This window comes from Dasypus novemcinctus, chromosome 5, assembly GCF_030445035.2.
Source record: "Dasypus novemcinctus isolate mDasNov1 chromosome 5, mDasNov1.1.hap2, whole genome shotgun sequence".
NCBI classification, from domain to species: Eukaryota; Metazoa; Chordata; class Mammalia; order Cingulata; family Dasypodidae; genus Dasypus; species Dasypus novemcinctus.
Window position 1 is genome coordinate 103458619 of NC_080677.1, and position 72089 is coordinate 103530707.

A 72089-nucleotide genomic window follows, 5' to 3' on the forward strand; every position below is an offset into this window, starting at 1 on the left:
GATTTCCTTCCTTCTGCTTGAGTTGGGTTTATTTTGCTCTTCTTAGTCTACTTTCTTAAAATGAGAGGTTAGATATATGATTTGAGACTTTTCCTCTTTTATAATGTTTGCATATGGTACTATAAATTTCTCCTTAGAATGTTTTAACTGTTTCACACAAATTTTTGTTTGTTTTATTTTCATTAGCATTAGGTTCAATGTATATTTTAAATTTCCATCAAAACTTTCTCTTTGACCCATGATTTTTAGTAGTGTTTAATTTTGAACTGTTCAGTGATTTTTCTGTTATCTTTCTTTTATTGATTTCTATTTTGATTCTGTTGAAGTCAGGAAAAACTGCTCTGTAAGATTTCAAATCTTTAAAAATTGTTGTGGTTTGTTTTATGGCCCAAGACACAGTATATATCCTGAGCTATACAACATTTGAAAGGAATGTGTACCCTGCTGTTTTGGGTGGAGGCTCATGTAAATGTCAGTTAGATCTGGTTATTTGATGAGGTGGAGCTATTCTATATTCTTGCTGATTTTCTGTCTATTTGTTCTATCAATTGTTAAGAGAGAGGTATTGAGTTTTCCAGCTGTAACTGAGGATTTGTATATTTATTTATTCTTTCAGTTTTGTTAATTTTTACCTCACATATTTTGCAGCTTTGATTTTTGCTGCATATATAGTTAGGAATGCTGTGTCTTCTTTTTTTTTAAATTGTCTTTTATTTTTTAAAGATACATAGATCACAAAAAAAATGTTACATTAAAAAATATAAGAGGTTCTCATATACCCCATCCCTACCCCCTTACTCCCCCCACATCATCAACAACCTCTTTCATCATTGTGGCACATTCATTGCATTTGGTGAATACATTTTGGAGCACTGCTGCACCACATGGATTATAGTTTACATTGCAGTTTACACTCTCCCCCAGTCCATTCAGTAGGTTATGGCAGGATGTATAACACCCAGCGTCTGTCCCTGCAATATCATTTAACTTCAAGTTCCGAAAATGCCACCACATCGCATCTTTTCTTCCCTCTCCCTCCCTCAGCATATGTCTTCTTGAATGATATAGTCACTCCTGCTTTCTTTGAATAAATGTTTGCATGATATATATTTTGCTATCCTTTTACTTTCAACCCATCTATTTCATTATATTTGAAATGAGTTTACTGGAGGCATTTAATAAAATCCATTCTGCTATTCTCTGTCTTAAATTAAGGCTAGGTCTTCTATTTCACTTTTTGTTTTCTATTTCTTCTCACTTTTTTTCTTCTGTGTTCTCCTTCCCTGACTTTCTCTGGGTTAGCTCAACACTTTATAGAATTCCATTTTTATTTATTTATGGTATTTTGAGTGTATATCTTTGTGTAGCTTCTTTTAGGTTCTTGAGGCATTTCATTAAATACACATAACTGACCACACGTGATTAGTGTTGTTATTTTACCAGTTTAAGTGAAATATAGAAACCTTGCCTCATTTACATACCTCTGTCATTTATAATAAAATTGTCTTAAATCATTCCCTTACAGTATCATATACTGTTAAAATTATTGTGTTAGCCATCAAACATAATGTAGAAAATATAAGAGGAAAAAAGCTATTATATTTACCCATATTTTTGCTTACAGTGTTCTTTCTTTGGTCCTGATATTTTCAGGTTTCTGCATTTATTGTTTCCTTTCCTGTTAGCTTCCTTTAGTCATTCTATTAGGAGAAGTCTGCTGGTAACAATTTCTCTTAGATTTCCTTCATCTGAGAATGTCTTATTTCCCCTTTGTTCCTGAAAGATATTTTCACTAGATATAGGTTTCTTAGCTGACACTTCTTTTCTTTTAGCACCTGAAAAATAATGTGTCACTTCTTACCCCCATAACTTCTTTTTTTTACTATTGTTATTCTTAAATTTTTAATCTTTGTATTCTCAGTGTTATTAGAGTTCCCAGTATTTAAAAATATGTGATCAAATAAGTGAAAAAAAACCTTTTATTTGTTTTTCTAAGTCATATCTCCCAATGATTAGCTGGTGTTCTTTGTTGAACATACACATTTAGATACAATACTAGATTCTGACAGAAAACAGGGCCACAATCAGTATGATTTCAGAAAACGATGGCTAAAATGAGATGCAGGTAAAGGGAGGTATACGTCAATAAAGTGAAAGGAGAGAATCTACTGGATAATCTCATCTGGAGATTGAGCTTCAATATTTTGCATTGAAGGGATAATTTTCCAAATGAGAGAGTTCATTCAAGATGCGGGCCCTCCAATTTCTTTTGAAGATGAGTATGGTCATCATCTTCTCATCATTCAACTTAAAGTCAAAGACCTGAAAGTTCTCAGCACTACATTGATGAGTCACAAACTTGGGTATCTCAACCACATTCCTTAGGATATGGAATTGGGTCAGAAACCGGGCTGTGTTTGCTTTTTTTTTTTTTCGCTTGGCAAAAATATCTTAATCTTGGGATCATCCAGTAGTGAAAGGTTCTCTGGCTTGGCCTAAGGTCTATCTGGAGAAATCAGAGGGTCATAGGCAGTGATTATGATGCTCTGAGAGGGGCAGTACTGGATCAGTTTCTCCTGCATGAAGTATGGGAAAAACTTAACCTGGCTAGACACTGGAATATGTTTTAGTCCAGGTGTGTTCAAGAGCCTTTCAATCTGGAAGTGGTCAAATTTAGAGATCCCAATGACTTTCTCCAGCCTGTCATCCTCCAGCTCCTCCAGGCCTCCCAGCCATCCAAGAAAGTCTTTTTACAGGAGAGAATATTGCCTTTGTTACCTTTAGGGAACTAGTCCTTCCCATGCTGTAATTCCTGTGGAAAATGAATAAGATAGATGTCCAGATAGTCCAGTTTCAGATCCCTGAGTGTCTTCTGGCTAGGTTCCTTCACAAAGAGTCTCCCAAAGAAGGCGGATCATAACTTGCTAATGATTAAAAGGTCTTCCTGCTTAACAATCTTCTCTTGGATCTTCTCTTGGATGGCTTCGCCAAACTCATTCTCATTCTTTTAGACATAAGCAAAATGAGGAGGTATCCTATGTCAATCACTACCTTCACAGTCTCTTTGATGCTGCCTGGGGAGTCTTCCACTTGTTGAGTCCCACAGTGGGCATCTTGGCTTTTGGTATTGGCCATGATTGGTGCTGAAACAGTTCTGAGCGAACAGAGAGATGCCTTGTGGGGTTGCTTCCCCATCACCCATGGCTTCTGATGATAAATCTGCTGCCATTTGAATTGTTTTCCTCTTCTAGGTAAGGTGTCATTTATCTCTTGCTGCTTTAGTTTTCAGGAGCTTAAATATAATGTGTCTTAGCGTGGATTTCTTTGAGTTTATCCTTTGTGGAGTTCATTAAATTGTTTGAAACTACAGGTTTATGTTCCTTGCCAAATTTGGGAAGTTTCTGGCCTTAATATTTTCAGGTACTTTTTAAGTGCCCTCTGCTTTCTCTTTTTCTTCAAGTACTTCTTCCAGGAGTCCAGTGATATGAATGTTAGATCTTTTGTTACAATCCTACAATTCCCTGATGCTTTGTTTGTTACTATGTTTAAAGCCTCTTCTTTTTCTGTTGTTCAAATTGGGTAATATCTATTGTTATTTCTTCCAGTTCATTTCTTCTGTCTCCACCCTCCACCATTCTGCTATTGAGTCAATCCCCTGAGTTATTTATTTTGCTTAGTATTCAATTCTAAAATTTTCTCTTGGATTATTTTTTATATTTTTCTCTTTGTTTGATGAGGCTTTCTATTTATTTCATTTGTTCCAAGCATGTTTGTAATTGTGGAAGATAAGGAAGGATTAGGCTAGCAAGTACTTTGTGTATCAGGAAGTTTGAACTAAATTAATAAGCAATAGAATCCATGGCAGAATTTGGAAAAAAAGAATTGAAGTGATCAAATAATATTTTATACATTTTTCTTGGCTTCATTATTTAATCTTGAGGATTAATTAGAAGGGGGTCTGTTGGGAGGTCAGGAGGCCAATTAGAGAGCTATTACAACAAGCAGTTTATGGGGCCTTAGATTAGTAGTGGTAGAAATGGAAAAGAAATAATGGTTCAAGTTGTGTTTTATCACTAATAGCACAAACAAACATATACTAAGCACCTATTATAAGCATGGAAATGAGAGAGATAAAGGACATAAAAAGATGTAGAAAATGTAGGGTCCTTTTTCTTTCAAGGAGTTTCACTCTAGCAGAGAAAATATGCATATTAATATAATGGACAGCTCTTGGTAGGTCGACAGATTGAAATGTGAGGTAACAGAGAAAGTGATGCCATGGTAAAAAAAATGGAAAATTACAGGAAAAGCGCAACTTTTAAGAGAGGTGAAGCTTTGGGTATTGTGATGGTTAGGCTAATGTGTCAACACGGCCAGGAAATTGTGCCCAGTTGTTTGTTCAAGCAAGCACTGGGCTAACTGTAATACAAGGGCATTTATGAACTTTAGTCACCATTGACTTTACTGCAGTGGTAAATCATAGAGAGCTGATTACAATTATATCAGTCAAGGAGATTCCATCAGCAATGAGTGATGCTTTATCCAATCAGTTGAATGCCTAAAAATATCCAGCATTAAGTGAGAATTTTCCATCTTGTCTTTGGACAGCCAACTTCTCCCAGTACTCATTGAGAACCTTCATTGGACTTTCATCAGAGCCCCTGATTGCAGCCTGCCTGAGGAACCTGGACTTGTGTATCCCCACAGTCATGTGAGATACTCTTATAAAATCTCATACTATTGACAGATATCTCTTGTTGATTCTGTTTCCCTAGAGAATCCTGACTAATACAGACATTATCAGTTTATTGTGATGTAATATATTCAATTGGAAATGCAGCTAAAAGCAGCTGAATGATAACCATAGAATTTAAGTTATAAGAAATGATTAGGATTGAAATATAGCTTGAATGAAAAATTATTTCTTTGAAGGCAATTTTGAGGAAATACTTGGTCTTAGAATTGTAAAATTAAATATACCAACACCATGATTTACTGGAACTTTGAATAGAACTCACCATGGGGTGAAAAGGGTATGGACTTTGGAGTGAGAATCAGCTGAGGTTAAACTCCAAACATGTCACATATTGGTGTTTGATCTTAGCGCTTCAATTTAATCTATAAAATGTCACACTTACATTAAATAATGCATGTTATTGTGTGGTTTTATATTTAGGACATATGTATAAAAATGCCTGACACATAGAAAGAGCTTACAAATATTGATTCTTATTCTCTTTGTTGACCTTAAGTTTGTTTTTGAAGTAAATGCCCTATCCAGAATTCATATTATGTGTTTAGATTCATTTTATTTGATGCAGTTACCAGATTTTTTGGCCATTGATTATAGTTTCAAATATAAAGACAAGGGTGAAAAATTCTTTTACTGTTTTTGGCTTATGTGTGCATAATGCTCATTATGTGACAATCCCAAAGCATACAATTTAACACTCTCAGTATCAGATACTGTGTTTAAAAATTACTTGAAAGTAATCTACATAGTATGCAGATAAGTACTACAATTTTGTTCAAAAATTATATCATTGGCATATGAAAGATAGTGACATTTTGTCAAGTCTGATTTTATTTGATAACTCAAAAATTTTTTTGCACAAAAGGGAGCAGAGAAATGGACTGATAGCTTGAGGAGGAAGTGAGATCAAGGAAAGTTTTCATAATGTGTAAGATATTTGCATCAATTCTATTCACTCTAATTTTTTACTTCTCATTCTCCTTTCAGACTAGGTTTACATCCTGTGGTAGATTCCGCTGATCTCACAAAATATCCATTTTCCTCAATACATTCCCCTACTTCTTTTGCCTTTTAATTGGATTTTGGCCATTGTGGTAGAAGTGGAATAAACAATTTCCAAGCCAAGCCCTTAAAAATATCCCATGAAATCTCCCATTGTCTTCCCTTGCTGTAACAAACTTGCAGACTATTTGTATGAAATGGCATTATACAAAATGAATGAGCTCAACCAAACTTTCTCTGGACATTGAAGTTTAATAAATAAAACGTTATTGGGTTTAGCCACTGTTAATTAAGGGTTTATTTGTTACCAAGGAATGTCCTAACTGTTCTTCACTAATATACATGCTCACTAACCTACTGTACAACTCTTGTCAAAATTGGCACTGCTTCCATTTTGTCTCTGTCTTCATCTTCTTGACTTTTCCATATTCATCAAAGTTTTGGCTGGAATACATCAAGTTCTCAGTTGTCGGCTCTCCTCTGGGAAAAAAAAATAAGTGCTTTCCTCCTTTGTGTCCTCTCTTATTTTAAGGTTTTGATATCAAAAGTTTGCTGTCCTTCGAAAAATCAGGGAATCTTATCTTCGAGCTCCTTACTCAGCAGAGAACATTCATCATTACACCCCACCAGAGATGCTCTGTAAATACAGAAGAACCTTGCATTCTCCTTAGGAGACTAATTACTGAATTGTACATGAAAGAATATTGAAGCACTTCAAACAAATGTTCTCTATTTACCTAGGAATCTGTGTGCCCCACATTTAAAACTTCTCTTTTTAAATTACTCCTATGTAAATTCTATCCCTTATTTACTAAAAAAGAACAATGTTTAGAAATTAAAACAACAACAACTATATCTGAAGGCTTTGTCCTTTTTCATAAAAACAGTTCTTTATCATTTTGTCATTTCTTTTCAGGGGGCTTTTTACTTTGAAAATAAAAAACAGTGTGAGATGAAAAGCTTAACACAAATTTGGAAATGGAAGTACAATATTTTCTGGGATGAGTGACTTTATTGCTTTAGTACATAATAATTTTTAGAAGAATTTATATATTCTGCTTACTCCTCTGGACAGGGAGAGAGCAATGCTGTGACTCATGCATATTTTTCCTAATCTCCATCTCTAACAAATGGCTTTGTTTGTTTGTTTGATGACCTTTGCTGAGAGCCTTTGATAATAAGGTTGAGAATTAAGACATCAGCAGGCAGTGGAGCACAGATGGGCTTCTGCCGATACTTCAGAAAAATAATATCTTCATCCTCCAGCTATTTCTCCATAAATCCAGGCCACCTTTCTGCTTCACAGATAACTTACTTTTTAATGTCATTGCTACTTTTTGCCATGATTAAAAATTGTCCCATTATTTCTGTCCTCTGAGTAACTGTATAAATAAAAAAGCATAATGTGGAAGTAACTGAAATCTCATAAGAAGGGCAATACATTTCCCGGCTGAAACATGCCGACTTTCTTGAGGGTCACTTTAAATTTCTATTGAGCTCGTTTACATTGTACAGCCACAGGTCTGAAAATGAATTAGCTGCTGCATTGAATCACCTCAGGAAATTAAGTTTCTGTGTTTGTGTTATCTCTGGGACTTGAGCAATAGGTTTCATTTTAGTTATAAGAAAACTATACTACCAGAAATAAGTTCTCCTAACCACTTTTTCTCAGAGGTGTATCAGGTGATCAAAAATAACTAACAAACCAGGCAAGAAGATAAAACTAATTCAGTTGCTCAGAGTCTTGGAAAATCTTGGAAAATTGGTCAGTGGGACTGAAGCAAATGTTTGAACCCTGTTCCCTCTCAATTCTGTGTAAATATGGATATGTGTATTTGTGTGTGTGCATACAGTTAGGAAAGCTGTATAAATACTTTTACCATCCAGTCTTGTCCCCCAAACTGACAGATCTAAAAGATCTGAGTTAGTGGCATGAGTTTAGTGACAATTATATGATGAACATGTTAATATTCATTATCTCCTGTAGGACCTAAAATAACCCTGCAGATTAGATAGCATTATCTTATTTTGCCTTGAGGATATTAAGGTAAGGAAGTTAAGTAACTTTTTTTAAGATCACAAATATTCAGTTATTAATGGAACTGGAAATCAAAATTGAGTCTATATGACCTCAGGGGCCAAGGGTTTCATTCTATTGCTCTGTTGTGCATGGATAGAAAATCTGGAATAGCTATTAGAGGGAGAAGAGGGAAGATTACAGAATTAAAGGCAACCTTGGTATACTTCTCAGTTATAAAGCCACTGATACTGTATTTATATATTCAAGGCAAATGAGGGGGGTTTTAGAATCTTAGAAACTGGGTATATGCTCCATTGGGATATAAAATTTATATACTGTAATTCATTCCTTAGGTTTTGGTGGAACTTGTTAACACAGGAGAAGTAGTAACACAGGAGAATAAAATAACATTTATTTCCTGAAGAATCTGGTACATGGTTTTGAACACTGTAGATACTCAATAGTTCAAATGACTTTTTTAGCACCATCTCTTAATACACATGCATACATACCTGTCCATAATATTTTGATAACATAATTAACTATGTACTTATATATATGTAAGCATATTTATATCTTTTAAATAATAAAAATAAAATGTTGTGACCTTTTTCTCCACTGACCTATTCTTTGATTTCATAAACTATGTTATACCTCTATGCCTTCACACCTGCCTGTATATTGTGACCCTCATCACACTTTTCATTATTTGTTTAACATCTGTTCTCTCTATGTGAAGTCATTTCCATCCATGTAAAACCATGACTAACTATATCACCATCATATCACTATTCCCTAACAAAATGAGTGGTATATAGTAAGAACTGAAGAAGTGTTTAATGAATTTTATTGAAATTAAAATTCAAGATCTCCCTTGTAAAATGCAACTGTCCCTGTGTTGTAGACATTGAGAGATGTTCAATTATTGTGTATAGAAAGGTCAAGACACAGTAATAATTTTGGGAAGGAAAAAATGAATTTATTTATGACTGGCTGGGCTTGGGAACTTCTTTATCCAAAACCTGAGCCCCAAATAAAATTTCTGGGTTCCTTTTATACAGAGGATATAAGAGTAGGAAGTCAAATGGTGCTTATATGCTAAAGGACTTTTTGTTAATTTCTTTAAGTGTTTTAGCTGACAATTAGATAGGTTGTTTCCTTCAGGTTAGCTTGAATTAACAAATACCCCCCCATCCCCCCATATTCCGGGTAAGCTTTTAACATGAACCCCACACATTCCAGGTAAGCTTTTAACACATTTGTTTGCATCCTCCCTGAATATTTAAAGTTTATACAGCCTACATTGCTTAATTGTTTTCCTGGGTCTGGAGTAGACAGGCAGAGCTGCAGCTTCCACTGTCAGATATGCATTACTTAAGTTATCTATGAAGAGATGCAAAGCCCCCACCCATAGCCTACAACACCTGATAGTGACACATTAAGTTATGTTCAACTAAAACTGATTTAGGAAATATCTTTGAAGACAATGTTGAACAAGACATTGATGCATAATGGTATAAAGATGATTCAGGCAGACTTGGCCCAGTGGTTAGGGCATCCGTCTACCACATGGGTTGTCCAATAGTTCAAACCCCGGGCCTCCTTGACCCATGTGGAGCTGGCCCATGCCCAGTGCTGATGCACGCAAGGAGTGCCGTGCCACGCAGGGGTGTCCCCCATGTAGGGGAGCCCCACGCGCAAGGAGTGCGCCCAACGTGCAAGGAGTGCGCCCCGTAAGGAGAGTCGTTCAGCGTGAAAGAAAGTGCAGCCTGCCCAGGAATGGCGCCGCACACACGGAGAGCTGACACAACAAGATGATGCAACAAAAAGAAACACAGATTCCCGTGCTGCTGACAACAGAAGCGGACAAAGAAGAAGACACTGCAAATAGACACAGAGAACAGACAACCGGAGTGGGGAGGTGGAGGAAGGGGACATAAATAAATAAATAAAATAAATCTTTTTTTAAAAAAAGTAATTTGCTACAACCAGCAAGATGGCAGCAGAGTAAGGAGCTCCTACAGTCAGCTCATACTACAGGGCAGTTAGTAATCACCCAGAGCTATCTAAAGTACTTATGTGGGGACTCCAGGAGACCAGAAGAGCATCCTGCAACATCCTTGAAAAAATGGAAGGAGGAGACTGCCTATCTGCAGAGATGATTCGTAAGTAGAGGACTCCACTGTGTGGAGGACTGGTGGCACAAACCAGCTCAGGAGCTATTCCCTGGAATTGGAAACTCCATTACCCAAAAAAGTGGCAGGAAGAGATGGCTGGGCACCAACTTCAACTACTGATTAGTAAATTCGGTGGGCTAAAGTATAATCTTAAGAACAGTTAAAGTTTTAACCTGTCCAAGTGAGAAAGAGACTGGTAGCAGCTATTTTAACTCTGTGCCTGGCAAGAGGGGAAGTGGAACTTACTCAAAATCACATTGCTGGTAGGTACTGGTTTCATTCCATTCAGATTAGATTGCAATTCTAGACCTCAGTCTCACCTTCAGCAGGGAAGAAGAAGGACCTGTGCCAGCCTATCTAGGAAAATAGAGACCACACCACAGAGGCTGGTGATCATCCTACTCTGGCAGTGCAAGCCACCTCAGGAGCTATTCTTTGGTTTGTGTTAAGCTCTATTTCCCAAAAACAGGGGAGGAAGATATGGTTTACCTCCCATTTCAGCTACTGTTTAATCAATTAAGCTGGCTAAAGTATAATCCTACCTACGAAAAGCTAAAGTTTGAATCTGTCCAAGTTGAAAAGAGGCCGGTAGCCACCATTTGACTTCACCTCCAGCATGAGGGAAAGCCGAACTGACTGAAAATCACAGTGACAGTAGGGACAGGCTTCTTTCCCCCTGGAGCAGACTAGCCCTAGCCTAGGCTTCAGCTCCACCTCTTGCAGGGAAGAAGCTGGTGGGACCTGCACCAGCCTCTCCAGGCCACTGCAGGTACATTTGGCTGGCATACACTGAATACTTAGAAGTCTACCAGGGCAGCTGCAGTCATTTTGGACCTGTATGACATAGATTGTTGCCCACACCTGCAGCTCCTTCCCTGCCCTAGGCAGGGGAGGAATGACCGTAAAGCCTCTTCAGTCTCTCTGGGCAACTACAGACTAGGCCTGCATGACTTGGATTATTACACATGGCTGTGGCTCCGTCCCTACCCCTGGCAAAGGAGAAAGGTGGGAGAAGCTTCATCAGTCCCTAGAACAATGTGGTTGGCTTAGCCTCCACAGATTATAGCACCAACTATATCCTTGGTTCCTATTTATGCAACCAACAAGGGAGAAAGGGCAAGAAAGCCCTAAACTAAAGAGAGAAACTACACCCAGAATAAATACATCTAGTAAGTCAGATGTCAAGGTACCAAAAAAAAAATTTAATTCATACCAAGAAATAGGAAGATATAGCCCAGGTAAAGGAACAAGATAAGCCTCCAGATGACATAAAGGAGTTGAGACAAATAATTATAGATGTTCAATGAGATGGCTAAAGAGATTAAGGATATTAAGGAGACATTGGAAGAGCACAAAGAAGAATTTGAAAGCACACATAGAAAAATAGCAGCTATTATGGGAATGAAAGACACAATAAATGAAATTAAAAATACACTGGAGTCATATATTAGCATATTTGAGGAAGCAGAAGAAAGGATTGGCGAGCTTGAAGAAATGGCTTGAAGAACAGATGAAGAAAAGAATGGAAAAAATTGAACAAGATCTCAGGGAACAAAACGACAACAAGAGACATTGAAAACATACATGTTAAGGGTGTCCCAGAAGGAGAAGAGAAGGGAAAATGGGCAGAAGGAATATTTGAAAAAATAATGGTAGAAATTTTCCCAACACTGTTGAAAGATATAGATATCCATGTCCAAGAAGCACAATGTACTCCCATTCACATAAATCTGAATAGACCAACTCTGAGACACATACTAATCAGAATGCCAATGCCAAAGACAAAGAGAGAATTCTGAGATCAGCAAGAGAAAATCAATGTATAACATGTAAGGAATACCCAATAAGATTAAATGCTGTTTTCTCATCAGAAAGCATGGAGGGAAGATGATAGTGATATGATATATTTAATATACTGCAAGAGAAAAACTTCCAGCCAAGAATCTTATATCTGGCAAGATTGTCTTTCAAAAATGAGAGCCAGTTTAGAATAGTCACAGATAAATAGAAACTGAGAGAGTTTTTAACCAAGAGACCAGTTTTGCAGGAAATACTAATGGGTGTACTACAGTCTGAAAAGAAAAGACAGAAGAGAAAGGCTTGGCAGAGAGTCTAGAAAAGAAGATACTATCAGTAGAAATAACTAAAAGTGGCAAAAAAAGTGGCAAAAGTAAAATATGACAGATAAAACTCAAAGGTCAAAATGGGTGAAATAAGAACTGCCTTTACAGTAATAACATTGAATGTTAATGGATTAAACTCCCCAATCAAAAGACACAGACTGGCAGAATGGATAAGAAAATATGAGCCACATATATGTTTTCTTCAAGAGACTCACCTTAGACCCAAGGATATCAATAGATTGAAAATGAAAGGCTGGAAAAAGATATTCCTTGTATACAGTAAGAAAAAAAATCCATATTAGCTATAATTGTATCAGATGAAATAGACTTTAAAAGACACTAGTAATGTGCAATCTGAGAAAGAAGTCAGGAAATAAAATTCCATTTACAATAGCAACTATATGAATCAAATATTTAGGAATAAACTTAACCAATGATGTAAAGCACTTGCATTTAGAAAACTACAATGTATTTTTAAAAGACATTTAAAAAAAGACCTAAATAATTGGAAGAACATTCCATACTCACAGATTGGAAGACTGAACATGAGTGAGATGTCAATTCTACCCAAGCTGATATACAGATTCAAGGCAATCATGGTAAAAATTCCACCAGCATATTTTAAATAAATGGAAAACATGATTATCAAATTTATTTGGAAGGATAAGGGGTCCTGAATAGCCAAAAACATCATAAAAAGGAAAAGCAAAGTTGGAGGACTCTCACTTCCAGACTTTAAATCATATTACTTAGCTACAGTGGTAAAAACAGCATGGTACTGGCATAAAAACAGACACATAGAACAAGGGAACTGAACTAATGGTTCAGTAAAAAGACCCTTACATATATGGTCAAGTGAGTTTTGACAAGCCTGTCAAACCCATCCAGGTAGAGCAGAACAGTCCATTCAAAAAATGGTGCTAGGAGAACTGGATATCCATGGCTAACAGAAAGAAAGAGGATCACTATCTCACACCTTATACAAAATTTAACTCAAAGTGAATTTAAAAAAGACCTAAATATAAAAAGCAAAAACCATAACACTTCTAGAAGAAAATGTCAGAAAACATCTTTAAGACCTGGTGGTAGGTGGTAGATTCTTAAAGGAGATAAGGGGAGGGCTGAGATGGACTACTGATGTTCAATATATGTGGAAGTTTTAATTAACTTTACTGTGAAAGTGTTGAAATGTGTAGAATTGATGGCAGCATATTATAGTGATTAACGTAAATGGAAATGTGACTGGAAAGGGTAATCTAGGTATATAAATGTCAGTTGAAAGAGAGCTAGAGAACTGGATAACACAATAAACCCAGAGATGGATGGGAATTGTGGTTGATAGTACAGATGCAAGAGTGTCCTTTGTTAGCTAGAGCAGATATACATGACTATTGTAGGGTAGTGGGGATGTGGAGAAGCACAGGAAAAATGTAACTGGAGTGACCTGTGGACCATGGTTAACAGCAATACTGTAATAGTCTTGCACCTATGCCAAAGATGTACTGTGTTGATAATGGAGGAATATGGAAATAACATCCCAGTGTATGCTATGGACAATGGTTAGTTGTAATAGTCTGATGATATTATCTCATAATCTTAACAAATATTCCACCATGGTGTGGTGTGTTGAAAGAGGTGTGTTGTATGGGAATGCTGCAATGTGCATAATTGTTTTTTAAAATCACAATTTCTGTAATAAAATATATTAAATAGAAACAATAATAGGGTGGGTTGAGGAAAAATACATCAAATGTATGATACGGACTATAGTTAATAGTAACACTTTGATGATATTCTTTCATAATCTCTAACAAATATCTCACAACAATGCAAGGTGTTGGCAGTGGGTTGATGTACAGGACACTTCTATGATATTATGCTTATTTGCTTTGTAAGTTAATAACTTTCACTCTACACTTACTGCTTATGTACATTCATGTATAAATGACATAAAAATAATAATATAATAATGGGGAGGGCTGGGGGAAAGATACACCAAATGTAAGATACATTGGTTAGTAGTGATATTTTGAAGATTTTTACTTATTTACTTCTAAATGTTTTTTTGAAAATGTAGGGGTCTCTTTACCTACTTTAAAGTTCATATAAAAATTTCATTACAATGAGTAAACTCATGAAGGTAAACTTTAGAGTATAAGTTACTTGGAGATAGAATGTTGGCTGAGAGCAGATACTTAATATATGTCATCTTTTTAATAAGGTTTATTCTAAAAATATGGAAATGAATAGAGTTAATGCTCACACATTATAGTGAGTATAACTAACACTACTGATTTATAAATGTGATTGTGGCTGAAAGGGGTTGTCTGGATGTAAATGTATATTGAAAGGAAGCTAGAGATTAATCTAGGGAATGCATAATATACACATATAAGAATGTTCTTTTACAAAGTGTTAAGAATATGGTGATACATGAAAAAATTACAACTAATGAAACTTATGGACAACAGTAATATTGTAATATTTTTGCAACAGTGGCAAAGAAGATGTATTGATAAAGGACAATAGGAAGGTATAAGGGGATATAGATTTTTCCTTTTAGAGTAATGGAAACATTCTAAAATTGACTGAGGTGAATAACAGCAGAACTCCATGATGAAAATGAAAAGCATTGAGTGTACAATTGCATGGGATGGTATAACACAGGGAATCCAGTGGTGGAAGGTGGACTGTAGTTAACCTAACAAATATGTAAACATTCTCCCATGAACTATAGCAAATATATAATTCTAATACAGGATATTAATAATAGGATAGGTTGGGGGAAAAATATACCAAATGTATGATATCAGCTATAGGTAGTAGTAATATTTTGACAATGCTTTTTCCTGGTAACAAAGGCTTCATAACATGCAAGGTTTTGGGGGTAGGGTGATGTGTGGGAGACCTGTATGAGGATATAGATGCTTATTTTATAAGTTCACAACTTATACTATACACTTACTGTTTATGTATGTTCATATATGATGATTTACTTCAATAAAATTTTATTAAAAAATTCATTGCATATTTAAATAGAAGAATGTAATTTCTGACATATTGTAAATTTTGTCATTTTAAAAATAAAATTTTTACATGTTAATAAACCTTTACATTTTTTATTCCAGTGGAATCTAAATATTATAACATTTTCATAACTACAACCAGTCATTTAAAATTACATATTAAGCTCTTTTGTAACCTGCAGACATTTTATATCACTTCTTTTTCTTTTTAACCTTATTTACATTTATCTTGCCACAGAGAATTTTATCTTAAAGTAATACAATTTTAGGTTCATATGTGTTTTTTTGATTATTCAATCAGAAGAAATACTTTCTACTTTTCTGTATGAAAATTATATTTCTAAATTAAACTTTTTATTTTCTATGACCCTAAAATTTTAAGTATTAAAAATTTTCTCTTGGATTGTGTTATATTTGTTATGATTGCTGGTTAAAAATTGATCAAAGCAATAAAAATATATATAACATTTAGCAAGTAATTATTAAATATATAAAGTAAAAATTTTACTGTAATGCATCTATTAATTTAAGATAACTGGGACTATACTTTTCCTGTAGTTCATACAGTCAAAATGATTCTTTTTGCTCTAATGATTCAGGGTTCAAAATTAATCCTATTTCTATTTTTCATTTTTTTCATAAATTTTAACATTGAGAATTTTCCACATAAACAATTTTATTATAGATAAGCCATATATTTTCTTGAAGTCTTTCAAAATTTTAAACCAAATATCATTTTGACCAATCATTATTATTTTTATGGTATATCAGGTGATAACTCAATTATGTCTTGCAATATTTGATTAAAAAAAGACTTAATTACTCTCTGATTTGGAAATGACACCCTGGAAGTAGGACCATTCAATTTCTCAATTTCTGTAAAGTATATCAAAGGCTTCCCCAAATCTTATCAAAATATTAATTGTGCCTTTTACTCCTTCACCTAGAAACACCTGATATACTAAGAAAAGTTTGGAAAAATCTAAATATTGTTTATTTCAGCATAACTTTGTTTATGTAATATTTTTCATAAAATTATTTTATCATATAATTTTATTTGAGTATATTTCTATTAAAACCTTGGAGTTGTAGATTTAGTTAATTCAATTTATGGAAATTATCCACCATAAATCCTAATTGGCCCTGCCAGTCCTCATTAAAACTAATCGGTTAAGTTAGAATTACTTCCTGTAAGAGAGAATCTGATTTTGTCTTCAATTCAAATAAAGATGCAATGTTTCCTTTGATGACCGTCTTGCTTCTGAATATTAACTGTAAAATGAATGAGTGGATGAGACCTAAACTTTGTCTTGAGTTGATTTCCTTCTTGACGAAGTAAGTCTCCATTCTTTTATTCTTTCTTACTCAATACTTTTTTTGTTTTTCCTTCACAGCTTACTCCCTCAAGAACAAGCCTGTAAAAGGTAGGAAAGGAGAAGCTGAATGATACCCCGAATGTAAGGTTTTATTGCAGATCACTTTTAGAAGAAAGAACATGGGTGGGAGATCTGAAGAGTAATTATATGGAAACTATTATAACCTTTTAACTTTAAAAAGCTTTTATGTATTCCAGTTTGCACACTGCTGGATTAAATGACTTGCATAAACGTGCTCAATTTTTAAGGGGATGAGTTGAGATTAGAACCCAATTGTCTTTGTGTGCCATGGCTATGAAAATACCACAAACTGGTTGGCTTAAACAACTGGAATTCAAAATCAACGTCTTGACAGGCCATGCTTTCTCCTGGAGTCTGTGGCATTCTGATACTGGCTTGCCATAATCCCTGGCTTGCATCTCTGCCTCCATCACAGGACTTCTTCTGGTTTCTAATGACTGACTATGTCCAAATGTCCTCTGCCTGATAAGGACCTCAGTCATAAGGTTTAAGGTCCAAGACCTAATTCAATTTGGCCTTACTTAAATAGAATCTTCAAAGATTCTATTGTGAATTCACACCTTAACTCATTATAATATCTCAAAGGACTAGGGATTCACGTTCACAGGACTTGAACACGGCACCAGGATTAGCCTAAAATTCAAAAATTTAACTGCTCTGCATTAGTATGTTCTGTGATATCACAGAAGGAAGTGGTTGTCTATAGAAAGCTTGGAGATAAAAGAGCGTTGATTTTCTTTTCTCCTCCCTCCCTCCCTCTCTCCTTTCCTCCCTTTCTCCTATCCTCCCTCCCTTCCTTCCTTCTTTTCTTTATTCACATCTAACTTTGAATCCCTTAAAATTGTCCATGCCTATGCACAAGTCTTTTTGTATTTATAGGGATTTGAAGTACCTACATTGAAGATCATTGACTTAAGAGCACAAGTAAAGCCTGAGACAAAGTGAGATGTTAGCCATAGTCTTTTCCCATTAATATATTAGGGCAGATTTGACTTCCAGAGTGGCCAGTCATCACTTTAGAGAGGTTAACTTTGATGAATGGTAGGTGAATTTTGATGGAGATAACAGAGGTGGTGTTAGAAAGTTAAGCCAGGGTCATTGTGTCATTTGGCACTGAAGATTGAGAATACCAGGGGGAATAACCTGAAAAAGGACGGCTCAATTAGAACCCATAGTGGAACCTGGAAAACCAAAATATATCTACTTAAGTAGAAAATTTTGTCCATTATCTACTGTACACTATATATATAACACCATGTCCCCAATTTTATAGTCTATATAATGTCCAGTGAAGTTCTTTGTTCCTTTTAGTTACATTTTATTTGAAAACTAAATGTATTCAGGAAAAGCCAAGACTAAAGAAAAATACAACGAAGGGAATGTAGAAATGTAAAACTTTAATTGTCTTTATTAATGAAAACATTTTGGATGAAAACTTTCTGGTCCTAGAATTAGCTGACATTGTTTTGTTTTGTTTTGTTTTGTTTTTTTATGGCTCATAGTGTAATTTCCAGAGTTGATCAGTTTGTTACAGTGATACATGGTATACATGGTGTTATGTCAAGGCTACTATACTTGATGGTACTTTGCTTCTAAATATGGAAATAAAAAAGAAGATAGTTTCATATTTCTCAGTTTGTGACTGAAATGACAGGGCCACCTAAGCTTTCTTTTTATATACAGAGCAACAGAAAGAAATGTTCTTCATTAGTCACTTTTTAACCACATCACATAACCTTTTCTCCCACATCTTTTTCCAGTGTTGCCTCTTTCTGTAAATAAAAAAAAATTAACAGGTAACAGAAGAGTTTTCTTACTTTCATTTATGTGCTTCTGACATTACTTTAGTTTTGATAAAAATCTAAGTGAAAAGATAAGAGTGGTGAACTCAAGGAAAGTTGGCTTTTATAAAGGGCATTTATTTGAGGGTAAAAGCTTACATTCAGAAGGCCATAAAGTTTAAGTTACTTCCCTCACCAGAATCTGTTGCCACGTGTTGGAGCAAGATGACTGCCAACGTCTGAAAATTCAGACTTCTTCTTCCTCTTAGTCTCCATGGTCCCAGCTCCTTCCCATCTCAGCTATAAGTTGTCATAAGGCTTTGTATCTCTCCACAGGGCTTAATTTTTTCCAGACTCAGCTGCTCTGTTTTCTCCACAAGGTCAACTGTAGACTATCAAGCTTTCTCTCTTCCCAGGGCCTCTGCCATGTATGTGTTGCCATCTCTATTCCTCTGTGTTCTTCTCTTGCATGTTTACTTCCCAGGGTTCCAGCTGAAAACTCCCACTTTCTTACTGATGTAGACCAATCAAAGCCTTCATCATTATCTAATAAAAAAAAAAAGAAACCTCTGAATCCAATATAATGCCCAAAGAACAGACTGGTTTGCAAACATAATTGAGTTTCTACTTTTGAAATTCATAATATTGAACTGCTACATTTGGCCTTATTTTACTTATAAATTTCTGAATACAGAGGTAGAAGAATGTCTTCCCATTTCTTGGCTTATAAATTGGAAACTGGAAAGAAAACTAACATAGAATATGATCCTCGATTTCATTTATTCAAAACTAAAGGTTAGTTGGGTAATGGATTAGGAAATCTTATAATTGGAGCAGTGTCAGTAACCCCAGAGAGACCCTGTCATTAAAACTTTAGTATTGCATCTGCAAGTCTCTGCTCTTCTGATTAGGCTATTTACTCTATTTCCATCCTTCTGTTTGTTGTAACATTAAGCTACAAAATACTTTTTTAATTCTCTAGTCTCACAAGATATTGTTTTAAGGAAAAGAAAGGCAGAATGAATTTTGTCATTTATTAATAGCTATCTATCGTGAAGCAATCAGAAAACTCAAGGGATTTATAGTTAATATTATAAAAAGACTAAAGGCAGCAGATTTCATTTAGATGGGAAGAAGGGTACAGACCCCTGCTGAATCTTGAAAGCTTGACGCATTTGCTTTTGCTCTGTAAAGTGTGCAGATGAAGTGATTGCTTTTATCAGTTAGCAACATGGTGGTGGGGACAGACTGAGCTGCATTTTCACCAAGTCGATTATTGCTTTGCTGTGCCTCAATGTACACATTCATTGTCTTTATAAATTTGTTTCAATGCAGAAATAGATGGGGAAGGAGTTTGAAAATTTAAAGTTCTTATTAAAATGAAATGATGTTATCTAACTCCTAAATTCTGGCTCCAATTTTTTTTTTATTGACTTTGTAATAATATTACATTAAAAATATATATGTGAGGTCCCATTCAACCCTACCCCCCCCACCCCACCTCTCCCCCCCCCCAGCAACACTCGTTCCCATCATCATGACACATCCATTGGATTTGGTAAGTACATCTTTGGGCACCTCTGCACCTCATAGTCAATGGTCCACATCATGGTCTGGCTCCAATTTTTAATTCATGTTTGAATATGCTGACAGTTTTGTTAAATGTGATCATTATGCATTTATTGTACTTACTGTTTAAGGACTATTCTGATTAAAGAATTATAGGGAAACATTTAATGTAATCATTCCAACTCTTTCTGTTTTCTCTTTAATGGAAATTATAAGAGACTACATCCTACTCCATGAGGGACAATTAGAGGGATGAGAAAAAACTCTGTATTTCTCTTTATCTTATTTTCTTAAGTTACATGGGGAGTTACAATTAGAAACAAAAATATTATGGATTCTAGAATGTCTCAGATGTGTTTCCTTCTTACCTGATTTACATGCACCATAGCTAGAGTGATGATCAAAAACTTGCTAATAGTTTAATCACTAAAGACAATAACTTTCCCAATCATTTGCTCTAACAATGCAAATAAAGTCCACTAACATCATATTTGTTAATAAGTTTGGATACCAGGCTACTGCTCCTCAGAGTTGTCCCTTAACTGCCATTAAGAATGAATAGTGAAGGAGACAAGGCCACCCTGTAGTACACACAAAACATAAATAATGAGCAGGGACAACATTTGAGGAAAATGACAGATAACAGTGTGTGAAACGTATTTTCCTTTCCTTAGACTAGGTAGGGCATTCTGTTTTAAAAAAGGTTTAGCCTTTCCTGCAAAGGTATGTGTGAAAGTGAATGTGTGTGACTCTTATTCATGATGATTCAATAAATCAAGAAAACACTTCATCAATGGAAATGTCACATCAGCTTATGAACCTTGTTTTAATATAGTTTGTTTTTCATGCCTGTTAAATGCAAGAATTTTCCCACCTCTCACCTGGATTTGGAGACCATGAATACATTATATTGTAAAAATGTTAGGGAGATTATTATTAGCCACTGTGTTATTTTTAAAAGTGCAAAGTAATATTTAATTCATGTTTTGTGATTGACTCCTTGAGGTACAATTTTTAACATGAAATAAAGTTCAAACATATCCTGTACTTTGAAACCAATGGGCATTTTCAGAGTGCATTTTGTGTGATTTTAACGAAGTAAAAAATTGGCTTTTTTTTTTTTCCATAGAGAAGACAGGGCTTAAAGAAAGTAAGGAGAGCAAGTATCAAAAGACATGGGTATATCTGTGATCCTGAATATTGAATAAAAATAATGATTCCTTTCTGTGCCATATTCTCTGCGTGTAATGGGGAGAATACTAAACTTACATAATTCCTCTTTTGAGACATTATGTAATTGAAAGGTAAGAGGTGAAAATATAGGTACCAAAATGATAACCCTCTCTTATTAATCTTCCTTATCTTTTCCCAAAGCCGGTTAGTGCACCTCTTTCTTAACACACCCACAGGAACTCAGATATTGGTGAAAAGAAGTCTATGAAGGAAATTAAAGAAGAGTATAAAATAAAAATGGCGTGCTGATATGGTAGGATTAAAATATATATGGACAATAGCAATTAAACAAAACAGAGCATTTTGGGCAGGATGAAACAGTGGTGGTTTAGATTTGAGTATCCCTCTCCCCTACAAAAACAAAAGCAAAAACAGAGCAACCAGGTTAACAAAATAAAATAACCCATATTCAAATCTACAAAAAACTATATAACAATCCCATGAATTCAAAATAGGAAGTCAGCCAACCCACCAAGGGCTCTAAGTCCCATTTGGTATTAACTACTGTGCACGAGGAAGCAAAGGGAAGGAAAAGAACTTTTGATGGCCCTCACAGTAGGAAAACCTATGCATCTCACCATTAACATAAAATGCATCACAGAATGAGTTCCCAGTTAGCATGGGAAGCTCAGGGTTCAATTTCAAGAAAGTAGCTTAACTGAAAGGGGGCACCACAGGCTTCAATTCAAGAATGAATATAGAAGGGCTACAGGAAGGTTGGGGTTGGGTTTGTAAACCAAGTGATGCTTTTTTCCAGTTTTAAGCCCTGTGATGTGGAAAGACTGCTGAAAATAGAATTTGAATCAGTAAGGATAGAAACACTGGGAATAAAGGAAAGAAAATGTGCAAAAAAATGGGATAAGCAAGCAAAGGAGGCGATCAAAAAAACACTCAAGACCACATTTTGAACCATTTACTATAATAATAGAAAAGCCTAGAATTATAAATATTGCAATGTTATCCTGAGCCACCTTCCCAAATTATCAGTGTAGGAAAATCTATCTTGCAAAATATAAGCAGCATAAAATAAGCACAGTAAAATCCCCTTGAAAATTATAAGAAAACGGATAATAGTAGAATAGTTTCCCACAACTAATGAAATAATCAGCATTTCAAGATGAGATAAAGCAATTTTAGAAAACAATAGAAACATTTGAAGAACAAATAAATTATAGTCAGATAAACTCAGAAAAGAGATAAAAGAGATGATTGGAGAAAAGGAAGATTTTTTAAAAGATATGATACAGTCAAGAAAGGATTAAAAATAAAATAGAGAATCATTTAAGAAACGAAGTCTAAACTAGTATTCCTAATAAAGAAATAACTTGGATAAATCATAAAAAGAAAAACAAAATATAAAAGCAAAGTAAAAAAAGAGTTAGACTAGAAAGCAATAATAAATAAGTGATAGATATAGGAATTGGCAAGAAGATAGCGATGAGTATAAAATGAGCCCATGTATAAGGAATCGAAGCAATAGGACAAAACAAAACTAACATATATAATTCAAGAAAATTTTCCAGCAATAAAAAATACTCAACTTACGTATAGAAGGATGTGTACTTGAGGAAAGTAAACCAGAACAATCAAGTCTGCAATATAATCTGATGTAATCTCGCAAACCCCTGTGTATTAAGACAAAGAAAAATATGTTGATGATCCAGGGAGACTCTCCAAGTCATTTATAAGAGAAAGGTAAGTGAATTACTAAATTGCTGTCAACCTTTTTTTTTTTAACTCAGCAATTCCACTTGTAGGAATTTTATTCTACAGCAAATCCACTTGTAGAAATTTCATTGTAGAAAATATACACGCCCACACAATATGATTGAACAAGGTCGAATATGTGAATATTACAATGAGAAATATTTCACCATACCCTTAAGTACCATTTGAATATAGTGAATATATTGTACATGCATACAATTTTTAAAAGAAGTAAAAACATGTTCTATGTAGCTACATAATGTTAAAATATAATGTAACTTTTTCTGTGATGTATTTCTCCTCTAATAGTAATTTATATGGAACCAATACATAGAGGAATTTTTATTTTTATTTTTGGTACGGAGGCCCAGGGATTGAACCCTGGATATCTATGTGGGAAGTTGGTGCTCAACCACTGAGACACATCGGCTCCTCTAAATTGTTTTTTTCGTTTGTTTGCAACACATGAAAAGCAGCAGTAGCAGTCGCTTTTGGTAAACCCCAAGTCCAGCATCCAGAAATGCCCTATTATCCTCTGAAAATTAGGCAGCACTGAGGACGGTCAGGACATGGCACAGCAATCATTTGGATGCAAGTCAATTTGGCTATGGGTTCTCAGTTGTTTGTTGTCGTTAAAACATTGCTCATCCAAAAAAATTGATGTTGTGTTCAAAGTAGGTGGCTTTTACTTCCCTATTATATTTAATCTTTTCATTAATTTCTTATTCCTCTTCACACATTCAAGGCACAGCATATTATCTTCTACATCTGTAATGGGAAAGTACAGGCCGGTAACAGAAAGAGAGGTCATCCTCTTGGGAGTGTCAGGTACTTAGACCTGACCTGCGTGAAAGTGCAGGCGGACCCAACACTTTGTGTCTTCAGGGAGAACTCTGCATGGACCACAAACCATCTGACACCAGCAACTTGCAGCAAGAAGGTCTCAACAAAAGTAGGAATGGGACATGTATTCACAGTCTTAGGCTGACCTGCTCCAGCAATTCTTGTCTGTGATTCCAATATTGCCTCTTGAGCTGAACTTATCCTTAAACTATATTGGCCACTTCCTCTTTCTCCATTCTTTTATAGCTTTTCTAACCCTTCGCTGTCTTGATCACTGTCTTGCCTTTCTTTGAGCAAGATTGCCACTTAGCCTCCTGTGGTGTGCTAGGAATATCTTGTTTTCGCTCAGGGTAAGCATGTTGCTAAAGCCTCAGCTAAACCTCTATATTCTGGCATTGGTACTCAAATTAAATTGTTGGCACCACTTCCTCAGAGTGTCCCAATATATCTTATTAACTGCAGGCAAAATGGTTGGCAAAGGAAGCCCTGGTTCTTTATAATGAGGTTTTGAGCAAGCTTTGAAGTGCTCATTCATCTGAGGAAGATGAACTTCATTCTTTTTCCTAGACTTCTTTTCTTTACCTTCTGCAGTTGAAGTACTTCATTACATTTGATGTTCCTCTTGAGGTACCTCTTTTACTTGAACTAATGTGATTATCACATGTTCCTCATCTGATTCCTCCTCAGACATTCTTTTCCTTTCAAACCCAAAGAAACTCCTTTCCAGCCCTACTCTCAAAGATCAGCCAGGTGGATCTCCTGCTCCGTTGTCGGCCTTTTTGCTATCAGCATGTTGTGGTGGAGGAAAATGGCAAACCACTCTTAAGATATTCATAAGATGGAAGATGAAGAAAGGAAAATGTGAGCTATGAATTTTATTTCTAACCAAACTGAACTTCATATGTAAAAACAGCAGAACCATTCAGAAAATAAAGAATGTTGATTCTATAAGATGAAACAGATGGTCAAAATTACTGGAAAGCAACTGGATAAATTCTGGTAATGAGAACTGAATTAAGTATATATATTTACCTGTAGAATGAAGGTAAATTTTGGACATAAGAGAGAGAGTATTAGGGGAGAGAGGTGCATTTTTAGCAATATAAACTATTAAAAATATTTTTAAAAATGAAAGGAGAAGCAAATAAAATAAGGAAGGTAGAATAGACTCACTTATTACCTTTAAGAAATTAATAGAGACTAAAAGAATATTACTACAAATTAGATGGCTGAGAGAGAGAAGAGAAGGGCTAAAATGGTTCCTAGTTTATTTTTACATTGCTCAGATTAGGGAACCTATATAGTTTAGGAGTTTACTGACTCATGTCCTACAGCAAGCCTACTCTAGACACACCCTAAAAATGCCTAAAATTAAGCTTCAACAAAAATCGCAAAGAAAACCTAATTTGGAGGTTGATTCTGCCCAAATTAGAGGTGCTTAGGAAACATGTTATGCTTCAAAAATAAAGTTTAAAAAAGACTTCAGATATATAAAGCTGAGGTATGTCACCAACAGAGTTGAATTACAAAAAAATGCTAAAATATAACTTTCAGGCTAAAGATATCAGTTGGAAATTCAATTCCACAGGAAAGAATTAAGAGCATGATAGATGTGAATATGTTAGTAAATGCAGAGACTACACATTTTTTTACTCTATTATTTTAAGGGTCAACTAAGTCCTCAAGGCAAAAAGGTAACATTTTATGAATATTGACTTTAAATAGACCTTAACAGATTTGGGTCATATACTCTTAGACTTAGAACAATCATAAATCAAAAATAATAAAAAGCAGTAAAACTCAGAAGCCAATGGAGAAAATGTAATATTTATTAAATTAGGAAGGCAAGGAGGAGGAATGGAGGAGAAATGAAAAGTAAAAGGGACACACAGGAAAACAATACCATGATTGTAGACTAAAACTCCACCATATCAACAATTACACTAAATATAAATAAATTAAACACATCTATTTAAAGCCAGTGATTGTTGTACTGATTTAAAAAACAAAAATAACTATAGCCTGGAAAAGATACTTTTTAAAATATAAAGACACAATTAAGTTAAAAGAAAAAAGTTCAAATGTACATACCATGAAAATAATAAGCATAAGGAAGCTGAGGTACCTATACTGATATGAAATAAAAGTTTACTTCAAAGCAAGGCATATTACAAAACAGAGATACTAAATAATGATTAAGCAGTCAATTTATCAAAACAACAGAAATATAGATAAATGGGACCTCATTAAAATTAAAGGCTTTTGCCCCTCAAAGGAAAGTAAAATGACAATCTACACAAGGGGAGAAAATATTTGGAAGCCACATAGACAATACAGGTTTAATATCCAGAATTTATAAAGAAATCCTTCAAATTAACAAAAAGAAAAAAAACCCAATTTTAAAAATGAGTTAAAAAAAAGAGACATCTCTCAAAAGAAGGTACAGAAATCTCTAAAAAACCCTGAAAAGTTGCTCAACATCATTAGCCATCAGGGAAATGCAAATCAAAACCACAATAAGATATCAATTCACATCCATTAGAATAGCTACCATTTAAAAAACCCCAGAAAATTGCAGGTGTTAGAAAGTGTGTAGAGAAATAAGAACCCTAATTCATTGCTAGTGACAATGTAAATGGTTCAGCCACTATGGAAGATAGCTTGGTGGTTTCTCAGAAAGTTAAGCATAGAATTATCACATCATCTTGCAATCCCACTTCTAGCTATATACCTAAAAGAATTAAAAGCAGGGACACAAACAGATATATGCACACTCATATTTTGGCATTATTCAATTGCCAAAAGATGGAATAAACCTTAGTGAACATCAACCAATGAAAGATAAACAAAATGTGGCATATACATACAATGGAATATTATACAGTCATAAACAAGAATGGAGGTTTGACACATTTTTCAAGATGGATGAACTTTCAAAGACATCAGGTTGGGTGAAATAAACCTGACACAAAAGTACAAATTTATATGATCCCACTGATATGAAATAACTAGAAAAAGCAAACTTACAGAGTCTGAATCTAGAATATAGGTCACCAAGGGACAGGGTAGGTATAGGGAATAGGAAGTTAAGATTTAAAGTATACAGTGTTCCTATTTGGAGTGATGGAAATATTTTGGTAATGGGTAGTGGTAATGGTAGCACAACATTGTGAATGGAATTAACAGCACTGAAGTATATACCTGAATGTGGTGAAAAGGGGAGTCTTAGATTTTATATATGGTAATAGAATAAAAAAATCTTTAAAAATTCATGGAACTGCACTAAATAGTGAACCCTAAGTTAAACGGTGCTCTATAGTTAATAGTCCAATTATAAAAGTGTGTTTTCATCAATTGTAGCAAATATATCATACCAGTGCAAGATGTTAATAATTGGATGGTATATGGGAATCCCATATTTTATATATGCTTGCTCTGTAAACCTACAACTTTTCTCATAAAAAAAACCCAGCCATTTTAATCTTGCATCCACTTATGACAGAGTTTCATAATACTTGAATAATAAAGAATAAAATTCAAAGACTAAGTAGACAAATCCATAATTACCATTTGTGATTTTAACACTCTTCTCTCAATAATGATAAAATAAATGACAGAAGTTAGAGAGAATATAAAATACTCAAACACATTATCAAATGGATCTAGTTATCTAATAATGGCGCTAAAACAGAAGAGTAAAAAAAATCCAAAAGAGAGCAAAACAACGATTAAAAAAGGAAGAAAAATTAAAATTATGTGACAATCTGTTAGAGTCAAAACAAACCATGCCAATAATACATTAAATGAATGTATCTTAACACAATAATTAAATGGTTGAGAGTTTAAGACTGGATATAAAGCAAGCCCCAACTTTATGGTGTCAACAAGATATACACTCTAAATATGAAAACAGAAAATTTGAAAGTAAAAAGGTAGAAAATTTATGCCATTCAAATACTAATCATAAATAATAGCTATTTTAATATCAGAAAAATAGACATCAACATGAGTATTTAGGAGATATAGATGGTCATTGCATAGTGATAATAGCAAATGTCATGTGTGCATGTTAGGTCAAACAGTGGATAGTGTGGAGATCTTCAATACTCACCTGATTTTTAAAATATCAGTTACTATGGGAGGGTTTAAATGCCCCACTATGAGTGTAGAATTGTATCTGTTACCTTCCAACCATCCATAATGTCCTTTCCCAATAATAAAACCCCTATATTGTTTGGGATGGCCATCTGCCCAGTATACTAATTACAACTCTCAGGCATCCTCATCCTTGCATATATAAGGTTTGTTAAGAGATTGAAATGAAAGTTAGATGGAACGTCTGTTAAATCTCACTTTACTCTTCCTCCTGCTTGCAATGGGAATGAGATGGTTGGAGCTCCAAAACTGTATTGTAACTGGAAGTAAACTTGAGGATAGAAGCCAAATGTGAAAGAAGGAGTTGTAGAAGGATGGAAGGAGACAGAGTCCCAGTTTATATTGTGAAGCTACCACACCAGCTCTGGACTTCGTATATAAATATATATATAAGAGAAAAATATACAATACAGTGGTAAGCCATAATTTGGGGGTTTCTTTCATTAACAGCTGAAGGCAAATCCTTGTAATAGCAATACAGTTATCATATATTTTAAGACAATTTAATTCAATTTTGTTTTTCTTAGAATGATTATTTATAGTTCTTTATACCTTAACTGTATGATTGATTTACTGGCAATCAGCATTTCTAGGACTGATCTCAGAATCTATCCAAATTTCTTATTTAGAAGACAGCTGTACAGAAGGAATAAAAATAACTATAGCGGCTATATCAGTAAAACTCATATAATAAAAATTTATTTAATTTTTATGGAATTGATAATTATATTATTTGCCAGCCAGGACTACAAGAAATAACTGGGAAATCCTTAAAGACTGAGAAAAGCTAAAACTTTTTTTTTTCAGTTTTTTATTATCTTTTTTTTAAAAAGATACATAGATCACACAAATGTTACATTAAAAAATATAAGAGTTTTCCATATACCCCACTCCCCACATCCCCCATTTCTCCCACCTTGACAATTTCTTTCATTACTGTTGTACATTCATTGCATTTTTAGAGTACATTTGGGAGTATTGCTACACAGCATGGATTATAGTTTACATAGTAGTTTACACTCTCTCCTAGTCCATTCAATGGGTTATGGCAGGATATATAATATCCTGCATCTGTCCCTGCAGTATCATTGAGGACAACTCCAAGTTCCGAAAATGCCCCGATATCACACTTTTTTCCCCTCTCCCTGCCTTCAGCAACTCCCGTGGCCACTGTCTCCACATCAATGATATAATTTCTTCCACTGCTAGAGTCACAATAATTCTGTAGTAGAATACCAGTAAGTCCACTCTAATCCATATTTTATTCCTCCATCCTGAGGACCCTGGAATGGCGATGACCACTCCACCTCTACATCGAAAGGGGGCTTAGATCCCACATGGCTGATGGATGGAATTCTCTTACTTGCAGCTGTAGACTCTCTTGGTTCCCTGGTTTGGTGGTTGATCATCCTCACCTCCCTGTTAGCTGACATGGGTAAGTCCAATGAACTGGAGAGTAGGTGTTGCAACTCTGCTGAGGCTCAGGGTCCAGTTGACACATACACAGTCCAGAGATTCAAGTCCTCTGAGCATACACTAACCCCAGCACCAACCATAGTTTCAGTAAAAGTGACAGAAGAGTCATGCGTAGAGAGGTCACATCTGAGTCCAATTCCATCACACTCAGGGCCCACTGGCAAGACACTGTACCTCAGAGCCATCTGTCATGACCATAGGACCTGGGTGTCTCTGTAGCCCTCAGGAACACCACTATCTGGGGTTGTATCTACTTTTGCTGTCTCTGAGATCCTGCTGAGATGTGCATAAGCACGACCCCTCTGATGACCTTCTGACTCATTTTGAAGTCTCTTGGCCATATAAACTCATTTGCCTTTACCATTTCCCCCTTTTATTCAAGGTTTTTTTCTAGTTGCATCACCAGCTGGTGCTTGGTAGTAATCCCTCAACACTGGGGTGGCCCATTCCTGAGGTCATGTATCAGGCTGGGGGGAAGGTAATACATTTACATGCTGATTTTGGCTTAGAGAGTGGCCACATTTGAGCAGTATAGAGGCTCTCAGGAGGTAAATTTTAGGCTACCTGCAGCTCTAGGTAAAGTTGAAATTTCAAGCCCACAGGCTCATAAGCACAGTCATCAGTATCAAGGGCCCATCATTGGACCATCCTTCTTCACTGGTCTTTGCCCTTGCACTTGGGGGATCGTGCTGCTCCATTGGGGAGTGTGACAGAGTTTCCTGGAATGGGAACTCAGCACTCCCTCAGTTGTCACGTGAAACTCTACCCACTATGTCAATACCCAATGAACATCCCAGCATATCTATATACCCTATATGCATGTCCTGAAGAACTTCCTCCTACCCATGTATCCCCCATCAATACACCCCACATCAGTGCTCCTTCCCTGCCCTAGTTGAACCCCTCTGTGACCCAAAACTTTTTAAAAAATGAAGCTAATATATTGCCAAATTCAATTAATAGGAAAATGAATAGTAATGATAGGTTTAAAGGTTAGAAATAGATTACATAATAATTTAGAAAAACTAAAATAAATTGGGGTATTAAAAAAATGAAAAATATCATAAAATTTTTTTGACATTTTGCCTTTCACCACTGTAATAGGTGTTGCCCTGCATGTGTAGTGACAAGGCAATCTCTTTCATTTCTTCCTCAGTGTCTACATCCTTGTTTTTTTATTACATCTTCAAAAAAGTTTTAGATCATAGTAAAGTCACATATAGATTCTAGGGGACTTCTATATACCCAAAATCAAAACATTTTCCCCCTTCCCCTGCAATGATCTTTTTATATGTGGATGTTACATGTGCTGCAACTGATGTACAGATATTGAAACATAGCTACTAACCATGGTTCCATTATGGTTTACATTGTAGACTACACACTTTTATAAATTTTTGGTTACATTTTAGACTATACACCTTTATAAATTTTTGATGATATTTAACATGGCCTGTATCCATCATTGCAGGATCATGTAGAACACTTCCTTTGCTGCCCAGTTACCCCCTCTTCCAACGTTTCTATTCCTCTCCCTCCCTCCCCTCAGGGCCCACAGTGACAACCAAGCTTCACTGCTGAAGGACAAGATTCATAGATACTTGCAACAATGCTGAAGGCCTGACACCGTAGTCTGTCCTCTCCCATTGGGAACCACCCATTCTCTTGAGAGACACCCTCCTCTCTCTTTAAGAACATCAGGCTTCCCCAGAATGGGGGCATATCACCTTCCCGCTCATTGTATGGGTAAAAGCTAAAACATTTTTGAAAACAATAGCACCATAAGTAACTATGCAATTGCACTAAATATATATTGAGTCTGGGAGAACAAATGGATGGAACATGAGTTTGGCTCCTGGTTACAATCTCATTATTATCTCTTCTAAGTTGAAGAGACCAGAATTGATGCCAGATGTTCCTAAATATCTGGCCTCACACAGCATTCAGACAGATTTTTGTATGAACAGATTTTGTTGTTGTAGTTTGTAGTTAATTAGATATTTTTCTATACTAGAAAGTAATAAAACTGCATTCTTTAAATTCATAATTCAGATTTTTTCATTAATTCAGACTAGCCAGCTCCTGGGTTAGTTGGCATTTAAGACATTTTATAAAATAATGTATTATATTTTACATAATATAAGAGAGAGAAAATAAAATGTAAAGGCAGTAGATATAGAAAGGGAAATTTTCATGCACTTGAGATAATAAAATCGCATTCAGAGAAGAGTCAGTTTTATCTGTGGTAATGCCTGTTCAAAATTAGATTTGCTTTTAAGGTTCAAACTACTCTTTATAGGGTCATTGAGGAGTCAATGAAATCTGCTAATGATTTTCATGTTTTTAACAAGGATGACATCCTTCTATTTCTATTAGTGGTCATGCTTTGGCTCTGTGTCTTAAACATACTTTAATATACCATTTGATATAGGTCACTTAGGCTTCATTCTTTCAGTCTGCAAGACAGTTCTTAGACTAATCCTTCTGAATTTGCTCAGCAACTAATTTTCAGAGTCCCTCCCCCTACCCCTGAAGGGTAACATTGGTAATTTTAGCATTCCCATGGACATGCCTTTTATTTTTCTGAAATTGGTGGTTAAAAATCTTTGGAAGGGAATGAAAAGAGTATAAAAATTAGAGTTAAGGCTGATAGTTCAGGAAGTATGGGGTTCAAGGCTGCCTGCAATCTCCAGGGAGAGATCCTCCTATAGAACTAATATAGAAAAACAATTTTTTTTTTGCAGCTTGCTTTTTCTTCCCAGTCTTCAAAGTGGAAAAATTGTGTGTTTTCCAATTGCAAAGAATTGTTCTACAAAATCCAAGAATTATAGGTAAAATTACATAGCTGCAGTGTTTAGTTTTATTTTTAGTGCTTTATCTTTTGTTATGGAGATCATTTGCTCCTGTTATTTGCTCAAATTTCCCCAAATATGTGTTATGACCTGAATATTCACCATAAGGAAGGGCATGTATCTAAAAATGCCTTGCCCCAGCTTTCATGCAATAATCTTCCATCTGCTATCAGCAGTGCAGATTATCAAATGCATACCTGAGTGGACAATTTGTGGGCTATTCAGAAAAAAATTTAATGTGTTTATTCTTCAAATCATGTTTTAGTTATGCTTAAACAGAGTAAAATTAAGCCTGAAAAATTGTTAAATATAAAATAGTCCTCTGAATCTGAAATGCTCCACCAAATAAACCCACCTCATTTTTCTCTATCTCTATAATGATTAATAGGAGACAAAGGGGAGAACTCCAGATTTGGAGCTCAGAGTCCTGGATTCAGGCCCCAGCTCTGTAATTTACAACCTGTCCATAACCTTTGGAAATTCATTTAAATTCATTCTTGTTTATATTTCTTCATCCATAATAATTGAGGATATAATAACTGCCTAAAGAGCTGCTGGGATAATAATTATAATAATTTATAACAGTTATTGAATACTTTATATGTGCCAGGCATTTTGCTAACTAATTCATATGGAGTATCTCAATATATTATCCCAATAGCCTTCTGAAGTAGGTATGGTAATACTTTCTGTTACTGGTGAAAAAGCTGTGACCAGTGGTGTTAAAGTAATCTTTCCAAGTTACTTTGCAAATTTTGGAATTGAGATTTGTCTCTGGATAATCTGGCTCCAGAACTCTTGCTTTTGGTTTATATGGCACAAAATAATTTGTAAAAATAGAAAGCCTATTGAAATGTAATATGCATCACTTTTATTTTAAAAATCTGTACTGTGTAAATAGGTTAGTTACTGAGTTTAGTTAATATAGGCTGATACCCATAAATTGGGTAGCCCTGAACAGTTCAACCAATTTCTACTCCTCACTTAACAGATATGAGGAAGAAAAGTCTAATGCATGCTCATTCTGATCACTCTACTCTGAATCCTGCTCTTATTCTTGAGAGTATCAAGAAGAATGTCAAAAATAGTTTTGATTATGATGTTTGATCAAAGCATGTGAATAACTGCTTTTTATCAGTATAATTCCTAACTGAAAGAAAAGTATAAAATAACTCACTTTCTATATTCTTATTGTTCTAAAGGCCATGATTGTTTTGTTTGTATATTGCTATTAAGAATCAATATTAAGTGTTTTATAGCATTCACCTTAAGATTTCAAACTGTTTTCTAAGTTACACTTTAAGCCTTGGCTGCAGACACATTAAAGTGATCTAATATCTATGTGCTAATTTTCTCATTAATTATTATGCCCTTGGCATCTGGTACCATATGCTACAATGTTTCAAAAAAATGACCATAGCATAACTTTACCACTACAATATTTACAATATTGATGATATATGACTTAGTAAGGGCAATGATATTTGACAGAACCTTCAAACAATTATTACAGTATATTTACTATGTAGTTCATCAAAGCCTCATATTGTATCAACGGAGATGATAACAAGTGTAGATACAAAAAAGAACACTAAATTCATAACAAATATGATCAATAATTTCTGTGCTGGGGGTTCTATTGTTCACTAAGAGGAGGTACGAACAAAATGGAGGACCTGAATATTTCTTTTTTTTTTTTTTTTTTTTTACCAGAGAGTAAGGAAACCAAAAGCCTGAGGTGGTATCTCTTTCTTAGGCATATTGCTTATTTTTCTAACACATCCTTTAAATGAGGTATGAGAATGGAAATATATACTCCCTTGAACCTTGCAGCTGTTTTATAATCAATTCAGCTTTGGTGTTCTGTTTCTCTTGCAACAACGCTGGTTTGGTGAGGGAAACCTAAGGATTCAGTGTGATAACAACCAAAATTCTTACAGGTATGTTTATGGAAATTTACATATTGACTAAATTTACATTAACATTTCAAAAGCAAAGACTAGCCAGGATAATCCTTAAGTAGAAGACAAAATCTTGATATTAATATTTATTGTAAAGATAAATGTAGAACTGGTAAAATGACAGAGCAATAATCTAATGGAGTAGAATCAAGTTCAAAAACAGATGTACATACACTTAAGACCCTTGGTTTATAACAAAGATGTGACTGCAACATAGTAAGAAAAGGATGCTTTTTCTAAGTCAGTTTTGGGTCAAGTGGGAAACAAACAAACTCAACCATTATCTCACACAATAGACAAAACTTATTTCCAGGTGGATTGTATGATTAAATTTGAACAATCAACAATAAAATATCTTGAATATAATAATAAGGAATTTTTAATGAAAAATTACAACATAGGACAGAAAGAGCACTGACAATAAAGACATCTATTTGTAATATTGATTTCATTAAAAACGAGAATTTCTATATTTCAAAAGATGCCATAAGAGAGCAAAATGTCTCTAATGAACATGAAATTCAAGGCATTGACTTTTTACTCTCTTATGAATATGAATATATTTGTAGCACAAGAAATGGAAAACAATCCATGTTCAATGTTTGTAAAGATCTCCTACAAATAAATAAAATCAGACAGAAGACTCAACAGGATAACACATGAGAGGATTACACAAGCTCCTTACACAATAGTATATACACATGGGCAGTAACTATATTAGATTTTCAAATTCATTAGTCATCGGGGGAATACAACCTCAGTACTATATCCTGTACATGAATCATAATGGCTTAAATTTAAAAAGACTGATAATATTGGCGTCTGAAAATTATGTAGAAAAATCCTATTACTGATGGGAATGTAAATTGTGATATCATTTTGGAAAACTATTTAGCAGTGTATTCTAAAGTTTAATGTATGTACACTCTATATTCTAATAATTCTATTCCTAAGTATATTCTCAATAGAAATATGTGCATATATACACTGAAGGGCATGTACAAAATGTTCAGTGAAGCATTATTTGTAAAGTACCAAAGTGAAAACCTACAAATGCCCATCAATAGTAAAACGGTAAATAGTGACATAGGGAGATCTTGAAGTACTATACAGCAATGAATATGAAGTAAGTACTGGTAAAGCAATAGTATGGATGAACTCAAAAGCATATTGAGTGAACAAAATCAGTAAAACACCCCCCCCATCAAAATACATAATATGCATACTGTACGTTTCCAGTTATTTGAAGTTCAAAAACAGTCAATACTAATCATGAATATTAGAATTCAGGGTAATAGTTATGTTTGGGGATGAAGAAGGGTATGATAATAAAAGGTCAGGATAGAGGCTTATAGTGTACTTGCAATGGCATTTTTCTTTACTTTGGTAGTAATTGCATTTGTATGCTGATTTTGTGATAACTCTTTGAACTCCGCACATACGATTTAACATTATTATTGTGTTAATGTCATCCTTCATTGAAGAAGTAAGACTTACCAAGAAAAGACGACTTGGATACTCTTTCCATAGACTGTTCATAAACTCTGGAGATTTACTTCCCTTTCATTTTTAACACCATTTTCAAATAAGTCAAACTTCCACTTCTATATATTTTTACCACCACACTGCAAATAAAATCAACACTGTTGCTGATATCTACTGCTATTAGCCAATTTATGACATCTCTGATATTTGTATCTGTAGAAGAAGGCAATTTTACAAAATTTCTGAGGAAAAGTTTGTTTAACAACATTTATATTGCTTGGAGAAGAATATCACCATTCCTCTACTAAATCATGTACACAAGATAATTGAGGACTTAGAATACAACTATACCAGGTTGTTAATTAGATTGTCTTGTCAAAGGAATCCAATTCTTAGAGGTTTGGGCGTGAGTTGAGAGAATTTTTTGTAGCCTTATTTCTAAGATCCTTATTAATTGTGAGGCTCATTCTTGTGGGATTGGCTGATTTGTTGATACTGGGAAAATAACAAGTAGCTTAATTAAATCTGGGACCTTTTAATGATATAAATAATGAAATGAAATGAGCACATTCACCTCAAAAAGCCTTGGGGGTCTGTTAAATAAAAGCAAATAAATATTGGCTGCTATATAATATTGAAAGGATGTGCAACCCACATTATTTGCCTGATTTCTAAGTTTCGAACGATTTTTCTGATACATAAAATATGCAACTTATCTTAATACATATGGAATTTGAAATTGACAGAGTTTTTCTTATTTAAGACCACATTGCCAGGAGGGGTAAAAGTATCCCTCTAATTCAAGAGCTGGGCTAGAGGTATTAAAAACTGAAAGGGAAGAAATGTGCTTTCAAGAGGTACAAAGAACTGTGTGCTTTTACACTTCAAGTAATGTGATGAAATTGACTGTAACTAATAGAGTGTGAAATAGTCTCTCAAGAAACATAATGAAGTCCTTAAGGAAACAGTTTAAAACAAAAGTGGATGGAGGTCTCGAAAATACAAGCAAGAAAATCACTGCATTGGAAGGTGATTTTTAAGTTGTTATAAAGTATTGTTGCCCCTAATTTTGTTATTTTCATTCATGACTGGCCATGTGTCATCTTAGTGGTGATTCACCTAATTTACATATACTTCCGAAAACAAGACCGAACCAGAGAATCCAATGGTTATTACGGTAAATACCAATAAGAAATAGCAAATATTTGCTACTTAGATAGTTTTGTCTGGAGACATGCATTGTGGGAAAAGTTGCTAGGCTAGTTGCTCTAACAGATCTCAACACTCATTTTCTATCTCATTGATATTCGTGTCACGTGTTCTTGTTAAACATACTGGATAATTGTTTTGTGGTGTGGACAATTATTCCTGAGGGTCTTTGCAAAGAACCTGAACTATTTTAAGAACCAACAGAGTTAGAAGGAAACCATACGGGTTTCTATTATGCAGAGATATATTCCGTTTGTGAAAATAGGTAAAATAAGTGCATTTTAATAAACCTACGGATGATAAATAGACATTCCTATGGGATTAAATAAAATCTGAAAAAATTTTATTAGAGGCAGCCTACTTTATACTTATTGTCAGGTTTTCACTAATCTTTCCCTCAAAAGAACGGTTTCCCTTCCAAGTTCAGTTTCTTGCCTTCTGTGATTTTTCCCTCTGTGCCACATTTCATTCTCATATAAAGGACTTCAAGTAACAGGATTAAGACCCAACCTAATTGAGGTGGGACACCCTTAACTGAAGCAACCCCATCAAAAGTCCCTACTTACAATGGGTTCACACCTATAGGAGTGGACTGAATTTAAGACCATGTTTTTCTGGTGTACATACAGCTTCAATTCACCACACACTGTAAAAACACTTCCTTGACCTAAAAATGACTACATTGTTTACATGCTTAAAACCTCAAAAAAATTACCTTGTTGTAATTTCAAATGTTATTATTCAAAAGTGATAAACAGAAACAACTATTTATATTTTGTCCACACAAATTGAAAGATTCTGTAAGTTCATTTTTACTTTACTTGTTAAAGTATGAAATCCAATGTTCCAAGTCTGTGAAAAATATAGGTATTTTATTAATATTTAATGTTTTTTTTCTATTTTCAATATGCTTGTAACTTACTAGAGTTAATCACAAAATATATTTAAGCAATTTCCAAAGCCCATAATTATCACTATATGAAATATGACTAATCTAATATGACTTACCAGAGAAATGACTAAATTGAGCTTGTCATGATGTTAAAAATGTTTTGAAAAATTGGCTACATATATATTTTAACCAATTTTGAATTATAAATAATAATCATTTAAAACTTAAAAGAAAAATCCTTAAATCCCCAAAGAACCTCATGCACATTATAAACTAATTGTCTGTGAAAAGTTATCTTAAATATGAATGGAAGGAAAGTACTTTCAAAATTATAATACTTTAAACAAGCCATTGGAGTATTTTCATCTCCAGTTGAAAATTAAAAGTGATGAGTAAATTCACAGATGTACATGTATATTTTACTAAGAAATTATATCAATTCCAAGGGACAGAAGTAGAGGCATATAAGGGGGTATGGGATTTTTCCTTTTGGACTAATGAAAACATTCTAAAATTGACTGAGGTAGGGAAGTGGATTAGGCTTAACTAAAATTGACTGAGGTGATGACAGCATAACAATGCGATGAAAATGCGAGCCACTGAGTGTACACTTTGAATGGATTGTACAAAGCATGGGACTATATAACACAATGAATCCTGTGATGGAAGATGAACTGTGGTTAACAGAACAAATATGAGAGCATTCTCTCATGAACTATAACAATTATATAGTACTAATTGAGGATGTCATTAACTGAGTGGGTTGGGAAGAAAAATCACCAAATGTAAGATATGGGCTATAGTTAGTAGTAATGTTTTGATGATGCTCTTCCATAGACTGTAACAATTGTTTCACCATAGTGCAAGGTGTTGGTGGTGGGGTAATGTATGGGAGCCCTGTATGTTGATACACATGCTTGTTTTGTAGGTTCACAACTTAAATTATATACTTATTGTTTATGGATGTTCATATATGATTGATAAACTGCAATTTTAAAAAAGTTTAAAAATTGAGACAATTAAAAGTGAATCTATAGAATGGTTATCAAACAGAATTTAATGGTTAGGGAGAATCTTAAAACTAGAGTTTCACCAGAGTTATCTATACAGCAAACATTCCTCCAATACATCAGTGTTAGATCTGTACTGCATGATTCATCAGCATTAAAAATTGAGTAGGGTACTATTCGAATGTAGTTTTATTTTAAAAATTGGAATGGTATTTTTTGTCATACAACATAAGAATTTATTTTTTATGTGTGTTTTTAACCAATTTTATTGGTACATATTCATAAAATATGCAGTCCATCCAAAGCATACCATCAGTTGTATTTGGGATAATCACAGAGTTGTGCATTCATTATTCCAATCAATGCTAGGATGTTTTCATTACGCTAATACTACTATCAATAGTGAACAAAAAGCAAAACAAAACATAAAACAGACAAACAACTCTATCCCTTAATAATCACCTCTCAATCTGTCTATTCATCCCCTGTCATACATAGCTTCTATTCAGTTTCCCTCTCTAAAATTTATTTGTATTTATATTTTATATAAATGGAATCAAACAATATTTAGTACCTTTTGTCTAGTTTCTTTCACTTAATATATTTCCATTTTTAACCCTTCACGGAAAATTATTAATATACATTACTGCCCATAGATTGCTTTAACCAAAATGCAAGCTATTTTTATTTGATAGTAATATCTTGTAACTTTAACATGCCATTTTCTGTTTCAAAGAAAAACAGTATTATACATGAATATTACCCATATTCATATTTCACTTGAGAGTACACTATACTAAATAATCCTATGCTACATTTTTAAACTTTTCTTCTAGCAATATTCAGGCCCTTAGACTTTCCCTTTCAACCAATATCATTATATTAGCATGGTTAGTTACAGCTACCATTTCTTTCATTTCTTTCACCATATCTGTTCATTTCCAAAGATTTACAAACAACTTTTTACCAGTTCTGCACAATTAAACCTCAGCTTTCCATTCTCTAAACTCATTCTATTTTCTAGTGACCTATATTCTAATTATTAACTCCAAGGTTTTGCACAATATATTTAGTTCATATTAGTGCAATCATGCAGTATTTGCCCTTCTGTGTCTGTCTTGCTTCACTTAATATAATGTCCTCTAGGTTCATCCATATTGTCATATGCTTCATGATTTCATTTCTTCTTACAGTTGAATATTATTCATTCCATCCTATGTCTACACCGCAATTTGTTTATCAGTTAATAGACTCCTAGGTTGTTTCCATCTTTTGGTGATTGTGAATAATGCTGCTATGAATATTGGTGTGTAGATGTCTGTTTGAGTCACTGCTCTCAGTTCTTCTGGGCATATGCTTAGTAGTGGTATTGCCAAACTACATGGCAAATCTATATTCAATTTCCTTAGGAACTGTCAAATAGTACAATTCTACGTTCTCAATAACAATGAATAAACATTCCGATCTCTCCCCATTGTCTCCAACCCTTGTAGTTTTCTGTCTTTAATACTGGCCATTCTAATAGATATGAAATAATATTTCATTATTGCTTTGATTTGATTTCCCTAATCACTAGTGATGCTGAACATTTTTTTTTCTATGTGTTTTTTCACCATTTGTATTTCTTCTTTGGACAAATGTCTGTTCAAATCTTGTCTCCATTTTTTAATGGGGTCCTTTGTCTTTTAATTGTTGAGTTGCAGAATCTCTTTATATATCATGGATATTAAATGCTTATCAGATATGTGATTTCCAAATATTTTCTCCCATTGAGTTGACTGCCTTTTCACCCTTTTAACAAAGTCCTTTGAGGTGCAAAAGTGTTTAATTTTGAAGAGGTCCCATTTATCTATTGTTTCTTTCATTGCTAGAGCTTTGAGTGTAAAGTTTAAGAGACCCCCATTTACCACAAGATCTTGAAGCTGTTTCCCACACATTATCTTCTAGTAGTTTTATGGTCCTGCATTTTATATTCAAGTATATGAGTCATTTTGAATCTATTCTTGTATAGGGAGTGAGATAGGGTTCTTCTTCATATTTTTGGCTATGGGTTTCTAGTTCTCCTAACACCATTTACTGAAAAGACAGTTTGTCCCACTAAAGTGGCTTGTCAAAAACCAGTTGGATATAGAGGTGAGGGTCTATTTCTGGGTTCTAGATACCATTCCTTTGATCACTTGTCTATCTTTACACTGATAGCATGTAGTTTCTACCACTATAGCTTTGTAGTATGTTTCAGGCAGGGAGAGTCCTCCTACTTATCTCTTTTTAGAATGCTTTTGGCTATCTAGGTCTCCTGGATAAATAAATTTGGTAATTGTTTTTTCTATTTCTGTACAGTAGGTGATTGGCATTTCAACTGATATTACATTGAATCTATAAATCAGTTCTGGTAGAACTGGGTAGGATTGACATCTTCACATTATTTAGTCTTCTAATCCGTGAACATGGAATGTCTTTCCATTTGTTTAGGTCTTCTTTGATTTCTTTTAGCAGTGTTTTGTCGTTTTCTGATATGGATGCTTTACATCTTTGGTTAAATTGCTTCCTAGGTTTTTGAGTTTTTTGTTGCTATTGTAAATGGAATTTATTTCCTGATTTTCTCCTCAGATTGTTCAATACTAATGTATAGAAGCATTACTGCTTTTTTGCACATTGATCTTGTATCCTGCCACTTTGTTGAACTCATTTATTAGCTCAGTAGTTTTGTTGTAGATAATTTGGAATTTTCTAAATATAAGATCACATTATCTGCAAACAATGAGAGTTTTATTTCCAGTTTTCCTATTTGAATTCCTTATTGTTTCTTATCTAATTGCTCTAGCTAGAACTTCTAACACAATGCTGAATAATAGTGGTGACATTGGGCATCCCTGTCTTGTTCCTGATCTTGGAGGGAAAGCTTTCAGCCTTTCCCCATTGAGTATAATGTTGGCTGTGCATTTTTCATTATGTCCTTTATCATACTGAGAGACTTTCCTTCTGTTCCTATCTTTTGAAATGTTTTTTATCGAGAAAGGATGCTGGATTTTGTCACTTGCCTTTTCTGAGTCAATCAAGATGATCACATATTTTTTTTTGCCTTCAATTTGTTAATGTGATATACAACAAGTAATTTCTTTTTTTGAACCACCCTTGCATACCAGGAATAGATCCCATGTCATGTGTTGGGTAATTTTCCCTCCTTTTCAGTTTTTTGGAAGAGTTTAACAAGGATTGGTATTAATTCTTCTTAAAATGCATGGTAAAATTCAACTGTGAATCTATCTGGTCCTGGCCTTTTCTTTGTTGGAAGATTTTTGGTGGCTGATTCAATCTCTTTAAATGTATGCAGTCTGTTGAGTTCCTGTATTTCTTATAGTATTAATGCAGGTGGTTTGCATACTTCTAGGCATTTGTCCATTTCATCTAGGTTGTCTAATTTGTTGGCACACAGTTTCTCATAATATCTTCTAGTGATATTTTTAATTTTTCTGGAATCAGTCATAACACATTCCCCCTTTTGTTTCTGATTTTATTCATATGCATCTTTGCCCTTTTTTCCTTTGTCAGCCTAAGGATTTGTTAAATTTTTTTATCTCAGAGAACCATCTTTTTGTTTTGTTTTGTTTTAGGTACCAGGGGCCTGGGATTGAACGCAGGACCTTGTAGGTAGGAAGTCAGAACTAGATCACTGAGCTACATCAACTACTCTGAGTTAGTTTTTTTTTGTTCTTCAGTTTTGTTTTTTCAGGAACCTGGGACCTCCCATGTGGGAGGCAGGAGCTCAACTACTTGAGTCACATCTGCTCCCCCATCTTTTGGTTCTGATGATTTTCTCTATTTTTTTTTTTTACTCAGTTTCATTTATTTCTGCTCAAATATGTTATTTCTTTACTTTTGCTTGCTTTGGGATTGGTTTGCTGTTCTTTTTCTAGTTATTCCAGATATTGTTAGGTCTTTGATTTTAGCTCCTTCTTTTTTAATGTAGGCATTTGGGATTATACATTTTCCTCTCAGTATTGCCTTCATTGTATTCCACAATTTTTGATAAATTGTGTTCTCCTTTTCATTTGTCTTGATATATTTACTAATTTTTCTTACAATTTATTCTTTGACCCATTGATCATTTAGGAGTACATTGTTTAGTCTCCACACATTTGTGAATTTTTCCCTTACTCATCTGTTATTTATTTCCAGCTTCATTCCATTATGATCTGAGAAGGTGCATTGCATAATTTCAATCTTTTTGTATTTATTGAGACCGGCTTCTTACCCAAAATGTGATCTATCCTCAAGAAAGATCTATGAGCACTTGAGAAGAATGTATAACCCACTGGTTTGGATGTATCATTCAGAATATGTCTGCTAGGTCTAGCTCATTTATCATATTGCTCAAGGTCTTTGTTTACTTGTTGATATTCTGGTTTGTTGTTCTATCTATTGATGTGAGTGTCATGTTGAAGTATCCAACTATTGTTGTAGGGATATCTATATCTCCCTTCAGTTTTGCCAGACTTTGCCTCATATATTTTGGGACATTCTGGTTAGGTGCATAGATATATTTTTGACTGTTACTCCTTCCTGGTGGTTTGTTTCATTTCTTAATATATAATGGCTTTCTGCATATCATAAATTTTTTTTTGCATTTAGTTTGTTTTGCCTGATATTAATATAGCTACCCTTGTTATTTTTTGTTTACTGTTTGTATGGGATATCTTTTTCTAACCGTTCACACATTTAGAGGATTTGTATCCCTGACTCTAAGGTGAATTTTTTGTAGGCAGCATATGGATGGTTCATTTGTGTGTGTGTGTGTGTGCATTCTGTCATCCTATATCTTTTAATCCATGCACATTCAATATATCACTGTAAATGTATTATTTACTTCACTGTTTTATTCTTTTGCTTTCATATGTCATATCTTGTTTTTGTCAGTCATTTTACCCTTTTGGTTATCCTTCTGATAGCCTTCCCTTCTAACTCTCCTCCAAGCTTCTTTCCTGTCTTTTTCCTTTCAGGCTGTAGGGCTCCCTTTAGTGTTTCCTGAACAGCCCAATTCTTTTTTATGAACTCTCTTAATTCCTGTTTATATGTGAATGTTTTAAATTCACCTCAATATTTGAAGGGCAGTTTTGTTGAATAAAGAATTCTCAGCTGGAAATTTTTTTCTTTCAGTATGCTAATTATGTCTCAGCACTGTCTTCTCAATCCCATGGTTTCGGATGAGAAATCTGCACTAAGTCTTACTGGGTGTCCCTCCCTCCCCCCCTTTTCCTTCTCTTATTTTACTGAAACTCCCATGACACATATGTTATTGTGCTTTTTGTTATCATTAAACTCCCTGAAACCCTGATCAATTTTTTTTTTCATTCTTTTCTCTCTGTTCTCTTTCTTCAAATTCAGCTATTCTGTTTTCTAGATCACTTATTCTTTCTTCTACGATTTTGAGTCTGCTTTTGTATGAATCTAATGTGTTTTTTATCACACCTATTTTTGTTTTTTGTTCCAATAAGTGCTGTCATGTTTCTATTCAGGCTTTAAAGTTCTTCTTTCTGCTCACCCAATGTCTTCTTTTTTTTTCTTTATTTATTTTTTAATGTTACATTAAAAAATATGAGGTCCCCATATACCCCCCACCTCCCTCACCCCACTCCTCCCCCCATAACAACAACCTCCTCCATCATCATGAGACATTCATTGCATTTGGTGAATATATCTCTGAGCACAGCTGCACCTCATGGTCAATGGTCCACACCATAGCCCACACTCTCCCACAGTCCACCCAGTGGGCCATGGGAAGACATACAATGTCTGGTAACTGTCCCTGCAGCACCACCCAGGACAATTCCAACCCCCAAAAATGCCCCCACATCACATCTCTTCCTCCCACTCCCTACCCCCAGCAGCCACCATGGCCACTTTTTTCACACCAAAGCCACATTTCCTTTGATTACTAATCACAATAGTTCACAAATAGAATATCAGTAAGTCCAGTCTGATCCATACTCTATTCCTCAATCCTGTGGACCTTAGAATGGTTGTGTCCACTGCACATCTATATCAAGAGGGAGCTTAGATTCCACATGGATGCTGGATGCAATCCTCCTACTTTCAGTTGTAGGCACTCTTGGCTCCCTGGTGTGGTGGCTGACCTTCTTCATCTCCATGTTAGCTGAGTAGGGTAAGTCCAATAAACCAGAGTGTAGGAGTTGCAAGTCTGTTGAGGCTCAGGGCCTCAACATGGTCTATCACATGGTCAGTCCAGAGATTCAGGTCCCCTGGGTATACACTAAACCCCAGCACCAACTACAGATCAGTAAAAGTAACAGGAGAGGCTTGTGAACAAAGATCACATCTTAGTCCACCTCCATCAAACATCAAACACAAACTCCAAAGTAGGGCCAACTGACATGGCACTGAACTCCATCTGCCATGACCATGACCATGACCATATAACCTGTGGGTCTCTGTAGCCCTCAGAAGAACCAATACCTGAGGTTGTATTTACTTTATCTGTCTCTGGGACTCTGCTGAGGTGTGCATAAGGGCAACCCCTCTGATAACCTCCCGGCTCTTTTTGAAGACTCATAGTCTCCCAATGTCTTCTTGATATCCTTTATCTCTTTAGCCATATTGTCTTTCAACTCATTGATTTGATTTAGGAAGTTTTCATGACTATCATTGACTACTTGTCTCAAATACTGTGACTCATCTGGGGCTTTGATATGTTCCTTTGCTTGAGCCATATCTTCCTTTATCTTAGTATGACTTGTAATTTTTTGCTGATGTCTAGGCATCTGATTATGATGGTGAATTTATTCTGATGCTCACTTTCTCTTGTGTAGGGATTTAATGGTGCCAGTCTCTGTGTTACTCCTGTTCTTTCAAGCTTCTAGCTCTTTATACCTGACCCTTTTTAGTTTCTCATATGCATGCCCTGGACCCAATAATGAGTTGTAGGCCAGCTTCCAAAGGTCTTGGGGAGGGAGGCTGTAAAGTCTCCCCCAAACCTCTTCTATTTATTTACTTTTATTTTCCTTACATACACTTTCTTCTTTGCCAGCGTATGGTGATCTTTGGCAGATCTTTCTACTCAAATCCTGGTCGGAATGTCTTCATTGCATCCCAGACTGTAAAAATGTGACAGAGGAACCTACCTTAGGGCTATTTGGATCCTTCCAAATCAAACTTTCTCAAAAACCATTCTCTTCCCTTTGCCAGCAGCCCCTTCCTTTTCCCCAGGTAGGAAATAATTCCACTCCCCTCTGCATTCTCAACAACTAGTTCCAGTGAGTAAGGAGGATGATTGAAAGGGTCAGATTTCTTTAATCCCCTGCCAGCTCCCAGGGCAAACAATGGTGAAGGTCCCTGGCCAGGAAAGGTTTGTGGAACTCAGCAGACATAATTTGCCGGCCAAAACCTGAGATAAGCTTAGGCTGCATCTCTCTCTCTGCCTTTTATTGGGGAAATGGACTCCTGTGGCCCCTCTCTCTGTAGCCAGGGACCAGGGAGCTCAACGCTGTCTGATCTGAGGGAGGGGGCATTGTTACCAGCAGCTGCAGTTTTTGCTCACAGAGTTTTCTTGTCAAGTGTCTTCTTCTCTTTGCCCCTCTCTCTTCTGTTTGCGGTCCAGCCTTCCTATGGTGTCCTATACTTAGAACATTTTTCCAAGCAGTTTCTTCCTATCCTTTCTATCCTTTAGCTATTTTTCTGGGAGAGAAGTAAGTCCTGTGACTCTCTAATGGTCCATCTTCCCAGAATTCTCAATAGTAATTATTTATTAGAATTTCTTGACTAGATTTTTTTGAAACCTACAAATTTTGTTTCATCATGAATAAAATAGTTCAGTGTGATTAAATTTCTATTTACCTTTTTTTAAGATTTATTTATTTCTCTCCCCTCCCCCCCCCACCCTGGTTGTCTGTTCTCTGTGTCTATTTGCTGCGTCGTCTTCTTTGTCCGCTTCTGTTATTGTCAGCAGGACAGGAATCTGTGTTTCTTTTTGTTGTTTCATCTTGTTGTGTCAGTTCTCCGTGTGTGTGGCACCATTCCTGGGCAGGCTGCACTTTCTTTCCCGCTGGGTGGCTCTTCTTATGGGGTGCACTCCTTGTGAGTGGAGCTCCCCTATGCAGGGGACATCCTTGTGTGGCTTGGCACTCCTTGCATGCATCAGCACTGTGCATGGGGCAGCATTTTACCACAAGAAATAGAAAATAAGATTTCTGCCTATGTATAAGGTATATTTGGCATATATGTAAATGAAACTAAAAATTCTATAAAGACAAATGATAAAATAAGTTCATTAGTATAATATCAAATGTAAAATACAAAATGTGAATGCATAATTTCAGAATAAACAAAGTTACATTTAAACACCTTTATTATCCATACCTTTGAAAGATTTAATAGTCTTTTAAATATTTTGCTATTATAATTTATAGGAGAGAAATGTCTACAGTAGAAGGATGTATATATTAGAAAAGGGTGGAACTGTCACAGTATAAGCCTACAAATTACATTGATGCATTAAACTTCAGGATCCTAAAAAATTAATTTTGAGGATTAGCACCACCAATGGATGTATCTGGAGGTATTTATTTTTCCTTGGCCTGAAGAAAATGTAGTTCTTTTAATTTCCAAAAATTGCATATGCTTCAAAAAGCAGGATTCATGAAGAAAAAAGTGGGGGAGTGTGAGACAAAAGACCCACCCCTCAAAGATGGCACTCAAATAAACAACCACTGAGCCCGCCTAAACTGCCCCTGGCCTCAGTAACAAGACCTCTGGAGCCAATCAGCCTTATCAAATTAACATAACCAATCCAGTTCTTACACACCATCCAACCTCCCCTCACTCACCCATATATACCACTGCACTTTTTCAATAAACCAGACCTGCACCAGGAGTCTGCGTCTTCAGAGCGGTCACTGTGTGTGAGTCTTTGTTCTGTTTGTCACTCATCGGGCTTAAGCCTCCTCGGTCGTCCCGGTCGCCCCCTCCCCACGTGTGTGGGCCGCAGCGTTCACGGAGAACAACAACAGGGGAGAGCAAAGATCTGTAATGAAGGGAGATCAACCTAAAATTGCTTCCGTTTTTAGGTTTTATCAATGACTTTTCGTGTGCATAATACCAGGCTCAGTGCTTTGATTCTGTATCAAGAACTGTAGCAAGAGATCTCTGACCTTCAGAACTTTCAAATTACTTGAGGAATTAAGAAGTAGTAGAGTCTCATTTCTTTCTAACCCATTTATGTGGTTTAATCATAGAAAGCATTGTTTAATTTCAGGGCCTTAAAAAGAGCAAAGTAGTCTTCTTTAATGTGAATATGTACCAAGAAAAAAATGTAGAAATTGTGCCAATTACTCATGAGCTATTCTCTGATCCTTGACCCTGAGGAAAACTCTCTTTTAGGTCCATCAGTTTTCTCTTGAGGATGGATATGCTATCAATGGCTTCTTCTGAATTATAGCTTGGCTGCAGATGTGCCTTCTTTTCCTATCCCAGTGTGGAGTAGGGTTATGGTAAGAGAGGAGGATTGGGTCTTAGGATAGAGTCCTAACAAGAGGATGTGAAAATACCTGCTGCAGTCCCAAATCTTATGCTTTTCATGTGGTCTTAATGTAGTTGTGTGCTGGAGCTGTCCCCCACCAGCTTTTACTGTCTCATGGGATGTTTGTTATATTTTCAGGAATTTGGGAGCTGGTTGTTAAGTAGAGCCATTATTAAAAGATGTGTAAACTGAAAATTTAGTAATTTATATTAAAACCAAAAGAATAAATACTTAAAACTCACTCACCATTTCCTAGTTATTTTACTGCATTTTACTCTTACCTATGCTCTTAAAGTTATTAATGCCTTATCATATCCGTATAGTGGGAAAACTATATAATCTTATGCTCTGTATTCAGCGAAATTGGTCATATGGGGAATATTTAAACCAATTAGCAAATCCTAAGAATCAGTGCTTGATTTATTGTTTTGTTGCTTGTCTGGATGTAATAAAGTGAAAGGGAAATGTTAATATTGGAGATATAGCCTTTTGTGAATTACAAAACATTGAGTAAATATTCTTCCAGTATTTGAAAACTATTGCTCTGATTCAAAAAAGAAGTTTTTCATGTCATTGAGCAATGGGTGGTATTCTGGCATACTGTTTTTTTGTTTCACTTTCATCTTAATTGATAACATAAATGAAAATATTAATCAACATTCATGTAGGAAATACACTCCATAGGCTAACTACAGATACAAGATTTCCTAAATACTCAATGAAAGAATTCTGTGACAATCTAACAGCTATATGGAATTCACAATAAAGTGCATTATATATTTTATTATTTGTAAATTGAATGCTACATTTCCTTTTATCAGTAATTTTTTTTGAATTTGAGAAGTTGTGAGTTAAAACAATAATGCATACCATGCATCACCCCACCACCACCACCTTATGTTGTGACACATTATACTGAATGTACATTTCTACATTTGTGTGTGCATATATGTTTCTTTGTGTGTATACTGTTTTCTCTAGAGAGCTGTCTTTTTAGTATTTGTCAAACATTTCTAGCAAACCATAGCCCCTGCCTCTTGTCCATGAAAGGAAAACCAGATTCTTATTGATCTCTCTCTACAGCTCTTAATTTTGTAAAGGAGGGCTTCTCTCTTGCTGTTTTCCTACTTTGCCCATCATTTTATCTCTGCACTACTTCGCTAGTCTCCTCATTCATCTTTTTCTTTGGTTTCTAGTCTCCACACAATAGCCAGAGTGCTCTTTCTATAACATGCCATGCTACTTCCCCAATTAAACTCTTTTAATAGCTTCTCATTGCACTAAGAATAAAATCAGAAATCTTTACCACAGTCTCCCAAATTGTATCATCTCTTTCCAGTCAGCTTTCTGTAACTCTCCCCCTCTTGCTCACTGTGCTCCAGCCACAAAGGCCATCTCTTCCATCTCTGGGACTTCCTGTTGACTTCCTTCTGTGTGTAATGTTTTGTTTCCAGCTGTCCAGACTGGCTCCTCATTTTTCAGACCCATCTCAAATACCATGTGTTCAAAGAGGCCTTTCCAGATCATCCTAACCAAAATCAGACTGCCAGTTATTCTCTATCATTTCATCTTCTTTACTTCACAGAACTTATCACAGTCTATAATTATATTTTTTATTTATATATCTACATCCTTGTTTTGTGTCAGTATCCCACAGTAAGTTCCATAGGTTGCTTCTCATTTTTATTGTTGTAATCTCATTTCAATAATTATGGAAGAGTGGTTACTAGATGTTGGAAGAAAGGAAGAAAGGAAGGAAAGAAGGAAGAAGGGAAGAAGCTCTAGAGAGAAGAATATAACTTTTTTAGCTCTACCCTTTTCTTATTGATCAAGTTCAATAAATGAGAGCAGTCCTTTTTTAAGTCATGCTGAGTAACGTAAAGTATTTTTTAGTTTGTGATACACTTGGAACCACACTATCCCCCCTATTATGAATTTTAATGATAATATTATGAACATTTATAAGTAATTGGCCTTTATTTAGGAGCAAAAAAAAAAAAAAACTGTCTACAGAGGAAGAAAGCTGATACCGAAGCAACTGGAAAAGTTTGCCTTGATAATGAGTTTGGACCAGTGTCCTTTGGTAATGGTAACTAGATGAGTAAATGAATCCTAGAAACATAGTGACCACCATTCTCCATAAAACAGATTGAACAAGTTAAATTATTTTTCCATCCTCCCTCCAGTTTTTAAAATATATAATATTGGAAGAACCTTCTGGCAAAGAGATCTATATATGTTAGCTTTTTCCCCACTGGTACTTTTCCCACCAGGCCTTTTTTTAAATTTTTTAAATTTTTATCTACACATTGGATTTTCATCAAGGGATAAATGCAGATTATGTTCTTTTTTCCTCTAGCCTGGGTTCCTATAAAGACCACAGCCAATGTCCCTTCAACTTCATTGTAACTTTGACCTCAAGGATGGAGGAACTGGTGTCGCAGCTACTTCCTCTTTCAATTTAGTGTAATTTGCATGTGTGAGGAAGATCATGGCAGAGATAATCCTTCCTATGATATTTAATGATCAATTTCTTATTATCTTTTTGGAGGTCTGTATTTATTTCTCACCCAGGCATAAAAGAAATCAAACATATATAATATTACTTGGCTGAAAAGTATTTTTTGAATAAAATTTCATCTAAATACCATGGGAATATTGGATTTATGAGCTTTCATTTAGTTAATCAAAATTATAATCTTTTCATCTCTTTTTGTGTTTCTATATATGTCTCCATATTCCACTGTCTGAGTAGTAATTCAGAAAAGTCTAAATGTATTTATCATTGTTATATGAAGTATTAAAATGCTCAAAGCATCTTTTTCCATCCCAGGAAATTTCTTGGGAAAATATTCAACATGTGGAAAAGATAGAGAATATAGAAGAGAAATGGATCTCTGCTTTTTTGAAACTTTTCTTTTTAGAACTTTTGAATAGAGTTAAGTCATTTGGGGCTATATGAAGAAATTTACCATAACACACATCTTTTTACCTTCTATAGCAAAGTCATTGGTGGGAAGTATGGTAGAAGCACTGCAGTTTCACGTCTGGAGTCATTTTAATATATCTGGATACTAAAGTCATGATCTGATGGTAAGAAACAGTGGATTATTTTGCATAATTCAGCTAGCTTGTTGCCTAAGATTTTATCACTAAAAAGTTAGTATGGCATTACAATATTTTAATCGGTAGGAAGTTTCAGTTTGTTGATATCAATGAGTTAATTTACATGATTTTTCAATCTGTTAACACAGTCAAAATTAAGTGAAATTATCAGAGCAGTGATTCAGGAGTTAAAAGGGCCAACTCTGGCACAAACTGGCTGGGTCATTTTAAGCAAACCAAATAACCTCTCTGAGTCTGTTTCTTTAATTGGTAAAATAAAAGGACTGGATTTAATGAGCTCTGAAGAGATTCCCTTTCCACTTTAAAAATGTAATGTTTATTAATTTCTTTTGCTACTGTCATGGAACACCATTTAATTCATGAGATATAAGCTTAAGTAGAGTGAAGGGTGAATGTGTTAGCAATTAACTCATATGAAAAAAGTGTGTATATATACAGTGTATATATGTGTGTTTAGGTGCATATGTATATTTATGTGTATGTATACATGTATTAAGATTAAGAGCATGTTTTTCTGGGATACCTATCTCAAAGCCACTATATATGTACATGTTTACATATACGTATACGTATATGTATATGCATATGTATATGTGTATTAGAGAGAGAGAGAAAGAGAAAACAGAGAGCTGTAAACCAAATGGGTCAAATTGTTAACTACTCTTGATTCTAAGTGAAGGGTATAAAGTATATATTATATTTTGCAACTTTTTTAAAAGTTTGAAACTTTTACCAAAAAGTAGGAGAAATAGTAAATAATTCTGTCATAAACATAAGAAGCAATATCAAACTGGCATAAAAGTGACAATATTTTATTTTGGGTATTAAGGCCAAATACTCCTCAATGCAAAATTCTGCTAAAACTTTGAAGTGGATATTTATCTTGATTGCCTCCTATTCACCCTATTGGGAGAGAGAAGGATATTCTACTTTACAAGATGGCTGAACACTCAACATGTGACACTGGACAGATAAAATCAAATGGAAGTTTTAAAATCAAATATACAGCCCCAGAAGAGGACTCAGCATGCCACATAGGACCAAATAGGGGTTGCACTTGGGAATGGAGTGAACAAGCAATGACTGTGGGAAGCAGGTTTTGTAGTACAAAGAAGGTGGGGTGATTCTTGGTTCCTGTGAGAGAATGTGGTAGGCTTGTTTGAATAATTCTGTAGGCTGCCAGTGAGGTGAAACCTGTCAGGTTGAGGTCCATGAGGGGTACAGGTGGGAGGTCTTTCCCATTGGCAGGTGGCATATCTGGCAAAATGATCTTTTGGGGCCCCATGAGGCTCAAAATGTCAAGAAAGCACATTCAATTTTAGGCCTTACAACACAGTGCCTCATTTCTCCCTGTGAGAGCAAATCCACATGAGGTGATCTTACTATCCTCTGGCAGCTTTTATGCATGGGAAAGAAGAAAGACAGCCCAAAGGCATCAGAGGGGCCAGCGCACATACATTTGACTTATAAATAAAGCATGACTCAAGCTGTAAACACAATGCAATTAATGCTATGCAATCAGATTAGCATTGTCATCTCTTGAGAAGGAGTGAGGAAGGAATTGGGAATAAGGGAACAGAGACAACCTCGCTGCAGTAAGGTCAGCGTGGATGAATAATCTATTTATGATATTAGTGCTGCAGTCTGATGGGTATGCAGTATATTTGAATATAATTAGACCAGTTGCTTAAGTTAAAAATTTCTAGACCTTTCTGCTTTCTACCTCAGCCTATTAGTTTATACTTTTTAATACAAAGTCAACTTTAAATTTATATTTTTAACTTGACCTGTTTTCATAAGTTCAATTCCCGTATTACTTGCCCTTTTGTCTTTTACAATCACCTCTAGCATCTTAACAATTCAAATCAGATGCTAAATCCATTATTTCTAAAATGATTTTTCAGAAGTTTGAAGCTTTGTTTTTCTGCCATTGTGAAATTTGGGAGAAAGAATGTTTTTCCTTCTTGCTTAATCATGTTTGGAAAAAAAAACCATCAGAGACAACTTTCACAGCACACTTTTAATGAAGTCTCTTTGAAAGTGTGTTGCTACAAAAAACAATTGACCAGTGATAGATTATAAATGCTTGAATACAAAAGTTCTATTTCTAAAATGGTATAATTTTGAGATAAAATACATATCTCTAAGTATCTTAAAGCAAAGTTTTAGTGGAAGCCTATATCTTATTATAATAAACTCAGTGATAACTTCTCAGAGCATCCAGTGTTGGGGTGAGATATCTGTTGGTCCTGTGGAAAGATATGCAGGAAAGTCTGGCATGCTTTGAGTGTGGTTAGTTAGCTTTGAAGTATTTAACATGTTGAAATTTCTGCAGTGGGATATTGTATTTAAGTAGCTGCACTTAAGTTAAAATACTTTGAGAACTGAAAAAGAGAAAATCAGTTATTATGTAATTCATACAAGGTAAGAAATTGTTCAAATATCCAAAATTTTTGTACTTAGTTTGTTGAGAGAATTATTGTCAGCCAAAGTCTATACAGAACACTGGAGAAAAGATGATGGAATGATTCTTTAAAGAATTGGAATAACATTCTGACAGTGAGGGAGTCCATAGAAGACAAAAAAGAATAAGCAAGGACATAACCATTTAAAAGACTTGTTAAAAACTATGTTAAGAGGCAAATGTGCATAATTGAGGAAAGAAGTGTTATGAGTGTAGGTCAAGAATGACCAACTGGCTGCAAAATTTCATGAGTGTGGGGAGATTACTTAAATTGCCTGTATGCTCTTCAGAGGGTGGCAGAAAGCAGAGCTATTGCAGCTGGCATCCTTAGTTAGTCATAGACTAAAGACCCATTAGAAATTTGTTAGCAAAGCTAACAATGTTTAACTGTAGTCTCTGAAACATGGGAAGTCATAATAATCAAGGCAAATGGTCCAGATGGACAACATCTTCAAATAGATCATCACATCTGATGCCATATTGATTAGTAACATTTGCAAGCAGTTTTATAGATAAAGACATTCAGAGTCAAAGATGTTAGAGACTGCCAAAGGTCATACGACCATAGGTGTTAAGACAGAAGTACAGATCTAAGGATTTTTTAAGTCCAAGTTCCATGCTCCTTTTACTATTTCTGGAGGGAGAATAATCACTCTAGGGAACTTTACACAATATATCTTTCTGTTTTCAATTAGCCAGAACGTTAAACTATCCAGGATGTATCATTCTCCAACAGTGCTCTTTAATGATGTTTTCCTCTCCAATTATGTAGCATATTAAGATATTAAATTCAGGTATATTGCAAGTTTAAGAGTGTATATGTATTCTCCAAGGCAAAACCTACACTGTCTAGCATGTGAAGGAAAAAAACCTCAAAGACTTGGTGACAGAATAATTGTTATATTTAGGAATCAGTCCTGGAACCTCTCTTTCCTCATTTCCCTCCCATTCCTATTCTTTCCTAGCACTTTAATTCTGCTCATTTTTAGATTAAACCAATATATAGGAACCTCTTCTGCATCACTTCAAATCCTCTGGGCTACATCTCTTACTTGGCCTCTGCTGTAGTTCCTTGAAGACTTCCCTGGACCTCACACCTCACTGAACATTGTCTTGCCTCAGGCAAGGGCTTCCTCTAGCTTCCTTCTCCAAGACTTTTTTGAGGACACAATTTGGAACTCCTCGAGTGACCTGGACACTCACAAATGTACACCTAAACTGAAGGTGGGCTGTTAATACCTATGGGATTACTCTTGAGCAATGGAAGACAGAAGCTGATGATTACATACCCTGGGCATGTGTATCTGACATGCATTTCATAAATCTCCTCAGAAGGTCCTGCAAGGCCAAGTGCTGGTATCCCAGGATGGTGAGCAATGAAACAACGTATCTTTAATTTAGCTTTTATTCTTTTGCTGTTAAACCCTCCTCACCCACAACTTCTTAGGATCACATGACTTTGCTTTGAAAGCCAAAGGTTCTGCCTTTTGGAGAGCTTAAATGAAGGAAACAAACATACAGGGAAACAACCCAGTTTTCTCTAGCTCTAGTGTGATTTTTTAATAATTCTAAATAGAAACCCAAAGAACCAGGAGACTGAGGCTAGTCATGAACCCTTCATGAATCTGACACTCATTGCACAAGAAAGCCCAAGGAGAACTGGTTGCAGTTTCTGCCCAATAGTGTCAGATTTCCCATCATTAATAGAATTAACAGAATTAATGGAATGTGGATCAGAATTCTCTACCCACTTCTGATGCCCAAGCACCTGTTCCCTCCCTCGCTCCAAACTTCCAAAGGTTGAATTATCTGACTCTGAATTTTATGGAAGCTGTTATAGGAATTGCCTCCCAGAGCCAAAAATAAAGTTGGAAACAGGTCCAGTGGTATGTCTATTCACTTTGCTGCTTCACAATTTAACGTGGCCGAAGCATTTTATCCTGCACTTTTGTAATAACATTAAAAAATATATATGGATTTACTCTCCAACTAAATTCTAAACATATGTTTTTTAATATATTACATCTGTTATGTACTTAGATGTGAAATTATTTATTTTCCTATAAAATGTCCTCATACAGTTCCAACCTTCATTTCTAATAACCAAAATAATGTCCAATCTCATTATAAGCAGAAATTACAGTATTGCAATAAGAAATTATGCTCAATTCATTTTGCAGGCTCACTTTAATTTTTACCTTTAATAAGATATAATTCTTTTTATCAGAGACAATGATTGTTTCCAGTGTTCATATTGCTAGTAAAATATCAAGTACTAGGTACTTAAAATGGTAGTTTTCTAAAGTCTTTCTTAAGTGTTCTTCACCTGCCCCGCTCTTTTTAATTCAAATTTGTACTGGCAATGAGTGTGAAGTATGGATAATAAAAAAAAAGTTTTCATAGTTACCTACAAAATAGAGAAGTGCATTATCAACTATATCAAACTAGAGTCGTTTTGTCATTTTAATGGCCCAGATAGCATAACTTAAATTTTTTTAATTAACGCTTTTTATTTCCTTCAGAAGGACTTATACAGTATAGCCAAGTCTTACTGCTGTGCAAAATTGCTGAATAATCTATTTTTTAATTTTTTCTGAGTACTATAGCACCTGAAGATAGACTCTTTGATATACAAGTTATACATACATGTAGGCTTATGTTGCTAAATTGGTCTCCATAGCAAGGAAGAGAAATTTGCTAATAAATTTATTGGTAATTTAATAGCATTTCCAATGTCATATGCTTTAAAACTGTAAGCATTTCTCTGAAAATATATACATTCTATAATTGCGTATGCATTTGCTTATTGTCAGTAAGGAAAAATAGCAAATGAAAATATTTGAAAATCTAAGATTATACTGTCATTTTTTGTGTGTGCATACTGCATTTTTGCACTCTGTCCTTAGGCTAAACCAATACATTATCCTATCACTTGTTGATTCTCACTAAACTTACATATTTTTTGACTTTCAAAATAAAAATAGTCTTTGAATTTTATTCATGGATTTTCTTATAGTGCTACTTCAATGTGCAGTTAGCTACTCTTTGATCATGAAGTAGATTTTAAGCTTGAGGGCTGCATAATATTAAACTACACATTATTTAAATTTTTATGGAAATTCTTTTCAAGTTATTTCTCTCTATTGCATCAAACACAAGTAGCCATAGATTCCATACTTATTTTTCTAATGTAATTTGAATGACAATAAAGCATAATGTTTATGAAACTAAAGTCACACATGAAGTTGCTGAAGAGTTCTATAAACTTCACACACACAAAAGAATTTCTAATCCATAATTACCAACTGCACCATCAACTTTGAAGGTATAAAAATACACCATAGTTTATAATGAATATTGCTGAGAGGACTAGATAGTGTTATATAATATATCAAGAACATAATAGTATTAGAGGCAATAATGCTCACTAATTCATTTGTTCCTTTACATTTCCCAGTCCCTGAAATTACAGGACCTCGTCAATAGTAATAGCCAATGGACTATGAACAAAAGTGAATAGTTTCATACAAAATTTCATGTAGCATAACTGCAGATGGTGAAAACTCCATTAGCATGAATAAAGTTTTGGAGGACAGTTTTCCTATAGAATTGCTTGGAGACATACCAAATTTTGTGTGAGAAATTAACTTTTAGTGTTTCAAGTCACTGAGTTTGGGGGTTATTAGTATTGTAATCTAGCCTATCCCTACAAATACTGAGATCGGAAACACAAATGAGTTGTTTCTGTAACAAAAGCCTAAAATATAGGGCAACGTGGAAACCAATGTCAAAACCTTAAAAAAAGATGGTGATCCATTTTATACTGTGGTAAAACATTTGTTAATTGCAAACTGACAGGGTTTGGAAAATATTGAACTCTGAGTTACAAAGATCTTCCAAATGTCACATTTCATGATATAATATTTTTAAAAAAATCATTCATTAATATTTTCACTGATTTTATCAGAAAACTATTTTAACTCCTGGAATGCTGACAAGGTCACAATTACAAATAAAACTCTCCAAAATTCCCATTTTTCTGTGAAAGCTTTAATTTTGATCATTTGTAACAAATACTATCATTTCTTATTTTTTCCTTACGGGGATTCATTTCTGAGACAGTGGTTGCCAAATAATCAAGTCAGAATAACTATATCCTGCCTGTTAGTCAGTCTTTCAAGCAAAACAAAAAAGGTGTTCCATGGAAAACACAGTGGCTAATTAAGCTTACAACTCAATTTCACAAGTGTTTTTCCTTCACACTAGCATTGTACTTTATGGTATCTAGCAGATACTTTACTATTGTTATTAATATTTCTCTTTTTATTACTCTATGTATTAAAATGACATGAACTCAAGACTTGACATTGAAATAAATCAATAAATTTGATTCATCAAGATCAAGAATCATCTTAAGTGAAAGTGGATTTTTTTTTCACACTGTGACTTTGTGTTGGTAAAAAAATACAATGACTGCTAATTTGGCACATCTGCCTTGATTCGTTCTGAGGTGCCATCAGCTATATCCACCATTGTTTTTATGCCATCAAGTGAAAAAGACAAATAATTTTTAGTGTTATACTGTTGTGAAAATAGTTGTGACTTTATTGATTGGCTGAAAGGGTCCATGGAACAAACTTTGAGAACTAATGTTCTACACCTTCTTCAGACCTGCCTTCTCAGTTAAGTACTCTTGATTTATGAAAAAATCAAACCCTCTTTCTTGGAGTTTTTTTTGTATCTTGTATTAGGATTTATTGTCTTTTACTTTTTGTTTGATTTTGTTAATATGCTGTTATTTTCCTAATATATAGCACCTGAGGACAGGAACATTATCTCACTCATTTGTTTGCATGGATGGAACCCAACATAGTGTTGTCTAGCACCAACTACATGTTATAAATGTATGGGATTACAGTTTACATACCCCATATAAAGCTATCAAAGGGTAAGTGCTTTAAGACTGTTCCTTAAACAGATTTTTATTTCTTAGATTTTGGATCTCAACCTAGCAACTCTCCCAATGAATTTAATGTGAGCTTGTTTTGGTAGACTGTATGCAGCAAAAGATTAACTCAGAAAGTCCAGATTGTTTACATGGTGCTCAACAAAGTTTTGGTCCTGAACCAGCTCCTGGGAGCTGAGAGGTAACCTCTAAGCCCTTTGTTTACCTAGGGCCAGATAGTCTGTGCTAAGTGATTTATGGTAAAGACTTGGTGGAGGTCAAGTTTGCAGGTATCAGTTGGAAATATGAAATTATCTGAAAAAGTATAGAATATTTAGCAGATGAAAATAAAACAAAACACATGGTTTTTGTACCATTAAAATGTCAACAATTAACTCTGTCTTTATGGCAAGTAGCAACAGTTTTAATAATTAACATAATGAAAAGATGAGGAAATGGAAGAGTTAAATAGACATAAACAATTTTTATTTAAAACATCTATGGGCAAGATGCTGAGCTAGTAATGTAAGAGAAGAAAAGGTCACAGTTGTTGTTTCCGAGGAAATGCTATCTTATCTGGGGAGACAGTGCACACACACATTAATAAGATGAAAAAGTATATTTGTGTTTGACAAATGGCAAGTATGCAACAAATTCTTGATAGTAGAGTTGAAGATTTGAGTGAAATGTTGATATCTATTCTCACCACAATTGCTTATAATTGAATCTCATAACTGAGGTGCAGTAGAGTTAAGTGACTCACTAAAAATCTCTGTATATACTGAAAACAAAAGTTTCCAAACTCCACATATGTAATACCTGTCTTTGATATTCCACTTGATGGAACTTTTGGCCAGTAATTTATTAATGCATATTCACACATAATAAAACCCTCATCAGCAGCATCTAGAATTAGTGGTTGTTGAAATACTATATTTGACTTAAAGATGAGGTACTAATGTTGGGAACACAGAATAAAGGAAAATGAGGCAGTTTACTAAATAAAAAAATATAAACAAAGCAAAAGTGAAATGCAAAAATTTTGCCAACCGTATCCACTTGATTTGAAATGAATGATAAAGATGATTTCATTTTCCTATTAATTGTATTTGGCTATTTCATTGGCTTCAGTTTTGAAGAGGCTTTGGGTCACAGAAGAATTACAGTTGGGGAAGAGGAGGATCATTGGTGTGGGGTGTCAGTGATGGGGGATACATGGGAGGAAGTTCACCTGGACATATATATATAAGGTATATAAATGTGTTCAGGGGAAACGGACTTTGGCCCAGTGGTTAGGGCGTCCGTCTACCATATGGGAGGTCTGCGGTTCAAACCCCGGGCCTCCTTGACTCGTGTGGAGCTGGCCATGCGCAGTGCTGATGCGCGCAAGGAGTGCCGTGCCACGCAAGGGTGTCCCCGCGTGGGGGAGCCCCACGTGCAAGGAGTGCGCCCGTGAGGAAAGCCGCCCAGCGTGAAAAGAAAGTGCAGCCTGCCCAGGAATGGCGCCGCCCACACTTCCCTTGCCGCTGACGACAACAGAAGCGGACAAAGAAACAAGACGCAGCGAATAGACACCAAGAACAGACAACCAGGGGAGGGGGGGAAATTAAATAAATAAATAAATCTTTTAAAAAAAAAAATGTGTTCAAATGTTCACAGGGCATTGTTACAGTGGGTGGAGATGCACACAATAACCTAAAGAGTATTGAATTCCCATTCTGGAGAGTTTTGCCACATTCTCTCATGGAAGAACAGCAATCCTTCAAGTACAGGAGCAATGACTAGCAAAAGATGATAATCCATTGATGGGCCCTTGATATTGATGACTATGCTCATAAACCTTTGCTCTTAAAATTGCAACTTAGCCTAGTGTTATAGGGTGGCTAAGAGTTACCTCTTGAAAGCCTCCTTGTTGCTCAAAGGTAGCTTCTCTCTAAGCCAAACTCTGCATATAAATGCATTACCTTCCCCCCAGTGTGGGACATGACTCCCAGGGATGAGCCTCTCGGACACTGAGGGATTACTACCAAGCACCAACTAGCAAAGCAACTGGAAAAAGACCTCAAAAAGAAGAGGGCAAAGGTATAGACAAACGAGACTATATGGCTACGAGACTTCAAAGTGAGTCAGGAGGTCATCTCAGAGGTAACACTTATGCACATCTAAGCAGGATCTCATAGACTGCCAAAGTAGCTATTAACCCAAATAGTGGGGCTCCTAAGGGCTCTGGAGACATCCAGGTCTTATGGTCAGGGCAGCGAGCTCCAGAGTTTGGTGTCTTGTCAGTGGGCCCTACTTTGGAGTTTATGCTCCTGAGAATGATAGAGTTGGACTCAGTTATGGTTTCCCTACACGTGGCTTTTCTGTCCCTTCTATATGAACTTATTGTTGGGCTGGAGTTAGTAGGTATATGTCCAAGAGACTTAAATCTTTGGGCTATCCATGTGCCAGCTGGGCCCTGAATCTCAAAGGAGTTGCAGCACCTACTCTCCTGTTCACTGGACTCACCCAGGGAAACTAAAAAGGAAGTGCTGAAGGACAACCACCATACCAAGGAAATGAGAGCGCCTACAACTGCAAGCAAGAGAGTCCCATTCATCGGCTATATAAGGTCGAAGCTCCCTCTTAATTAGAGGGGGAGTGGAAATCACCATCCCAGAATCCTCAGGATTGGAGAATGAACTATGGACTAGAGTGGACTTACAAGGTCCAATCACAATAAGTAATCGTGATTCTAGCAATGGAAGAAATTACAGCATTGATGTGGAGGCAGTGGCCACTGGCGGCTCTGAGGGCAAGGAGAGGGAAAAACAGGTACAATATGGGGGCATTTTTGGGACTTGGGTATTGTCTTGAATGACATTGCAATGACTGACACAGGACGTTATATATCTTGCTACAAACTACTACAAGGTAAGCTATAATCCATGTTCAGTGGCAATGCCCCAAAATGTGTTTATCAATTTCAATGAATGTACCAAACTAATGAAGTATGTGGGAAAATGTGGGAGGTATGGGGAGCAGGCTATATGGGAATCCCTATATTTTTTGCATAATATTTGTATAGTCTAAATAACTTAAAAAGTTTTTTTAAAAAGTTTTATTTATTTATTTTATTTCTCTCCCCTTTCCCCGCCCCTCCCCCAACCCTGCCCAGGTTGTCTGCTCTCTGTGTCTATTTGCTGCATGTTCTTCTTTGTCCACTTTTGTTGTTGTCAGAGGCACAGGAATCTGTGTTTCTTTTTGTTGCATCATCTTGCTGCGTCAGCTCTCTGTGTGGGCAGCACCATTCCTGGGCAGACTGAACTTTCTTTTGTGCTGGGCGGCTCTCCTTATGGGCCGCACTCCTTGCGCGTGGGGCTCCCCTATGCGGGGACACCCCTGTGTGGCACCACACTCCTTGCGCGCATCAGCACTGTGCATGGGCCAGTTTCACACAGGTCAAGGAGGCCGGGGGTTTGAACCGTGGACCTCCCATGTGGTAAGTGGATGCTCTATCCACTGGGCCAACTCTGCTTCCCCCAATTTTTTTTTTTTAATATAAAAACAAGTAAAATAAAATGAAAGATAGAGGAGCAGATTTGGCTCAAGTGATTGAGCTCCTGCCTCCCACATGGGAAGTCCTGGTTTGGTTCCTGGGGCCTCCTGAAAAAACAAACACAAACACCAAATCAGGGAAGCTATTATGGAGCAGGTTTCCCACAATACGAGGTCCCAGGTTCAGTTCCTGGACTCTAGTACCTCAAGAAAAAAAAAAGATGAAAAAAAGGAGATAATATCTAATAAGAAAGAAAATGGATACCCTATCCCTTATGTGAATTTAATTAAAATAAAATTTTGGATCACCACTTGACAAATACCAAAACTTGAAAGCTGGGAAGTGGGTATAGTTCAGAGGTTGAGTACCTGCTTTGCATGTAAGAGACCCTGGGTTCAATCCCCAGTACCTTCTAAAATAAACAATCAAAAAGAAACCTGGACCGCTTATCATTTGATCAAGTAATTCTATTTCTAATATATCCAAAAGACACAATTAGCTCAATAAGCAAAGATGTATATACCAAAATGTTTATCAAAGTATTATTTAATATTTATAGAATTTAGGAATGATCTAATATACAACTATGCAAGATTATATAATAAATTTATAATTAACTTATACAAAGAATAATATGAAGCAAGTAAAATGATGCTACAAAGAGGAGAAAATTACTCTAGTTTCACTGGGAATCATTGGATGTACTTCAAAGAATTTGCTCATCCCTTGATAGTTTAGTTCAACAGTTTGTGTGCATGGAAAATCTTATGAACCTTATGTGCATGTGAGGAGAGCACATAGATTTAGTAGACTTTATTAGATTTTCAAATAGTTCTATGGACCATTGTTTAAGGAGCATTCAATTAAATGTTCAAAACACATTGTCAAAGAAAAGCAGTAGTTTATCACTTTGATCTCAATTTTGTGTCTGGCATATGTGTATGTAGTCACACTTATACACTAGATATGAACATGATTGTTATTTGTTGGTGGATTAAAGTTTTTCATTTTGCTTCTCTTTAGTGCCTAATTTTCCATAAAAGTACTATACCAACTTGAATCTTTATAGTTATCTTGCTCTGTAAGATCACTAAATGTATTTTACCATGTGTATATATCCATTCCCCCATGTTTGCTTGCTTTTTGCATGAGTACACAAAGTTTTTAAAAATTGCATATTGCGTCTCATACAGACATGCCTAGAATTTGGTGATATCAGGCAGAGCTTGTATGTCTGATGCTCAAACTGTGCTTTTTCCAGCAACTGAAATTTTCCAGTAACTGAAATTTCACTAAAACAATACTTTAGTTGAGTTGTGATCCAAAATTCCTTAGCAAAATACACATTATTAGCAAACAGAGCAAGGGCTTTCACTTTAACATTAACATGAATTTGATGAGCTAGCAAATTTTAGAAAGTTAAAGTATCCCAATGCCAGTCATAGGTAAAATTATTCCTGGTGGTCAGGGGAACTCAGAAGATGTCTGGAATATGCAAATGTTTCATTACTAGTGTAGGTTCAATTAGGGCTCTGCAGGGAGGAAAGGAGTCCTGAGCAGCTTGGTATGGATTAAAGAGCAGGCCAGTTCTGAAAGGAAGGGTATAAATTATTTGCCAAGGCTCTAAGATGACCTTGAATTTAAGAACGTGAATGAAACCATGAGTCTACTGAAGGTCTTTTCAGTCAAATTATCCTAATTTTAAGAGATTTTAGTAAATTTTTAAAATTCTACTTACATTTTATGGGGATATTAATACTAGTACTTTCTTACTAAAACAACATATATTTTTGCTTTTTTCAATTACAAATCTCAGACTTTAACAAATTAGTCTTTGATAAATGAAGTGGCATTTTATACATTAAATCTTTACATAGATTTATACTTTATAGATATATATACATACACTAAGAATTTCTATTAAGATTTTTTCTTGATTGAGATAAATTATGCTTTATTGGCTTTATGTTCTTAGTTAGTTCAAGTGTATTTAAAAAATTGTTATAATCTGAGGTGGATATAGCTTTTACTATTGAGCTAAATCCCTAATGATCCATAAGAGCAAATATCCATCTAATATGATGTTCTAGTTGCCCAAAAAAGATCTTACCTTTTCTATTCAGTTAACAAAACTAAAATATGTTTAAAGATGAATCTTGATCTTCTTTCTGTTTTCATTTTTCTTCATTTATTAATTACTGCCTTTTTAAATAATGGATTATTTTCTGGTATTGATCTTTTTCTCCTTTACAGTCCTGTGGAAAGGCCGGCCTTGTGAAAGTTCTGTACTAAGTCTGAGATAAAACAAAAACTTTTAGATCTTATGCATTTTTATGTTATATTCTCAATTGTCTTTAATGCTGTTGGTCTTATTAAGGGTAAACATTTTATGGTGTTTCAGATTATCTTTGCTTTAAGAGAATGTTATGTGTACACTTTTACAACCAGCATCTGTAGAAATAGCATGGCATATTAAAAATAATTAACAAAACAAAAACAAATAGCAAATACCAATACCTACTACAACAATATACTAGAGGCAAGAGAACTGGGTGGTAGCAAAAATTCTGATATTAACTATTTATGGGCCTAAAAGTTCTTAGCTGTAGTATGGGAGGGTAGATGATTCAAGAGTTTTCACCTTTTTTTAATTTTAATTTTTGCACAGACCCCTTTGAGGATCTGATGAAAGCCGTGGGCTATTAAAATCTGAGGAGTTTCATGTACAAATAGCCTGTCAGCTTCATAGCTTATGACCTGTTCAATCACCCACAGACCATGCTCAAGAAGGTTTCCCATTTAGTTTACTAGAAAGCTGTCCCTGTCTTGTAATTCTTAATTTTTAAACAAGGGGCCATGTGATTTCATTTTGCACTGCACAGCATAAATTATGTAGCTAGTCCTACAAAGACCATGAGCCCTGACTATGAAGCCTTGGTATAGATGGTCTTTAATAAAGAAAAAAAATATATATTCAATGTTTCTCTCTGCTTTTCATGCAGTATAAATCCTCATGGATGTCCAGGGTTGATTTCGAACTGGGGCAAGAAGAGACCATGTCCTGTGTATCAGAAAGCCATTAGTCCTTGGCTCAAAGAAAGGAATAATTAAGACAGCTGGTTTCATTTCAGACAATTTTCTTCAGTAATGATAATATCCCCTTAATAATTTTATTGGCTTTGAATCAGAATTTTTCACATGAAATGGTACATTTCATGATTTATTTATATAGCTGGAATTAAAATTACAGTGAGAGGATTTCTTAAAAGAGCAAATTTAAAGGAACTGTGCCTAAAACCAAGTTATCATTCTGTGATCTCTAAGAATCATATCCCAAGAAAGCATGTTAAGAAAAAAAGGACACTATTAAGGCTATTGGGCTTTGGGTGATTGCTGGAGAAAATACGATGCTTACTGGGACATGAAGACTGAAATAACTATAGACAAAGAAAGATGTATTGAGAAGCTCTCCCAACAGAGGGGGTCTGAAGAACAGACTTCAACCCCCCCACCAGCATGGTGGGGGTCTGAAGAGAGACTTCAGCCCCCTCCTGGAAGGGGGGGATTTGAATTTATACAGAACTTTCCTAGGTGGGGAAATGTTAGTTGGTGGGAAGGGGTTGAGAGTCCAGGTGAAGTGAAGTGCAGGGACCAACAGGAAGCCCTAGAGATGAAAACTTTCCCTGATAATTTGATGAGAAGATAGTAGGTTAGGGATTTATGGTTCCTTGGAATGCTGCAGGAGCAGATGTTTCTTTGTTCTGTAGGAATTTTATCTCCCTCCAATATGTAGGTAGGGAAGGTTTCCATTTCCCTTTACTCCCATCTCTATGTGGTTTCTTTATTCAACCTGTGAGGAAGTGCCATGCCCTTGGACATGTAGGCTTATGGGGGATGGGGCTAGCCTTTTCAAAGTGCGTATCAGGGGAAACTAAGCTACAGCTTGTTAATTATTGCAAACCTTTAACAATGATTAAATGAACAATTTGCTTTATTTAACTTTTTTTTCTACTTATCTCCTACCATATGTCTCAAACTCAGAGAACTTTAAGAAGCTCAGAAGCGTGATATGAAAGCAATTCTTTGGTCTGAAATTTACTCCATGATTGCAAACTGAAGGTTAAAGCAAACTTTCTTTACATTGTGTGAAAACAAGTATAAAAAGAATGTGATAAATTCACCTGTAGTTTGAAATTTCTTAATATTTATTTTTTGAGACGCCATAAAATCCTAATTGTGTTAGTAATTAAAAATGTAATTTCCTACAAGAAAACATAAACCAGGAATCTATTTGACTGTTAAAATCTTTTGGACATGGCTAAGTAAAAGAAGACATGGTTGACAGACTTAAGAGGAGATCAAACGTATCTGCCTCCTTTGTTCAATGTCACCTTACTGTGTGATTAAATGAGCCTTAAGGATAGATTATGCTCACAGTTTGATACCCAAACCAGGATATTCATATTATTGGGGCTTATCACTCACTGTCAATGTGCAAAGTGGTCAGACTATTAATGTTTTAGAAATAAGAGAAAAATTTGTGTTTTTTCTATTCTTCAGAAATTAGGGTTTCTTAAAGTTTCTAGTAAGTTTTAGAGCCATGTTTATGATTGACTGCCTAGGGATTTTTAAATAGAGAAGGTTTTCTCTAGCTTATTCATACTCCACAGTCTTAGTTTTTCCATATTTTCTCTGTTTTATTTAAATTTATATTCTGCAACCTTTCATATTTCTACTTTCCTAAGGAACTCTCATTCTTGAATAAATCCTCACTGAATTTGAAAACTCATTTCTAACAGACACTCAGATAAGGTTATCAGATCATTTTTGTCACCTAGTTAATTCATGTTAAGTATAATTCAGAATAGATATTTGAGTTAGATTTTCAATTCATGAAGAAAACTTCAGTGAGAACAACTATTTAAATGAAGTGAGGGATAATTCAACTAAACTTGCTAGACAAAATGATCTTCATAGTAGCCTCATTAAGATAGTATTAACCTCAATGCATTGGACTGCTGAGAAGATAATTTACCATCACATTTTACTTCCTATAATTATCATACTAAGAAAGGGATAAGCTCGAGTTCATAAACTTGAGTTTGTGTGCCTATTTCCATAAGTGTACAGATACCATATTGAGAGAGAACTTGCTATGATTGGTCATTTTATGAGAAAAGACACTATCTGATAAAAATTCAGATTTTACAATCAAAACACTTCTAGAACCTCTTTTCCCCTGAGATAGAATTAATAGACTTGCAATATTGTAATTCAGAAACACTAATGCACACCACTTTGGAGTTTAGCTCATCTTATAATAGAAACCCATTATGGAAAATGCTTCTACCTTCAATTATTTCTCTCTTTCTCTCTCTCTCACTCTTTTTTTGTTTAAATAGGGGGATATAATTAAATGCAATACTTGAAAGTGTAAATATGCTGTGATTAGAGTACTCGTTCTCTATTTTTGTAAAGTCAAAAGACAAATGAAAAGAAAATATTCTTTTTTTGAGCCATTAGCTTTTTCTAGTGTATACATTTAGAAACAATGCAACTCTAATTCCTAATGTGGTTCACAAAAACTTTAAAGAACTGGAAAATAAGAAGTTATATATAAGTTATACATAGAAGCCAAAGTTCTTCTATAGGGACAAATATCATTGGATTAGAGGTAGGGGGATATAGAGGGATAAATGGAAGATAAATTTCTGGAAGATACCTGTTCTCTGTTTAATAAACAAAGGTTACACAGGAATATAGAATGTTTATTTCTACCACTAAATCCCAAAGCACTGTGTTAATATTCCAACTGATTATATCTAAGTGTGATATGTATTTTGAGTATATACTTCAAGATCTTGTTGCAAGTTTCTAAGAGAAATTGTGTCTAATAGTAAACAGGTAGTGAATAGATCCAATACAAATCAGGCAAAATGTACTCACATTACTTTCTATTATTTTTGTTGTGTTTCTCCCCCCTAAATACTGGGTTTGTTTGAGAGAGGAGAATTTGCTTTTGTAAGGAAATTTTGGAAAAAAAAAAGGTATAAAGCAAAGAGTTTTGTAGTTGAAAAAGATGCTTCTGGGGAAGCGGACTTGGCCCAATGGATAGGGCATCTGCCTACCACATGGGAGGTCTGCGGTTCAAACCCCAGACGTCCTTGACCCATGTGAAACTGGCCCATGCGCAGTGCTGATGCGTGCAAGGAGTGTGGTGCCATGCAGGGGTCTCCCCCACGTAGGGGAGCCCCACGTGCAAGGAGTGTGCCCCATAAGGAGAGCCGCCCAGCGCGAAAGAAAGTGCAGCCTGCCCAAGAATGGTGCCGCACACATGGAGAGCTGACACAACAAGATGACGCAACAAAAAGAAGCACAGATTCCCGGTGCCGCTGATAAGGATAGAAGCAGTTACAGAAGAATACACAGTGAATGGACACAGAAAGCAGACAACTGGGGGGAGTGGGGAAAAGCAGAGAAATAAATAAAAAAAAAAATCTTAAAAAAAGAAAACGATACTTCTGTATGTGCAGTGTTGCTTGAGGAGACCCATGGTAACTTTGTGGGGTTCAAATGGGAGCTGTAAGAATAGGCTTTAAGGAATATTACTGGCAAAGTTACGTTAGATTCATGAATGAACCTCCTAAGAGGTACAGTTTTGCTATTGTAACTGAAAACATAAACAGTCATGCCCATTTGTCATTTTTTCCTTTTAATCTGATTGTCCCCATGGCTTTAGGAAGATGAAGATGTGATCACTGTAACCATATTTAAATTTTACCAGTCCCCAGGACCCCATGAAACAGAGGTGCCACTCCAAAAGTTTCTGGATGTTACTGTGGTTTCCCACAGCACAGTATATGCCTGTATTCAAGATTTTAAAATGGCGTTGTTTGGGGTTTGGAGTTATGTACCCCAGAAAAACATGTTCTTAATCTTAATCCATTCCTCTGGGTGTGAAGCCATTGTAAGTAGGACCTTTTAAAGAGGTTTCTTCAGTTACAGTATGAATCAGGATGGGCCTTAATCCTATGAATGGCGGCCTTATAGAGAAAGCCACACAGAGAAGCCACAGGCAGCAGCCAGAAGCCGGAAGTCAGTGGAATCTGTAAGAGAAAGAAGATGCCACCACGTGTGTTGCCACGTGAAAGAAAAGCCAAGGACCCAAGGATCACTGCAGACAGCCCCGCAACACCACAGCCTTCAGTGAAAAAGCTTCATATTGTTGATTCCCAGATTCTGGGCTTCTCCTGTCTCAAAGCCATGAGCCATAAATTCCTGTTGTTTAAGGCAACTTATTGCATATTTGTTTTAGCAGTCTGAAACTGGTGCAGGTGTCCTTCCCTGCACTACTGTGATTCTTTGACTATGTTAAAACAGAGGTTCTCATACAGGAGTCAACAGATCCCTGAGGGTTTTTGGGCTGGTATTCTAGAGGATCTATGATCATTTTTATCTTTATGATTTTATTCTATAGTTAAGCAAAAAAAACAAAACAAAACAAAACAAAAAAACCAACACTTTAGAGCCATTTTTTGTTTTTTATCAATGACTTAAGAGATTATGGTGTCTAATTTCATTGCTCATGTTTAAAGTTTTTATTTTTCCAAGATGCTGTTGTTGTTAGGCAAATATATATTTAATCGTTTCTGGCTGAGGAGAAAAGCACAGAATTAGATTTAATGTGAAAATGAGGTAAATGACTAATGTGTACAAGGGAAATCCAAACAGCATCATAGATAGAAATTTAGGAATAAAAGTCTAGCAACAGTTCAAATAGAGACAGATGCTGGGGATCGGGAGTAGGGCAGGGGCAGGAAGGTTAGGAGTTTGGGGGGTGAGGTGACTTGGTGGTGGAGTGGTGGTGGTAGTTGTTAGCAACAGTGTAGGCAAGAGAAATGCAAGGAAATGTGAGATGAATAGTCAGCCAATAGTGACAGCCATCACATGAATTTTAATTTTAATGGTATTATAATTTTGTGTTTAATTTGTAAAGTAGCATTATGCTTATTTTTTGTATAAGAGCCATAAGCAATTTGATATTGATTTATACATACGCATACACACACACACACACACACACACATATATATATATATATATATATATATACTATTGTAAGAAAATAATTTCCTCAATTATGGGTGAATCTTTTTACTTTATTTTATTAGGGTCTGTACATTACTAAAGTTTGAGAACATTATTTTGTTATATAAATGGGCTGTTTATATAAATGGCACTGGAACTGCCCTCTTTTTATACTCTGCAGCATGAATTCTCAATTTTTGTAAATAATTATCCTGAAGTAAAGCATTTGAACAGAACGCAAAACAAAAGTGGTGGAAGGAAGTTGTGTTTAGACTAATCTGGGTGGAAAATGTTTGTACCTGGGAAATGTTTAGAAAAATACTGTGTATTGAGATTATAAGAATGAGTTTCTAAATATTTTGATGAAGTTTCATTAAATTCCAGGAAAAATACGAATTGCCTAGGAAAGAGTACTAGGGGAAATTCAGACTTATTTGAAATTGGAAAGACATCACAAAATTGGGAGATGTTATAAAATTATTCTCAAGAGTGAGTCAAAGTAAACAGACAATAGTAATTATGTCAGACTGTAGGGGCGTTCAAGAAGTAAACAGTGCCTCTGTGTACAGTCATACATAAAGTGCACTGTTCAATTCTAGCAATTATCATTCATATAGACTATGTTATAAATATGTCTTCTATTGTGAAGAAAATAATCTAAACAATATACATAGGGCCCTTGGTTAGGTATATCTTTTCTTGTTCCAGGTGGGAATATATTCATAAAGCTCATTCTCAATTTTATATGAACTGATATCAAATTCAGAGCATCAGGGTCCAGGCAATAGTGTGAAGAACTCAAATCAGGTGGGATGCAACAGGCAGCTGGCAAATTCAAGGACAGTTTCTCATTGACCCTAACAAGACCCATAGTAGGAGATTAGGGACCGAGAAGATGAAATATTGAGAGTTGGTGTATAAAGAAAGCTTTTGAGATTAACTTTTTACCTGATAAAATTTCAAAATAAGTTGAGGTCACTTACTCAGCACTTATTCTATGTCAAGCACTCCACTGGCACTTTTCATAAATTATCTCATTTAATTTGAATCCTCACAAAAATAGTATATGTCAGAGATTTTAGATGATTTGCCAAAATTAGTTAAAAAACAAGTCAGTTTAGTCATAGAAAACGTGATTTTTCCACTTTGTCACATTGCCAAATAAGATTCAAGTCTTCACGCTTTTAAAGTCTCAGGACATTTTAGTTCAAGGATGAATAACAAGTATTCATGATTGGTCCACAGTTAGTCAGGAATTCTCAGGGTTAATGTTAGCATGTTGGGAACTAATCATTCAAATTAAATTATTTCTTTTTTGTTGACCCGAACTGCCCTGTTGTAGCATAAAAATTGTGTCTAGGTCTAGTCCTTCTCAATATACATATATTTTCACCCCCTAAAAAGTTTAAAGATGTGAAAACTGTCATCCTACCAATTATTTTTCAGAGAAAATTTGGAAATTGCTTGTAGATTGTAAAATTGTGCAGCCTTTTTGGGAAACTGTTTGACAAATTCTCAAAATGTTATGCTTAAAGTTATCCTATGACCTAGAAGTTCATTGTTAGGCATATACCAAAGAGAAATGAAAGCATGACTCCAACAAAAACTTGTACACAAATACTCATAGCAGCATTATTCACTATACCAAAAAAGCAGACAACCCAATTATCCATAAATTGATGCCTGGAAAAACAAAATATGGTATATCCATTCAGTAGGATATAA

At 35.2% G+C, this 72089-nt stretch overlaps 1 pseudogene; it reads right to left on the bottom strand.

Moving 5' to 3' along the window:
* Nucleotides 1-2196: 2196 nt before the first annotated feature.
* LOC101420380 (aldo-keto reductase family 1 member B10-like) lies at nt 2197-49730 on the bottom strand (annotated as a pseudogene).
* Nucleotides 49731-72089: the final 22359 nt, after the last annotated feature.